The 72,089-nt window shown below is 35.0% G+C and overlaps 4 protein-coding genes across 6 annotated transcripts in view; 2 read left to right on the forward strand and 2 right to left on the reverse strand.

Moving 5' to 3' along the window:
* LOC150093250 (nicotinamide N-methyltransferase-like) overlaps nucleotides 1–6,727 on the forward strand; it is an 11,037-nt gene extending 4,310 nt beyond the window's left edge. Inside the window, exons 2-4 of the mRNA XM_090414189.1 lie at nucleotides 843–1,008; nucleotides 3,689–3,896; nucleotides 6,295–6,727. Coding sequence (XP_090270315.1) covers nucleotides 846–1,008; nucleotides 3,689–3,896; nucleotides 6,295–6,727 — 804 coding nt within the window. The 5' untranslated portion in view covers nucleotides 843–845. The remainder of the gene's footprint in view (nucleotides 1–842; nucleotides 1,009–3,688; nucleotides 3,897–6,294) is intronic.
* A 15,119-nt stretch (nucleotides 6,728–21,846) lies between these two features.
* LOC150093251 (nicotinamide N-methyltransferase-like) lies at nucleotides 21,847–40,588 on the forward strand. Of its 3 annotated transcripts, none has more exons than XM_090413961.1 (4): nucleotides 21,847–22,086; nucleotides 31,136–31,298; nucleotides 37,812–38,019; nucleotides 40,058–40,588. In XM_090413961.1, exons 2-4 carry the CDS (start codon nucleotides 31,139–31,141, stop codon nucleotides 40,488–40,490), a joined length of 801 nt encoding a protein of 266 aa, XP_090270087.1. In that variant the 5' UTR covers nucleotides 21,847–22,086; nucleotides 31,136–31,138; the 3' UTR covers nucleotides 40,491–40,588. The 3 variants fall into 3 exon arrangements, with proteins under 3 accessions (XP_090270087.1, XP_090270086.1, XP_090270088.1); XM_090413960.1 differs by having other exon boundaries at nucleotides 21,847–22,023; XM_090413962.1 differs by lacking the exon at nucleotides 21,847–22,086 and adding an exon at nucleotides 27,568–27,592.
* A 4,637-nt stretch (nucleotides 40,589–45,225) lies between these two features.
* LOC150093252 (nicotinamide N-methyltransferase-like) lies at nucleotides 45,226–51,412 on the reverse strand. The gene is made up of 4 exons (XM_090414070.1): nucleotides 51,355–51,412; nucleotides 49,451–49,610; nucleotides 46,109–46,316; nucleotides 45,226–45,675 (listed from the first exon to the last, which is right to left on the reverse strand). The coding sequence occupies exons 2-4, from the start codon at nucleotides 49,605–49,607 to the stop codon at nucleotides 45,243–45,245; spliced, it is 798 nt and encodes a 265-aa protein (XP_090270196.1). The 5' UTR covers nucleotides 49,608–49,610; nucleotides 51,355–51,412; the 3' UTR covers nucleotides 45,226–45,242.
* An 11,053-nt stretch (nucleotides 51,413–62,465) lies between these two features.
* Nucleotides 62,466–72,089, reverse strand: part of LOC150093253 (indolethylamine N-methyltransferase-like) — a 15,707-nt gene continuing 6,083 nt past the window's right edge. Inside the window, exons 2-4 of the mRNA XM_090413980.1 lie at nucleotides 69,342–69,507; nucleotides 66,743–66,950; nucleotides 62,466–62,999 (exon numbers count right to left, since the gene is read on the reverse strand). Of these exons, the coding sequence (XP_090270106.1) occupies nucleotides 62,567–62,999; nucleotides 66,743–66,950; nucleotides 69,342–69,504 (804 nt within the window). The 5' untranslated portion in view covers nucleotides 69,505–69,507 and the 3' untranslated portion in view covers nucleotides 62,466–62,566. The remainder of the gene's footprint in view (nucleotides 63,000–66,742; nucleotides 66,951–69,341; nucleotides 69,508–72,089) is intronic.

Consider the following 72,089-nt stretch of genomic DNA (forward strand, 5'->3'; position numbering starts at 1 on the left):
CGATCCGCCAGCTATGGTGCTTCCGAACCTGGAAAAATTTGGGGGAATTGAGATGGTGCCGTACATCCTCGTAAACCGGGAATCACGGCTGTTGTCTCATTATCCTATAATTAATTAATTAGTTAATTTGTCAGACACATAACTTTTTCATCAGTTATTCCTGTTCTTTTGATATCTTTATACGGGATAACCACTGGAGGCATGCGATGAAATGTTCGTAAATAATGAGGTTGTTTTGGCTTCCATGAGGTCATCTTTATTCTTAGGCGATGTTGTAATGATGCCATTTGGATGGGAAAGAATCAGGAGCACAAGCGGAAGCAGGTTTGGCGAGAAACAAGAGGGCCTGACTAACAACGAAACCAGTGGCGCGTTTACTTCATTTGAAAGCCGGAAATCGCTCTGCTAATGATGATTTTGGCTGTGAGGGATGCGAGCGTTTTCCTCAAAACCACTTACGACAAAGCGCTTTTATTTTCTTGGAGAATCCAGAGAACTTTCACGCCCCAAGGAGAATACTTTGTCAGTTGCTTGTATTGTTTTGTGTGCTCTGGCTAGATTGTCTTGACAGAAAGATTAAGAAACTTGACTTTCTTACCAACAATGAGTAAGATGATTGATGAAATATATAAATTAAATCAGTGTCGATTACGACTTTTCTATGAGATCCACTGTGCACTATTCGTTCACTGATAAATAATCCGAAAAATCACAAAAAATGATTTCCATGTTCTTTCTCAAAGAAAAGCAATGGGGTTTAATATCTACCATGATTCTTTAATCCTTCATTTTAGCTGAACAGTGTTGTTGAATTTGTTTTACATTCCTCTTTTTTATTCCAGAAAATGTCGACAAGTGAACTGAAGACGGAATTTTCAGGAAACTGGGGACAATACTTCAAGGGGGAATCTTTTGATGCAGCGAAGTATGCGGAATTGGTACTCAAAAAAGCACCTGAATCATTTGGAGACTACTTTCTTAGAACGTTACATAAGACAATTAGCGACAGTGAGTATTATTATTATTATTATTATCATTATATATTTTTAATAATAATTTTTTTATTATTATTAGTACATATGATACATATATTACTTAGATTAGATTACATATGATGCATACATACATAGCATGCATTTGATTGCGTATGATACATACATTACAATAATATTTTTTAAAACACTTTATGATATCTTCCATACATATAGTATAATATGCAAGATTATAAAATTATAGAAATTACAAAATTAAAAAATTCTAAAAATTACATACATATAATAATAATAGTATATTTTTTAATTTACAAAACGTGTTGTTTTATTTTATTTATTTATTATTTTGTGACTTCCACAAGAATATCTTGCCATCTCTGATCCACAAAAATTGGTAATTTGTTTCTGTTTTTGCTTTTCTTGCTTAGTACAACAGATTCTGGTTGAATGGTGTTAAATATTCGGATAGGAAGATTGATGTGTTGTCTTGCAATGCGTCCAAGTCCTTGGCAGTTGGTTTTTTCTGTCTGCTAGCTTTTATGAGATTGTCTCTTGTGAACTTGCTTGTAAGTCGAACTATGACTAGTGCAGGTCGGGGCAAGCCTTGTTTTTTTCTCTTCCTAGGAATCCGATTTACGGTCTGAATGTCGTTAAGCTGTACTGGGATATCAATTGCATGGCCCAATTTTAAAACTACGTCTCTGAAGTTTTCTGTGGATGCAGTATCAGGACGATCGTTTATGACAATATCTTCTTTATGTTGTTGCTGATTTAAACGTTCGTATTGTAGTTTTAGAGAATCAAGTTCTTGACGGAGTTCGGATGTCTCTTTCATCAAATTGTGTTGCCTGTTATTTAGTGCGTTAATGCTGATTTTAATGTCTTTTACCGTTTGCAACACTTCTATCACTGCTAAATTATTATGTTTGACCAAATCTTCATATTCGCTAGATTTTTTTGTTATTTGTTCGTTCTGTTTGTCAAAGAGTTCTTGCTCAAGATCTACTAAGCTGGCTTTTATAGTCTCTAGACAGTTTTCTATTAGTATATTCAAGGAGTTGAAATTATAGGACTCACCTGTATTTTTCTGTCTGTTCAGTTCATCGTCTGATTTTGCATCTCCAGCATCAACAAAAATGAAGCAATGCCTACTGATTGCACCAAATCAGTTATAACTGCTATATACAAAAAAGGAGATAAAAACCAGAACAATACTTGTAGAGGCATTAGCTTCCTCAGTATTCCAAGTAACGTCATTACGAAAGGTACTCCAAAAACAAATTCAGCCATATATAGAACTAACATTAGGAGAAGAAGAAGGCTTCACACCAGGATGAAACAAAACCGATCCATATTTCACCTTAAGACAGCTAATTGAAAAGAGATTTTTTTTTATAAGGAATTTGATTCAATCCGCAAAAACGAACTATGAGAAACTATGAAATAATTTGGAACTCCAAATCTGGTCCACACAGAGCGTGGAGTAAGACAGTGATGTAATCTGTCACCAGACGTGTCCAATCTTATTGAATGCGTCTGGTGTTCAAAAATAACTGAAAGAAGCAACCAATAAGGCCTTAAAGAATGAAGACTCTGGAATCAAAATATATGGGGAAAATGTAACAAATTTAAAATTTGCAGATGGCATTGCATTACTTGCAAGCACGGAAGAAGATCTACAACGAGTTTCTGATAACATAAAGGAAGAATATATAAATTTGGATTAAACATAAATATAGACAAAACAAAAATTATGCAAATAGGAAAAAGAAACACCAATCTGAAAACTGAAATTGATATTAAGAATTTAGAGAAGGTAGAAAACTTCACGTACCTAAGAGGAATAAGTGAGTACAAGAAAAATATTAACAGACGAATTAGCCAAGCATCTCAATCGTTTGGACTAGAAAATAAAATACGGATGTCAAGAGACATCAAACAAGTAACAAAAGTAAGAATCTATGACACAAGGGTCCTCCCAATACTTCTCTATGGAAATGAATGCTGTAATCTCAAAAAAGCTGAAGAGAAAAAATTATAAACTACTAAAATAGGTTGGCTAAGAAGATTATTTGGAGTATCTCTACTGGATAGACTAAGAAACGAAGACATAATGAAACAATAAAAACAAAAAAATAACAATAATAGACAAAATCCAAGAAAGACGACTGCGATGGTTTGGTCATGTGACCAGAATAGGAACAGAAAGATTATCAACTGAAGCTCTGTATGCAATGATGGAAGGGAAAACGTCCAAAAGGCAGACCAGAATTAAATTGATAGACAAAATAAACATAAAATAAATAAAAAATAAATAAAAGAGAACCCGAAAACCAAATCACAACAAACGACACCAAACTTGGTAGAATTTTTCGAACACTCGAGGGATAGACAGAAGTGAAAAATGTTAATTCAGCATCATTCACATTGATGATGGAAGAGAGGAGAAGAACTAATTCTTATCAATGTGAAATTGGCTTGATTTCTATGTTGCCGAATACAGTAAATTATATAAAGTACGAAGAGAATTATATTAATTACTATTATCATTAATATTAATATTAATATTAATTTAATACATTATTAAATTAATATTAATTAGTATGATGTTATATTAGTATTATCTTTTATGTTATATGTTGTTTTTTAATATCTTTAATGTGTTCTTACGTTTTTTAATTTCTCTTACCAATTAGAAAGATTCCCTGGTTATAAGCTACTCGAAATAGGATGTGGCCCTATGATATCTGGTTTAATATCACCCAGTGCTCTATACAGTTATATGGTTACTGGCGACTATTCAGAATCAAACCAGAAGATGGTGAAGAAGTTTTTGAACAATGAATCAGGAGCGGTGGATTATTCTTATTTTCTAGAGTCTGCTGCAAAGTTGGAAGGTTACAGGTACAGTATTTGAAAGCTAATTGCTATAAAGCAGTCAATTATAGTACTTTAGGGAAAAGAAAAACTTGTGGACTTTCGATTTAGAAGCCTGCATGTTGTATTCCTTGGGAAATTGGGGAATACATCATGGGGGAAGACTGTTCCACAGTACAGCAGTAACAGGGATGAAGTAGGAGTAAAAGAAACTTATTACTGCAGAGACTCAACGTCTTTATGAAAGTGGGGGGAGTGATTTGGTAAGAGATGGGTCAGTTATCAATAGAATTTCTCTCCTCTGTATTGAGCCAAACATTTTGAGGGAACTTTTAGAAGCCCCGCTCCAAATGTGGGAACAGTATTCAATAGCTGGGCGGATTTGTGATTGGTTAACAGCTGTTTTGGGGTGAAGTAACGTCTTAAGCGAGAGAGAGAGAGAGAGCCTAGTTTTTTGGAAAATATATAAATTATGAAACAAATACATAGTATAAAATTAAAAATTTACGAATTGTATTTGAGCTTCATTGCACGTAATGCATAAATATTTTAGGCAAAATAAAATACTGCATATTTTAGTCTTTCATAGCACGAGGATTTGAGGATTGGTTAATAAACACTGGTTTTGTCATGTAATCACCTGATGCATTACTACAAAACAGTAGAGTAATTCTCTCTTTGGAAACTTTATCCAGGAGCTGATCTTTCATTTTTCGAAATATAGGTGCGTTTTGGCATTTTTTTCCAATATAACCCGAATTCATCCGCATTGAACACCTGGTTTGCATCATAAAAGTTTATAAACTGTGAGAGCTTTTTGTTTAATAAGATATCCATCCATTGGAATTTTCTTTCGAGGTGCAATCTTCTATCGAAATCATTAGAGATTTCTCCATATTTCAATTAGAATATCGCGTACACGAGCAACTCGCTTTGCACTTATTGTTGACCCAGCAATAAACACTTTCTCAGATTTTATGTTTATTTTGTTTGATGGTTCTAATTGTTGATTCTTTTACATTCAAAGTCCTTGCAACAGATCCTGGTTTTTCTCCATTTTTCAACCGATCCAAGATTTTAATGTTTTCTTTTACAGAAATAAATTTTCTTTTCAATGTTGGTTTTTCCCTTTCGTTGCAGTTTGTGGCCATTACTATAAAAATATTTTTTACACAAAAAAAAAGCAAGCATTACATATTGTATGTAACTCACCAGAAAATAAAGCGCTCAGCTTGAGATTTAAAAGAGGGAAAGATTTATTTATTTAGATTTCCATAATATTTTTATTGTTATACAGTGAAAGTAATATTTTATTGATTGGTGAGTTTCCTAATTTCTGCTTCGTCTTAAAATGTTCTTTCTTACTTTCATACTACAGATTCTGTTGATGGAATATTAATATTTACAAAATTATAACCACAACCGTTATACGAGGATAAAGGGGTTGAACCTATGCCTCCCAGTGCATCCTATGTCTGTAGAAGCGTTATCTTCTCAGGGCCGATTTGCTGTTTGCTTGGAAGGAAACATCCCACATAAACTGGGGAGAAAAATCCTGCAGTCCTCACCCAAGATCGGCTAACTTGGCTATGTCTGAGAAAGATCCAACACTCCTTACGTCAGCGGCGGGAATGAAACCCAGGACACGCCTTTCCCAGGCATACGGTTGTGAAGCAACCAGCCACTTAACTAACCTCGCGGACTAATACATAGATACATAATAAAATTATATTTGTGAAATGTATCTTGCACTGCATTTAATCAGACATAACTTCGAATGTCTGCCTGCTTACAGGATTGTCGCAGGAGCTTTAAAAATTCACTATGTATACAATGAAGTTTCATAACATCCTGTTCCGACATAGATGAACATTGCTCGGCAAATCTTGCCAGAATGTAAGCCCATTGCGTATTTTTCTTATCTCACAGGCTCAAATTTCGGGTTTAAATTTAGACCTTCGAAAGTGCCGTTGTTTTGATATTGCTGGTTAATTGGGTGCCGGTTACGAGAGAGTTTACAGTAATTCTTTTTCGCTGTAGTTGAATCATTTTACTTTGCATAATTAGAAAAACGATTGTCGTAAAAATGCAATTTGTGAAAGCCATTGTGTTTATTATCGCCTTCAGTGTTTTCTAATCGAACAGTATCTATTTTGTCCAGGCATTAACAATAATGTCGTATTTCATCTTGACATATAAATATCAGATTCCTCCTGTCTTAATCCTTACCCATATATGCTATCAGTTTGGTAATAGGCTTTAGAAAAACTTCCCTAATTTGGGGCTGATTAAAATACGATGGTAGTTTGAAATTTCGACGAATTGTCATATTTCCTAATAATTCATTATTTTCTTATACTGAGATTGTTTTTTTTCAGCCGACTAATTATCCAGACTAACATTCAATGGATGTTTATATTTTCAGTGACGTCAAGAAAGGAGCCAAAGAGATTGAAGATCGCATACGTCGCCATTCAAAGGCTGTCGTATTCTGCGACGCCATAGCTGATAAGATCCTACCAGAAGAATACATTCAAGAATACGACATGCTGATCTCTATAGGGTGTTTAGAATCAGCGTGTCCCAACAATGAAGCTCACGAAAAAGCCCTAAGAAGTTTTGCTTCATTACTGCGTAAAGGAGGTGGTCTCTTTCTGGTTGGTGCTTTTGAGTGCACCGAATGGGAGGTAGCGGGCAAAAAGTATCCCTCTTTATATTTATCAAAGGACATTGTGGAAAATTCAGTGACCAAGGCTGGGTTTAAAATTTTAGAATTTTCAACAGAAGAACGAAAAGATACTAAGTATGAATTCGGTAACTGGAGTGATTCTTATATTGTTATCGCAGAAAAAATGTGATCATCCTCATAACTGTTCGGTGTTAAACTTCTTGTAATGTATAGAAAGACTGTTGTATAAAAAAATCAATAAAAGTGTTCATATGGCTGCAAATGTATTTTATCTTCACACTGTTGGTATACGAATTGAGTCAATATTAGCATCAAATTTAAAATCTCTCTCATTGCCGAAGGATTGGGTCTATTCTCCAATGATGACAAACATGTGCTTCGTCTCTCAATCCGCTCAAGGAAAGGTATCGTAGATAATGTGCGCATGGTTTGGGTATCCCACGATGAGTCTTCCTACTTCTAGGAGGTGCGTTGAATTAATGGTTTTCAATGTGATGTGGAAACATTCGAGAGGATCAAGAGACGAGTGACAGACAATATCAGGACTTTGAAATGGCTATGGAGAGAGTTGGAAAAGGTGTAGATTACAAAGTTTTGTGGAGTGGGAAAAAAAGACATGATAAGGTATAGACGATTAAGTTGGTGAGAAGATTTTATCGGATCAATCCAGATGGAATTATAAAAAGAGTAGAATGTGAGAGGGGAAGAACCAGAGGATATTTCCGGAAGTTATGTAAGAGTGTGGTGAAGAGGAGTGTGAGGAATTGCTTATTTACATGGGGAATGGTCAGTGAATGGAACGCATTGCCAGAATGTGTTGTTAATGCACCCGAGTGTTAAGGATTTTAAATTTCGGTATGATGAATATGCTGTCATTTGAAGGAACATCCCACGATGAGTCTGCCGACTCAACGGAGGGTGCAATAATAATAATAATAATAATAATCATTTTTTGAACATTTAACATTTAACATTTAATTATTTCTCAGATAAATTACATATATACATACAATAATAATTTTTTACATATATATATATAATATTTACAATACATTACATGAACCTGTACATAACAGATACTTGCAAGTACATAATATATGTCTTTAAATAATAATAATAATAATAATAATAATAATAATAATAATAATAATAATAATAATAATTTTTTTTTTAATTGGTGTGGGTGATATGGACCGCCCTTTACTAGCCTAATAATAATAATAATAATAATAATTGTTTATACTACGTATATTATTATAATATTAATAATGATTATTATTACAGGTTTTGTTTGCATTTTTATACTCTATATATACGATAACAATAGATATTTTATTTCTCTATATAAAATTTTTTTAATAATAATAATTTTTTCTATTATCATCGTACAGAGTATTTACATGTGAACAATTTTACATTTTATGCTCTATAAAATTCTGTACGTAGTTTAAAGTACCTTATTTCAATTTAATATTTTCTTCTTTAAATATAAATACACTTTTTTTTCATATCACTATCATATTTTATTGTTATACACCGTATTAACACGTACATTAAAATAATTCGCAATCTATGATTATGAGAATTATGAGGATTATGAATGAATCGGGCTAATCCCTCCGACTTTGAAGTTAGGATTAGCTCTTATGAAGAGAGTGGGATTAGCCTACATTGTCTATATTGTTTGGTATTCTTTATGGATGGAATGCCGGTGATTTGTGATGTATATATAAGTGTTAAGGATATATTAACGGCGTTAGTATAAATTCCAGAGTTTGTGTTTTAATGTTCTGTACTTGTCTATGTGTTTCAAATTTCTTGGTAGGTAGTTGAGTAACGCGGGTGTCAGATGCGATCTTACAAAACAACCGTATGAGTTGTTGAACGGTGTGGGGATGTAGAGAGTTGTTGTGGGTCGTGTTATGCGATATGTGTCTCTGTTTCTACGATAGGTGATGTTGAAGTAATTCTAGTAACATCATGTAGTGTTTCATATTTTTAATGCTCAGGATTCTGTGTATCTCCATAAGCGATTCGGATATTGGCTGTTGTGTCTCCAAATCAATGTTGACACGATTTTGTTGTGAAATATTTCTAATTTTGTTAGGTGGTTGTTTGATGTGTTTGCGTAGACCGTTATACCATACCTGAGTAGAGATTTACAGGTACCCTGATAAAAAATACCCTGCTATTAGATGGAATCATGTCTTTTACTTGGAAGAGATTTGCTGCGATGATGAGGAGTTTGGTATGTAGGTAACTATAATAATTTCGTGTCATCTCATCTCATCTCATCTTCCTTTTACCCTCTTTTTCTTTGCGGTGTCGAAGGTTTATTGATCATCGGAACTCAAACCGTTCACAGGATAAGGTGGTCAGCTCTACGCCCTGGTGTATCCTATGTCCTGTAGTGTTGGGTTCTCAAGACCAGTTTGCCTGCTTTGCAGGAAAAACCTTAGGATAAACTGGAAAAAAACCTACTGTCCAAGCCGAAGAAGGGCTAACTTGTCTATGGCGTAGGAAGATCCTTCAGCTCCTCACTGACGGGAATCGAACCTACGACACTCCTTCCCAAGGCAAATGGTTGCGAAGCGCAAAGTCACTAAGCTAACCCCGCGGACAATCTATAAAAGAAAAAAAAATAATAATAATAAAATCTCTATCATTCAATTTCATCGTTCATACCATTTATACTCGGTACATATTTAACGCAAGAATATATTCCCTCAAGATACATGAATCTACATTATAATCATTGTTTATATGAACAATGAAACTTAAAGTAAAATTATAGGTTACTATTTGCTACTTCTGTACTAAACATGTTTTTGTATTGCTTGCATAATATGTATTTACAGCACATTTTCAATGCTTACAATAATACACCTACAATACTGATACATTAAACGAAGACTTTTAATTTTCAATACATGAACTTCGTATATAAGAGAACAGAAATCGGACAGTAGGATGCTTACCTTCTATGGGTTGGTTCTATGCGTTTGAAAAAGGGTTCAGAAAAGGTTAACTTGACCAAATTTTATAGGCATCAGTCAGACTTGCTGAACTGAAGATAAGAATGAAACGATTGAAAACGAAAACAAAGTGATATATAGAATGATTGCGAATGCGATATTTAAGGTGATTCCCGGTGTTCTCCCAGGATATGTCCTTGAACTTTTGTTGTTCAGTGTATATACTTTAATCATATTAGGAAGAACCTGCAGGTGTTATCATTTGCCCACAATGTCAAGTAACTCTGCAATTTGCTGCATATTAGCAACCTCGATTTCGCTGCCTAACTTTGCACTGCCAGTAATGATGAGCAGCAGTTTAGTGTGATGAGATTTCCAATGAATATTACATTGGTTGGATTATTCTTAGAAGAAACTGATGAGGCTAGTAATCTTGGAGTTATGGTGGATAAGAACCTTAAATTTAAAGTCACAGAAATACAGCAAACATAAATCTCCAATGAAAATTTCCATTTGAAAAGATGAATAACGTGCAAGGACAAGAAGGTCAGACTTGCATTTTAACAAGGCGTTGATATGACTACAACCAGATTATTCTCAGTAGCTTTCGTTTCCTGTATTCTAAGGGAGAAAAGCTGTGGAGAGCGTACAAAGAAGAGTATAAAGATTAAAGTGAATGATATAAAGATATGAATGCCTTCGAACATGGTTATGTATGTGACGTAGGAGTGGAAAAATATGCTTTGGGATCGGACCTTTGAAATATGTCTGGGGAGGGAAAAGAGAAAATTCTAGAACAAGACCAAATATGTTGCATATCTAATTATAAGAATAGGCTAAGTCGTAATTTATTATGTCTATACACAAATGACAGGAGCATTAGAATCAAAGGAGTTGAGTTCGTTGCTTTATTGAATACGATGTGGCCTAAGATTGTTTGCATTAGTGAAACCGGGCTATCAGTATCTGATATAGTAAGTGGGATCGAGTGTAACGGATATACTATTTTTAGGAATGATAGAAGAGTGCTACTAATGATATCAGATGACTTAAGTCCAGTTAGGGTAGAAATACAAGAAAACAATGATGGTAAAAATGTCCCATGTAGCGATGACTTTGAGCCTATTTGGTGTGAAGTGGAGATTAACAGAATGAAATATATGGTGGAGTTTTGCTACAGACCTGGCAGCTCAGCTGTATGGAACGAAGAAATGCATCGCCAATTTAGCCTTATGGGTACCAAGCGAATGATTATTATGGGTGACTTTAATTTTCCAAACATTGTTTGGATAGAAGAGAAATCTCGTGATCAGAAAGAACAGGAATTTATTGAATTGTTGTGGGATAACTTTCTCAAGCAGCATGTGAAAGAAGGAACTCGTGGTCAAAGATTGTTGGATTTGCTCATAGCGTTAGAAGGGATCTCTGTCAAGAATATAGCTATTTTTCCACTAATTGGTGACAGTGATCATGCTATCCTTTCTTGGGAAGTATCTACTTGTATTGCAGCTCCAATTAAAACAGGCTACATGCTGAACTACAAAGCTGGACATTATGATCGACGTAGAAGAATACTACTTTTGGTCCCATCTATCAGTTAATGAATGGAAGAAATGTGAGGAATGCATGGAAACTTTGAAAAAATGCTTGAATGAGGCGGTATCTGAATGTATTCCTAGTGTTCGTAGAATAAATAGGTTGAGAGTGAAATGGATGTGCAGCCTTATTAAGCTAGAAATCCACAAGTAGATGATGTGGAAAGAATATCGTGAGAATAAGAGTGAGAAGAGTTATGAAATATATAAAGCTCGGGCCAGAAAAGTAACGAATATTGTGAGGAAAGCTAAATCAGAGTTTGAAAAGAAATTAGCCATGCAAGCTAAAAGCAATGGAAAAGAATTTTATCCTTATGCCACAAGCAACAGAAAGAATGAATGAATGTGAAAGAATAACTTTATTGAATGCAGATGGTAATCGAGTGTCGGAAGCTAAGGAGATTATTCAGTTAATGAGTGCTCACTTTGCTAAGAAATATCAACCAAGTGTATGTTACATGGTGCACACTACTGCTACGATGGGTGCAGAGTTAGAGGTTCATGAAAATGAGGTTGAAGAGCTTTTGCATAACCTGGATAAAAATTTGTGAATAGGGACAGATGGAATATCTGCCCGTTTGTTAAAGGAAGGTTCAGCTGAATTGGCTAGGCCTTTCACACATTTGTATAACTTGAGTCTCAGCTCAGGAATGATACCACAGGAATGGAAGGAATGTATGATAGTTCCATTGCACAAGGATGATGCAAAAACTGATGTGTCTAACTACCAATCTATCAGTATCTGTGGTGTGGTAGTGAAGATTTTAGAGAAGTTTGTAAACACTTGCATACAGAAATGGGTACACAATCATTGTATACTCTGCATGGAACAGCATGGGTTTACTAAAAGAAAGTCATGTCTTAGCAATTTGCTCATATTTTATAACAATGTTAGGGCCGAGTTGGATAAAGGAAATGGATGCACTATGATAATGTTGTATTTTTCTAAGGCATTTGCTAGGATACCACACGATAGGCTGTTGCGTAAACTGGAGAATATGGGATTGGAACATAATCTATTGACTTGGATCAGGGGATGGTTAACAGACAGATATCAAAAAGTGGTATACAGTGGGTGTGAATCTGCCAGATTTAAGGTAACCAGTGGTGTATCTCAGGGTTCATTCCTTGGGCCATTATTGTTCAATCTATACATTAATGACATCAAGCAGGGTCTATCATCAGATTTGCAATTGTTTGCTGATGATGCGAAGATAAGTAGGGAAAATCAGGGATTCTACTGATATTCAGCAATTACAAAATGATTTGAATAGACTGGAAATCTGGGCAAACAAAAATGGCTGTCAGTTTAATGTTAGTAAGTGTAGAGTTATGCACTTTGGCGTGATTAGAGTTTCAGCGGTATATTATATTAGCGGGGTTATGCTACAAGAAACTGAAGAGGCAAGGGATATTGGTGTGTTGGTGGATAAGAATTTAAAGTTCAAAGGTCACATAGCAAAAGTTGCAAATACAACTCAGAGGATAATTTATATGCTGAAGCGAACTTTGACATGTAAGGATAAGGAAGCAATTTTGCCTCTTTATACTTTGATAAGACCACACTTGGATTACTGAGCGCAGATTTGGTCTCCCGGGCTCCAAGGGGATAAAAAGGTATGGAAAGGGTGCAAAGAAGAGATACAAAGATTATATCCGGATTATGGTATTTAGATTATGAGGATGCATTGCGAGTATGTGGATTACACACTCTGGTTAACAGGAGAAAGAGGGATGATATGATAGAGGTCTATAAACTTTTGAATGGGTGTTATTTCATTTCAAATGATGAAATTTTTCGTTATATGGAAGGCGGGGAGAAAACACAGGGACATCCATGGAAGTTAAGGTTGTTCTCAGTCAAGAAAGGGGTAAGAGCTAGGTTTTCTCTCAGAGAGCAGTGAGTGAGTGGAATAATTTGCCCTTAGGGGTAGCGAGTGCATCTAGTGTGAATGAATTCAAGGGTAGGTATGGTAGCTGGGTTGGGTAATTTTACAGCCTCCTTCGATGAGTCCTTGACTCCCTGGAGATCTCAGATAATAATAATAATATTATTATCTGAGATCTCCAGGGAGGATTAATTATAATAATAATAATAATAATAATAATAATAATAATAATAATAATAATAATAATAATAATAGAGGTCTATAAATGTATGAAAGTGTTACAGGATACCAGTTAACGGAACTTTTCGTTACATGGAAGGTGTAGAAGAATAAACGGGCATCCGTGCAAGTTAGTTTTCGTAAAGAAAATATCAAAAGTGTAATCATGTGATTCGTTGACACTTCCTTCAATACAGTAATAATATGATATGTTATGCTGTTGTAGTCTTTAACTGAACACGATAAACGTACAAAAATAAATTGAAACTAAGTTCTGTAGCGGATTATTAACATTGCCGATTCTTTCCGAGGTGATGTTCCTTAAATGTTTACGCTAAAAAGTTATTTCATTAATTGCTCTTTAAAGTAAGCTGTTTTTCATTTATAATTGCGAAGAAATTTGTTAGCATCAGAACTGACTTGGATTTTCAAATTGTGAGGGTGTGGAAAGTTCCCGTTGTAAACGGGGTACAAATAATTCGAAGAAACCACTTCAACAACCTTGCTGTGTAGTATGGGTGCATGTAAATGTGTGTGTGTTTTCCTCTTGCACGTAATTTTTTCCCGCTTCTGTTTTCTTCCGATTAAGACATGAGATGGCAGGTAAGGAAGAGCAGTTTCGACATACTTGGAAATCGAAATTCCTGTAAAAGGAAGTACCTATGATATTTCAATTTCGGACACATAATTTCACAAATTAGCACATGAATAGAGATAGGCAGGTTTAGAGAGATCATCGGCAGTTGATAGGTTTACCCTGTGTTCGCTTTTTTTCATTTGGGTCCCTCGATATGATAGGTGACTTTTCATTTTAGTATGTAGTTTAGTATGTAGGTATTCTATATGGTTTATCCATTTACAAAATGATACCGGAAACATTGACCAATGTTTCCGGTTTCATTTTTCAAGACGGTTGTTTTTAAAACGAATTCTGCATTTTTTTCCCCTTCGTACCTTACATACAGTAACAACACAAGCGAATTGTTAACTAATATCTGGAGTGTATTATCTAGTATTAAAGATTTCAATTGGTACTTAACCAGAAAAAAGACCTGTTATTTTTTATCACTTTTTTGCGTTTTTTATAACCGTTTTCACACAAAATTAATGTATCATTGGTAGGACAAGATTTTCTTTCCGCAGGTTGTATATCCGTTCTCATGTGCATGCTCTATAGAACAGTGGTTCTCAACCTTTTTGAGATCTCAAAAAAATTTTGAGAAAGACGAGGGCCCCGTCCCAACAAATTTACTCGTAAATACCTTTTTCATATTTTTAAAGTTCATACATTAAATTAACATAAGTATTAATAATTAATTATGATATAATCATAAAGAGTATTAGTACACTTATCTATACGGTGTGGCATGTTGAACAATTATAAAGATTCATTTAAATTAGCTACCGATCACTGAACTAATGAAATCTTAAGCATATTTTAGTTCCTGAGGACAACATCTTTAAATTAACTTATGCTCATTTTCATTGAAATATCCCATTCTGATCAACAAAAATTTATAATGTTATTCAGTGTAAAATTGATTATGGTATTATTAAACTGATTTTAATTGATCACATACACACACACACACACACACACCAAATATTTAATAAATAAAAATGTTTGAATCTCTCAATTCTATACACTAGTTCCAACACTAATTAATATTTTGAATTTAAAAAAAATTAAATCTGTAGGCCTATTACTTTTAAAATTTCACGGCACTCGGGTTTCGAAACAAGCACTTACACACTGCATTGCGAACTTGTGACGAAACAGTCTTACTAGATTTGAGAACCCGATACAGATGGCCTTGATCTTCCAGTGGAAAAATTTTCTTTACACTTCATTGATGATTTGTCGCTGATTGCAACACAGATAATAACATCGTTCAGTTTTTAGAACATATGATACACCGCCCATTGTTGGAATCGGCCTGCAGGTAATTTTTATGACCGGTCATAAACAGCGGCAGAGTCGTTGCCAGATTAGATAGCGCCCTGAGGCAAACAATTAAATATCGCCCTTGATGGATTATAAGACAAAAATACATTATAAGAAAATCTCCAAGTGTTATTTTGTTTTTAATACAACAGAAACATTAATGGAAAACATAATATAATAATATTTAACTAAATATTTGGATAGACTATCAAAGTTTATAAAATTCACATCGTAGGATATTGAAACTGGTAGGTACTGAACAGCGATATTTCCTTTGCAATAGTTTTCGCGGTCCGATATAATTGATGCCAGGGACCGGTACCGGCAGAGCGGGCCCGGCGTTTGAGAAACACTGCTGTATACCCTAGCGGCTGTTTTTCGAAATGAGAATTTGATCTCTATTAGAAGTATGAAGAAAAACTATCCTACATCAGCTGGAAGTGTTGAGCCTGATTTTAAATATGACACACACACACACACACACACACACACACACACACACACACACACACACACACACACACACACACACACACACACACACACACACACACACACACACACACACACACAATCTTTTTTTTTTAAAGACTAGACATGGAACTTTTTCAAGTTCTAATCAAGAGGGTGATCTTGCAGCGAACAATGAATTTCATTTACCAACTAATGACATTCAGAACATCCGTGGCTTTCCACAGTGGGATTCAAACCCACTGCCTCTTGTAACGTTACAGAGCTAGAACAAGCACTCTCCACTCAGCCAATCACTCTAGTGGAGGATCACTGCAGATATTCATGAACATGAAATAAATAGATGTGCCAACATGATGAAGATTCTCACTTAAAAGCAAAATCGAAATATTCGTATCCAACGATGAATTTATTAAGATCTGATGCAATAGTACTGGAGCCTTTATAAAGAACATAAACCATAATAAATGTAAAACAGACTTACCCTACCGCTCTACTGGGATGGATTTCTAAAGCAACTTTAGATAAATAAAAAGTTGAAACAATCACTTGAAATTCTGTAAAGATCCCGATGGCGATAATCCACTAAGATGCAGTCTGTCTGCAATATTTTAAAGGTATTTTTGTGTAAGTGTGAGTTCTTCCGGAGGAGTTGCCAATATATATCATATCTCTCACTGTTCATTGCAGGAAGTGTCAGTCGGCGAATCATAATATATTTTTGAGATTTCGCTTTCGTTCCTTCTCCATCTAAAACTTCATGCATTGTATGCTTCCATCTATGTTTATCTCGTTGAAACGAAGAGAATCAGCAAGTTTTTCCAAGTGCTTATTGATGGTCGAGGTTTGTAATAGCACGATAAGATGCAAGACCACTAGAGCGACTGTTTATAGGATAGTTTGCATGAAAAAATTATGTGCATTTAAATTTTTATACAGGTTGTTAAGTTGCATTGGTATGAGGTGGTTTTTCTCACAAATGCAACACGTAAGTTGTTTTAGAGTGTGGTTGTGCACGGAGTTGTTGTTGGTCGTATTATGAAGTTCATCCCTCTTGTTACAACAAATGTTACTGAAGTATTTTTAGTAATAATACGAGGGACGTCCAGAATGTAAGTTCCGATGGGCTGTCAGAGAAACAAAAATATACTTACAAAAAATGCAAACCCCGTATTGACACACTTTGACCTCATCGTCGTCTTGAAACCGTCGGCCACCAAGGAAAGATTTCAGATGTTTGAACAGGTGAAATTCGCCTGGCGCGAGGTCAGCACTATATGTGCACACCTGTTCTTCCTTCATTAAAAAATATTACCCATCTTCGTACCATTGAATCACTCATTGCATGTCCACCGTAAACCTCAATAATTTGCCAATGAATTTCAGCTGCTTTAACGTTCCTCACATTCAAGAAACGGAAAACTGATCTAATTTTAAATGCGGCGGGAGATTCGATTTTCTTAGACATTATAAACACACACATCGAGAAGCGTACGCACTGCGGGAATGTCTGAAAATGGCACCAATGCCTTGCTAACTCAGCACGCAAGCGTACCATTGCGATTGCAATGCTGCAGTGAAAATATTTAAAAAAACGGAACTTACTTTCTGGATATCCCTCGTACATAACATTCCGGATTTTTAAAGGGGGGGGTTGTGTATCATCTTAAGGGATTCGATAGTTTGATGATATATATTAGGCGTCCAAAGCTTTATTGAAACAATTCTACTTTAATTTTTCTAATTTGAATAGAATTTACGGTTGTTGCACAGGCAACAACAACAACAACAACAACAATAATAATAATAATTTTTTTTTATGTCTCAGATAAATTGCATACATCGATGCTGTAATAATTATATATATATATAATATTTATAACACATTACAATTGTGAATAACAGATACTTGCAAGTTAATAATTTTCTTCCTTGAAGCTTAGCAGAGCTTATCTGAGGAAGATGATAGATGACAGAGGGTGGTGGTTTCATGGTTATGTTTCTATACTGGTCACAAGCCAGGTGTTGATTTTACTGTTTGTTGGTACGGTACGTGCTTGGAAGACTTCAACTGCTATTACAGTTGTAATTTTTTTTTTTTTTTTTGCAAATAGGGTTGGATTTAGACATGGTGGGTTTGTTTCTTTGTGTTCTTGTAGTGATGGTTTTTGAAAGGGGGTTTGTTATAGGTTTGTGTGTGTGTGCATGGGGGGGGGGAGAGAAACAGGAATTGCTCTAATTTTCAATCTCGCTATAATATTTATATAGTGCCTGTTCTAATAATAATAATAATAATAATAATAATAATAATAATATTTTTTATTACTAAAAATATTTTGTTGATTGCTAAAATATTTATACATACAATAAACATCTTGTGTGACATTGCAGCTTATAATTTTACAGAGTTCAGCATTGAGTGCTACAATTCCTACATTGGATTTCAATTAAAATTTTTAATAATACTTTTTTGCCTTTATATTATGTATTTACAACACATGTTCTAATATTAACAATGAAGATTATACAGAATTTTTTGTATAATTTTTTATTTTTTATTTATTTTTTTTAAAGTTTGAGAAAGAGTGATTATACATACAAATTTCTGCATTTGCTTATAAAGATTACTTGTAGATGAGTGAGGCAAGTTAATCCCACCTACTTCGAAGCTTGGGTTAGCTTTTATGAAGAGAGTGGGATTTAGCCTTCACTATTTGTGTTGTTGCTACTGTTTATGTATGGGATGTAAGCATTGGATGTTAGTGATTTGTGATGTGTATATTAGTGTTAATGGTTTCTTGACTTTGTTGGTATATTTTCCAGAGTTCGTTTTTTAATGTTCTGTAGTTATCTACGTGTTTTAACTTTCTTGGTAGGTTGTTGAGTTGCATGGGTATCTGATGTGATCTCACAAAAGAACCGTATGATTTGTTGATATATAATAATAATAATAATAATAATAATAATAATAATAATAATAATAATAATAATAATAATAATAGCCTGCTATTGCAGTTTAATTTTTTTAAGGGAACGTTAATTTATCTTAAACTAGAATAGAATAATATCATATTCATGAGAGAAATACAGGTAGTCCTCGACTTACGACGAGATTACGTTCCAACCTCTCTGTCATAAATCCATTCTGACGTAAGTCGAGGACTTTTGTTAATTCTTGATTTGTTTGATTTCGGTTATAATATTCTCATAAATTAGGTTTCTATATAACTTAAAACGGTGCAAAATGTATAAACCCATAAATATTTATAAATTATTTATTAGCACATACAAATACATAAATACAAAATAAAGAAGAAAAATTTAAGAAAAAAATACATAAACATATCAAAAAGCGTGTACTTACTTTAATTTGAAATTCCTTTAAGTATTAGCTAACATAAACAAAAAAAGCTTATTAACAGTGTCTTTAATTAAACAGGTGAGCAACTGTCACTTATTTGGACGATATGGTTATTTCTCGCGATCCGGAGTAGCTTTTTTAATGAGAAAATTGGTTGATGTTGTTTGTTGGGTTTTTTTCTTTTTTTCTTCATATATTTTGCAATAACATCTGACTTCTTCTCCAATTTGCTTTTCGACTTTGGCGAAGCGATCAGTGTCTTGATCCATATTTTCGAGTAGCTGAAGTCCTTGATTTAGTTTAGAAAATATTTCATCTAATCCTTTTACAGTATATTTTTTTAACGATTTCATCTTCCTCATTATTCCTTTCTTCTTCTACTATTCTACTACTCTTTCGTTTTGGACAATCAAGTCTTGATCAGTCAGTTCACCTTCTTCGTGATCTGCTTATTTCTTCTATATCGGTAATATTGATTTCTAAATCCAGTTTTCTTGCAATATCAACGATTTCTGCGCTAATTTGTTCTCACATACTCCACTCATTGTACTCTTCGAGTGTCTCCTGCGGTAGTAACTTCTTCCAAATTCCTCGCATCCATTGTTCCGATACTTCCTTCCATGAAGTTCCAATGTTCTGGATGCATTGGTTAATATCGTAATTTTTCCAAAACTCGCGTAATATTGTATCATCGTTGCCCATTGTTGTTATTGCTTGAGAAAATGTAGTTTTCAGGAAAAATGCCTTGAATGTAGCAATCGAACCTTGATCCATAGCTTGAATGAGAGCTGTTGTATTGGGCGATAGTTACATCACATTTATATTTTCATTCAAATCACCGATGTGAAGAGGATGTCCTGGAGCATTGTCAAGCAGCAATAGAATTTTAAAAGGAATGTTTTTTCAAGACAGTAAGCACGTACTTCTGGAATAAAACAATTTAAGAACCAGTCTTCGAATAAAACAATTGTCATCCAAGCCTTAGGATTATTCCTGTAGTACACCGGCAATTTATTCTTGTCAATATTTTCAAAGCTCTGGGGTTTCGTGAATGGTAAACAAGAAATGGTTTTAATTTAAAACCAGCAGCACTTCCTCTTAGAAGAATCCTATCTTTAAATGCCTTAAAACCAGGCGCCGATGTAGCTTCTCTGTGAATGCAAGTTCGTTCTGGCATTCTTTTACAGAATAGTCCAGTTTCATCTACGTTACAAATCTGCTCTAGCAAACATTCTTCATCTTTTATCATCTCTTTCAGATTTTTCTTGAAAATTTCGGCACTTTCACAATCGGAACTAGCAGCGTCTCCCGTTCTTCGTATGTTATGTAAGTTAAATCGGCTTTTGAATCGATAAAACCAACCTTTACTTGCGTTAAATGTATGCTCGCAGTATTTATCTTCTTGTTGTTTCCTTAAATTGTCAAATAGGCTGCGAGCTTTTGTTTGAATCGAAAACAAACTGAGAGGAATATTCTTGTTGATTTGTTCATCTATTCATATCATTAAAAGCTTCTCCATTGCATGAATTGGCCCTCCTCTTTTTTTCCGTTAAATTTGTACATTTCATATTAACTGCCCCTTTAGCTTCCTCCATTATTCCGGATTTATCTTTTATGATTGTTGAAACAGTTGAATGCGATAGGTTTTCTTCTCGAGCTATTTCACCATCTTTCTTTCCTTTGTTACATGCTTTAATGACCTTCATTTTAACATCTAAACTTAAATCTTTCTTCGCCTTCTTTTTTATGTAGGAATTTTCATCAGTAGTTTTACTTCTCTTACTGGACATGATAGAGTTACGAGATACAAAACTTGCAACGAGAGAAAAACGAACACTTCGACTGCTGATTATCAACTAACGTGCCAAAGGCTGTGATAAGTTAGAAGTGGATGAATCATAGCAGCGACTATTGCGTGTTGGTGATAGACTTTGCTTGTCGAATAATGGCAACGCTGCAATACGTATACAAAAGCAATGTGATATATGTATATGCTGGCGGCAAAGTTAAATTAGAGAATTTTTAATAATAATATTTTTGGTTTGTCGTAAGTGCGAATCGTCGTAAGTCGAAACATCGTAAGTCAAGGAGTACCTGTACTGATCCATCCAAACTCTGATTGGAAAAAAGAAGAAAGAAAACCCGATATTCTTCGTCCGCACGCAAATCTCTGTTTAGTTCATTCTAGGCGATGAAATACTCGAACATTGCTAGTCAAATCATTGATAAGGCCAATTTCAATTTTTCAGGCGGGTTAATTGAAACTCTTGCGAATAATTTTGTCATCTTATCCTAGTATTTGTCTTTCTATAACGGGAGACATCTTGCATAACAAAAACCCGCGGATTTTTCTTCAAAGATTGATTCTGTTCTCCTTTGACTCACATGTGAACATACACTGTACCGAGGAAAACCAGATTCACAGGAATTAGCTGGTTAATCCTTATTCCATGTGCCTGTATATTGCGTGTTTTTTATTGCAGTTTGTATATATTTTAATTAATAGTAAAATATTAAATTAACAATAGTTTAATCATTAAATTAATAACTAAGATGAAAGCATTCCTATGTTATGATTCAATGGAACAAAATAATGGTCTAACGGGATAACAATTTCTACGAAATGTTAACAATGACTTATGCTTTTTTTTCTTACTTTTTTCGTGTAAACTTCGCTATAAACAGTCGATCTAGTGGTCTTGTTTCTCATCGTGACGTAACAACCTCGTCCACCAATAAGCATTGGATAAACCTACTGCTTACTTCATTTCAATGACATCATCAGAGTGTCGTTTCAATGTCACTCTTTTGCTCTGTCAGTGTGGTTCTCTCTACGAAGCAAAAATCTCCGAGTGTAATCATCTGATTCGCCGACACTTCCTGTGTACAGGAAGTGATATGATATGGACTGGCAACGCCTGCTGAAATTCACGCAAGAAATAGCTACAGAGTAGAACGCCAGACTGCCTCTAGTGGATTATCTCCATTGGGATTTTTACAACCTTTCCAGGTGATTGTCTTAACTTTTTTTATGTAAAGTAACTTTAGGACCCCATCCCGGTAGAGCGGTAGGGTAAGTCTGTTTTACGTAGCTTACAAATAAATTTCTGTTACCAGTGATGCATTCATTTTGTGTTCACTGTTCATATATATATATATATATATATATATATATATATATATTTTTTTTTTTTTTTTTTTTTTTTTTTTTTGAAGAATTAAATGACTAGAACCGAGATTTAAGTAAAAAAGTTTTAATTTTAATATAAACACACTACTAGTTTCGGCCTGTAACAGCCTTCTTCAGGTGACATTATAAAAGAAAAAACACTAAACATTGAGGGTTAAAAGACTATGAACAACACAGACAGTGTTTATACATAATTAGCATGAAAACGTTGTAGTTGTATTTGAAGCTGTTTCTTTCGTCTGTTGCATTGTTGGGAGAGTGCGTGCTTGCATCACGTGAACGCCAGTACATGATTACAGCTGAATGACTATCTGGGAGGTTGTAGCTCAAGTTGTTATTTAGATGAACAGGATTGAAGATGATTTCTCTAGATTCCACAATTTTTCTCTCTACTTCGTCACTGCAACGGAAGATGTTAGTAGATTTTTCCCAGATTTATATATATATATATATATAAGTTCGGATTAACGAATTTTCCCCCCAAGAGGCAACAATAACGAGCGTTTAAGACAAAAATAATCAGATTCTAATGGTACATCAATTTAATTCTGTAAATAAATGAAGTAACTGATAGAAAAAATGCTACTGTACTGTAATGTAAAACTTAAAAAAATAATACAAGTTTATTTTAGTAAAATATTTAGTTTGTATTTACCTGTATTGTTGAGGATACTGATTTAATAAAATTGCATAGTTCAGTACATAACTTAATTTGCGTAAAAAATATCCCTTTCTTGTACACAACACACAAAAAAGTTTCACAAAATAACACAAAAAAGTTTTTTTTTTTTAATTTCTTTTGCTTCTTGGAAGCTAAACTTTATTCGAATGCTTTTTCTCGGAGTTGCATTAGCAATAAAAGTTTGTGGAATCGCGTATCATTCTGCTTAGCCCATTCTATACGCACATTAAAACTGTCAACTTCCTCTTCATGTTTTACTTTTTTTTCTTCGAATTCTTTATGTTCATCATCGTCTGCTAATTCATTCTGTAGCTTCATATTTATAATTTAAGTATCTGATTCGATTTCGAATTCACTTTCGGTTCTGCCTGTAATCCATTCCGTACAATCTGTTTGTGAAATTTCAACATCTGGATTTATATTTTTAACCAAATTATGCCCGTTTTGAATATCCGCTTTTTGTGTATCACCGTAGTTACCTTCGTAAATTCTAGAAGGCCACAGTTTTTTCCATGACGGTCGACAGCGGTGATTCATACCGACAATACCATACGTACTGTACAGTATAAAAAAGCAAACGTGAACACACAATAAATCAAAATAGGCCTACAGTGTAACTATACAATCGACTGTATGAAAAAAAAAATACTGTACGGTAATAATAATAAAATAAATAATAATAGTTAAAATAATAATTATTAAATAAAAATAATAGTGCACAAAATAATAATACGTAATAAATAAAACTTTTTTTTTCTTTCAAACCGCAGTTCGGATTATTGGAGGGTTCGGACTAAAGAGGTTCGGATTAGCGAGATACTACTGTATATAAATTCGAGGGTGCTTCTTTATATACATTGCGTAGTACATGATCAGCACAGTTTATCTTTTACTTTCTGCATAAATTTGTCTGTAGCAAGCAACTGCAGCTTGCATTTTGAGTACTTTGCTAAATCTCTTAATTTCGGATTGAAATCCTCAAACTAAAATTCACGTTATTCGCAGGGGTAGTTTGCGAAATGTGCGAGCACTATCAGATTCGTTTTGTTAGTATGGACGCAAAACTTAAAATAATAATGCGTGAATACATAAATACATTTTGACAAATATTATTCCTGATAATGGTACTCCGGTTCCTAAATAAGCTTACAATCAGTACAAGCTATAAATGTAACAAATTTTTAATTACAGAACTCGCATTCTTGTTTCAGTGTGAAGGTTGTGCTTGTTTAGCTAAACACAGCTTCTTAATGTCTGGTTTCAAGCGACTTAATTCGAGTCTTAAATCGGGTTCAACATTCAACTTATTCCTGTACTTGTTCTTGATATAAATGAGAGAAGAAATCCCACATTCACAAAGGTAACTAGTTGCAAACACCAACAGAAATTTTACAGCTTTTTATGAGGTCATTGGATATTCATTTCTTCTTGCCAACCAGAAGTCTGTTAAATCCATCCTCTTGATCGTTGGCCTGAGACTTCCGTCGGAGGAGGGTCGATCAATTCATCTTTTTCCGAAGGAGTTAACGTTTCTGGTAAAGTGTCATCAATGGAAAACGGCTCTCTAATCCAAAATTCTGAAGCCAGGTTTTCAGGGAAGTATTCCTTGAAATCTGTGATTAGACTCCCAAGATGCTTCTTTATATTCACTGCCAGTTCGCTATGAAGAAGAATTTCATTCTCAGTTCAGAAAGCATCCAACAATGGAAAGGAACATGTTCTTCCAGTATCGATTTCTTTAACGATGAAGCCAAGTTTTTTCCCTAAGAGCCGCAGATTTATCCTGTACCAAGAATAAGGAAGTACGCGCAACCTGCAAGCTCGTGTTCAGCTAGTGGAGTTGACAAAAGAAATCTGCCAGGTAAGCCAACCGGGCAAGCCACAGTTCATCAGTGAAATAATTAAAGTCTGAGTGAGGATTTGTCAGAGAGAAAAATCTGCACTTCTGAACGAAGTTCAAATAGGCGGCTCGATACGTTTCCCCTCGACAGCCACCTAACTTCGGTGTGAAATAAAAGAGAATCATGTTCAGCACCCATTTCATTGCACAAAATGGAAAATAGTCGTGAATTCATAGCTCTGGACTTAATGAAGTTAACAATTTTCACACTTTCATTTAAAACTGTCTTCAGAGCAACAGGCGTATTTCTTGCGGCTAAAGCCTCGCGATGAATGCTACAATGTACAAATTTTGCTCGTGGAGCTACTTCTTTCATTTTTGCAACAACGCCACTGTGTGTTTCCAACCATTGCACGTGCACCATCAGAACAAACACCAACACATTTATTCCATTCTGTATCATTCATTTTCATAAATTGGTCTAAATTTGAAAATATTTAATTTGAGGTTGTTCGAGCAGGCAGTGGTTCACGAAACAAGAACTCTTCCTTCACTGTTTTCCCATCTATAAATCTTATATATAAGAAGATGAGCCATACTGGTAATGTCAGTAGTTTCATCCAATTGTATGAAAAATATTTACTAGCCTGAACTTTTTCTATTTAACTGCTCCTTAACATTTGAAGACAAATCTGAAATTCTTCGTGATACGGTGTCATTATATAATAGAATCATTTCAAGTTCACTGCTGGTAATGATGACTCTCCGATCGTTTGAGGTTTTCTTGCCTTCGCTCTTCTTAAACTGACTTCATAAGATTCCTCCAGAGCCTTCATGTTATATCCTGAAAATGGGAATATTTGTTTTTTCCTCGGTGACAAATGAGACAGTTTTCTCTGGAACTATTCCAATGGTTTGTGTTTTAAATCGCCATGCTTGGTCTCAAAATGACGATTAAGAAGGGAAGGCTTCATCGAACGTTTCATAACAAATCACACGCACTGGGAAAGGACACAGGTGTGGTTTCTTCTCCAATATATGTGAAACCATATGATAAATAAACAAGATTATATTTACGTTGTGCTGTACGGGGCTTTTTGTGGCATTCTTTTACAATGATGTCCTCCTTCGGTTGGTTAGGATTCGAAGTAGTGGCTTCTGGCAGAGAAGAATTGTTTCCTCCGCTTACACTCATTTCTCCCAAGGTGTAAATCCTTGAAATCATGATTAGCAGTGAGCACGGCCATTGGCGATGACCAGATTCGCAGGATTAGGTTGTTAATCCTTCTTCCATGTGCCTGTATAGATACAGGTAGCCCTTGCTTAACGCTGTTTTGCTTAACGCAGGATTTGATTAACGCAGCGAAATTAATTGGAGCAATCCCTTGATATACGCGGCAAGAGTTTTGATTAACGCGCCTTTAACCCTGCGGAGCTCGCAGGCTGATCTGACAGATACATGCAAAATGTTTAATATAAATATTCTTTCACAATTCAGTGTATAGCTTGGAGGTCATGAGTAGCTGCGCGTGCATATGTTACCGAGTGATATTCCGCATTTTTTGTGCTGTCAGTTTGGTTTAGCGCATGTTATGTAAAGGTTTTTGTGATATTTGACAATAAATTGTATCTGAGAAATACCGCGATCTCCGATATCAATATAGGATGGTTTAGTTTTTTTTTTTTTAATTCTTTGTTCAATAATTTCTAGATATTGTAGCTGAAAATAAATAAACCATCATGTATTACTGAAATAGAGAGCCAAAAGCTTATTTATCATAGGATTATTTCTCATCTCTAGGAGATATGCTTTATATTATGGAAAAGACTAAGGAAAGTGATCTGGAGTTTACTCCACCTTTACTAGGAGTTGCCCATAAGGTTGCTTATGTTTGCATTCGCCGAAACCTTTAGTTTCTATATATTTGGCACGAAACTCTTGTAGTTTCTGCATTCGGCTATGAAATAATGTTGGATTCAATCTCCACTTAATTCAATGTCCACGATCATGGACGACTATTTGCAGTTTTTTTTTTTGTTTGTTTGTTTGCCGAGGTCTGGGGAGTCATTTTGCTTGTTATCGTAGAATTTATGCCGATAAGAAAAAAACGAAAACTGTTCAAAAGACTATTGATAACTTCTTTTAATAAAAAAAATGCAGTAAATAATGTAGGTATACAAGTATTTATTAAACATTTACTTTGCATTCATTTTTTTATCTTTCCTAAAATAGTACCATATAAAAGAATTATAAATATAGTAATCGATCATGGACGAATTGTACTTTTTACCATTGATTATTAGATTTGATTAACACGATTTTGATATACGCGGTAACATTGCGTGATTAATTAACCGCGTTAATCGAGGGATGCCTGTAATAGTTAAATATTAAATTAATAATAATTTAATCATTATTTTAATAATTACGATTGAAGCATTCCTATTTTGTGATTCAATGGAACAAAATAATGGTTCAATGCGGTAATAATTTTTACGAAATCTTACACATGACTCATGATTTTTTTTTCTTACTTTTTGGTGTAAATTGCAATATAAGCAGTCGTGCTAGCAGTCTTGCTTCTTATCGTAACAAACCTCGCCCGCTACAACCCATACACTTGCTTCTTATCTTCATTTCAATAAGATCATCAGAGATAAAAGCATAAAGTGGGTGTTGTAATCTCTACGAAAGAGAAATCTCCAAGTGGAATCATCGGATTCGTTACAATTCCAGCAATGTACAGTTAGTGATATGTACTGGCAACTCTTACTTAAGTTCACGTACGTAGAAAAATAGCTACAAAGTAGAACTCCAGACTGCCTCTAGTGGATTATCTCCACTGTGATCTTTACAGCCTTTCCAGGTGATTGTTTTAACTTTTTTTTATATAAAATATGTTCGGAATCCATCCCCGTATAGAGCGGTAGCGTAAGTCTGTTTTTACATCATAAATGTAAAAATTTATGATTTTTGGTTTATGGCCTTTATAAAGCCTCGATTACTATTATAACAGATCTTAACAAATTCATCTCTGCATACGAATATTTCGATTTTTTGTTTCTAAAAGAGAATCTCATCATTTGATGCATCTATTTAATTCATGTCCATGAAATTTAGGGCAGTTATCCTTTACTAGAATGAGTGGCCGAGTGGACAATTTTCTCGCAATGTAACCAACAGGCAGTGGGTTTCAGTCCCAATCGGATAGGGACTAGTGTTTTAAATGTTATTAATTGGTAGACTAAATTCAAAACATCCGTGCCTATCTTGCAAATTTTCCTATCTTGCAAATTTTCTGATAACAAAAATGTATTTCTAACCTTGTATATTATTTTCATCTACGCATTCTATATGGAATAAAACCAAATATAATTTCAATTGCCATTACGATGTTTTAAAAAAACGTTTTAAATTAAAAACCTTTTAATGCAATCTCTTTAATTTGTCATAAATATTTTAATATGAATCCTATCCAAGAAAGATTTCAAACGTTTTATACATTTAATAGTTGTTGTTGTGTGCGTTTGTGTGTGTGTGTGTGTGTTAAAGATACCAAGCTATTTTAAACCTGGTTTTACTCCATTTCCCAAGTAAGCAAACAGACAAACAAGTCAAGTTTGCGCCTGCAAGTGTTGCAAGTCTAGCTGACCCTGCACGTAGTGCAAGACCAAGGCAACTCATGGTAAAAGTCGAATAAGCTCTGATCACTAATCTTAATATTTACCCTTAATGCAAAGCACATCTCCTGGAGGAGATGTATGATGCTTTGTATTGAAGTCAAGGGGCCAGTACCCAGACCGGTTTCGACCTTTATTGAGGTCTCATCAGTGGGAGCCATGCTAGAAATACCAAGATTTTAGTGATACAGAGTTTATAAGTATTTTACCAGAACAAGTTACCTTAACCTTATTTAACCTTATTAAATGAAAATCTCAGGAGGAGATATAAATGTAGAAAGTATTTTACCTTGGGTATAATAAATGTTAAAGATACCAAGCTATATTAAACCTGGTTTTACTCCAAAATCGTGGTATTTCTAGCCTGGCCCCCACTGATGAGACCTCAATAAAGGTCGAAACCGGTCTGGGTAGTGGCCCCTTGCCTTTAACACAAAGCATCATACATCTCCTCCAGGAGATGTGCTTTGCATTAACGGTAAATATTAAGAATAGTGATCATAGCTTATTCTACTTTTATCATGTGTTACCTTGGTCTTGCACTACGTGTAGGGTCATCTAGACTTGCAACACTTGCAGGCGCAAACTTGACTTGTTTGTCTGTTTGCTTACTTGGGAAATGGAGTAAAACCAGGTTTAAAATAGCTTGGTATCTTTAACATTTAATATACCCAAGGTAAAATAAAATACTTTCTATATATATATTCAGTGTAAAAGTTTTTTAGATTGTCTTCGTCTTGTTTTTCTGTTTTTTTTTCTTTCCTAATTTCTTCTTTTTCAACTTATTGTTCTTCTACATGTATAATGTCTTCATTTGAGAACTCTTCTTTCACAGTTTCTATTAATAGCTCCACTTCGTTGTTAAACTCAAAATCTATCTGTTTAACTAGCAGCATTATCTTTTCACAATTCTTTTGTGAGGCTTTGTCTTTGTTGAATCCTCTGTTGAAGTGAACATGGACTTTCAACGCGATGCATAAACTTTAGTGCCAGGTGATTCCTCAGCTATTGTAATGCACCTCTTTTTGCTACATCTTTATTCTTTGGAGAATGAAAAACATTATATTCCATCCAAAAATCTCTAAGGATCTCCTCGCTCTAGCATCAATAGCCTTAGTAAAAGTATTTCTTAAAGAAAGCCTTGAAGTCAGGAACAACACATTGGTCCATAGGTTGAAGGAGTCAGGTGGTATTCGGTGAGGGTGTTTATTGAATGTCCCTCGAAGTATGAGCGGTCGAAATTCGACCGCTTGTAAGGTCCTATATGTGTGGGCGATACTCTTAAAGTAATCTGATCATATTCTTTTGAAGAGATGATGGGTGAAGTCTTGTTGAAATACTTCATGAGGAAGACTATTTCACAAAACCGTGGTGAAAGAAATAAAAGAAAACGATTGAAATGAGCAAGATCGGTGAGTCATCATTTCAAGTTTAAAAGAATGTTGGACAACCATTGCTCTTATTATGTTTAGTAGAAATGCAGGGACACATGATAGATTCCGCTCCTACGAAACAAATTCCATGGAAATATCTGCAGAAAACAATGCAAAATCTGACAGGCTATGAAACTGTGATTAGATTATCGATGAGAGAGAGGAATTCGCATTTGTGATTTGCTGTTACTTCACCAGGTGTAAGGAGGTGGAATGATGATATTGACAGTTACGTTAGATAACATTGGGGAGAATATTGGCTTGCTTTCTTGTTGTGGAGCGAATGGCTCCGAAGATTGGTATAGTGTGGTGCAGAGAGCAAACGATCAGGTATTAATTCAGCAGCATATCTCGAGCACAGTTGATGGGACATCATATGACTAGAAGTCTTTTTTATCATCAGTTGTTCCAATTTCTTTTGATATTTTTATAGGGGATAACCAATGGAGTCATGCGATGGAATATTCGTAAAGAATGAGGTGGTTTTAGCTTCCATGAGACCATCTTTACTCTTAGGTGACGTTGTAATACTGCCACTTGGATGGGAAAGAATCAGGACTTCAAGTCGAAGCAGATTTTGTCAGAAATAACAGTGCCCGACTACCAATGTAACCAGTGGCGAGTTTTCTTCATTTGAAATTCTGAAATCGTTCTATTAAGGATGCTTTCTCTGTGTTGGTTGTGAATGATACGAGTGTTTTCCGCAAACCACGTACGACAAGTGCCTTTTTTTATTTCGAAAATCCAGAGAACTGACTTTCTAAATAGAATACAATGTCAGTTGCTTGTGCTCTTTTGTGTTCATTGGCTAGATTGTCTGTATATAAAGAATAAAAATAAAAAACTAACTTTCTTCCCAACATTATTACAAAAGACGAAATAAAAGTAAAAAACAAAATATAGTACAAAGAGGAAAAATGGAAAATTCCTTTTAAAAACAACCCGCCTACTACAATTAGTGACTTTATGTAAAATGATACTTTAAACAATGACCAATATCAATTAGCAATGAATTGACTTTAAAAATTGACTAGGTTTCCATACGAGTTTTCAACACAATGCGTCAGATGATTCATGAAATATATGAATCAGTGTCTAGATATGACTTTTGCAGAAGATCCACTGCGCACTATTCGTTCACTGATAAATAATCCGGAAAACCACATAAAAACTGTTTCCATTTTTTCTTTCTAAAAGAAAAGCCATAGGTTTTAATATCTACCCTGATTCTTTAATCTTTCATTTTAACTCAATGGTATGGTTGAATTTGTTTTCCATTCGTCTTTTTCATTCCAGAAAATGTCTACAAATGAAAAGAAGACAGAATTTTCGGGAGACTGGAGACAATACTTCGAAGGGGAATCTTTCGATGGAGGAAAATATGCGGAATTGGTTAATACAACCAATGAAACATTTGGACACTACTTTCTTCCAAAGTTACATAAGATAATTAGCGAAAGTGAGTACTATTATTATTATTAATAAAAATAATAAAATAATAAAAATAATAAAAAAGATAATCGGATCGAATCTATGGAAAACGACCCTGGAATGGAAAAGGTAAAACAAAAATGGAAACGACAAAATATAATACATATAGCAAACTGGAATGTAAGAGGAATAGCATATAAAGAAATAGAATTAGACCAATTATTACATGAAAGAAATTTTAAAATAGCAGTAATCACTGGTGAAAAAAAGAAATTAAAAGGAACCATGAGAACTGAAACTTTTAATGTGATATACAGTGGAGTTGATAGTGACCAAAGAACACAAGCAGGAGTCATGATTTGGATTCATAACTCCCTTTCAAAACAGTTAAAACATTATAAATTATGGAATGAGAGAATAATAGAAGCTAGAATAAAAATAGATAGAGGCTATTTAACAATAATTGGTTTATATGCCCCAGAAGAAGGAAGAGAACAGGATAATATTCATTTTTATAATCAGCTACAAAACATATATAATAAACCAAATAAAAATTATTACGTAATTTTAGCAGGAGACTTAAATACAAGAATCGGAAACACGAAAATTAATAATAATATAGGAATACATGGAGAACATAGAACATACTCCAAACAGGAATGGTAAAAAATTGATTGTAGTTTATAATAACCTAAAAATAATGAATTCCTTCTATAAACATAAAGACATACATAAATATGCTTGGGCAGCAAGAGCATGGCAATCAATATTAGATTACTTTATACTAAATGAAAAGACATCAAAATTTTCACTAGATGTTAGAGTTCACAGAGGATATGAAATAAGCAGTGGCCAATTCCTTGTTAAAATAAAATTAAGATTACAACCTAAATGGCTACAAGTAAAAATAACAGAAAGAAAAATTGAAACATTTGTTTATAAAACTAGACTATTGAATGACACAAATGTACAATGGCTATATGAACAAAGAATTAACCAATATTTATATAAAATAAAACAAAATGAAGAAATGGAAATAGAATGGCTTAATATAAAAACGATACTAAATGCAGCAGCAAATGAAAGCTTAGGAAAGACCAAAAAATTCAATAAAAGAAAAAAAACTGAAGATCTGGAATGATTACAATGAAAGAAATAATCAAAAAGAAAAAAGAAGCCTATCACAAATGATTAAGCAGTAAAAGATTAGAAGATGAAATAGAATATAAAAGAATAAGAGCCATACTTAAAAGAGAAATCAGAAAAAGACAGAGAATCGTGGAACATATTTATTTCTAATTTAGAACATGATTTATATAAAATATGACCCAATGTATATTAAATTTTGAAACACTTAAATGCAGATACCAAAGAAAACATAAAATTCAACACTGAATTGAAATTAGAAGAATTTCTAAATTACTACACAGAATTGTGGACAGACAAATATTTTAAAAAAGACAACTGGCAAACAATTAATGAAAATGAAAAGGAAATAACTAAAGAAGAATTAGAAATCAGCCTGAAAGAAACAAGAAACGGAAAATCACCCTGAGAAGATACACTAGGTTCAGAACTATATAAATATGCAGGAACTAGATTCAAAGAAAGATTCCTATTATTTTTAAATAAAATTAATTTAACTGGTATCCCCCCAATAGAATGGAAAAAAGCAATTGTAATTCCTATCTTTAAAAAAACTATACAGGTAACAGTATACTAAAACTATAGAGGTATCAGTATACTAAATTCCTGTTACAAAATATATAGCAGAATCTTAAATAGCAAACTAATGAAATATTCCAAAAACTTTATTCTAGAAGTACAGAATAGATTTAGAAAACGACGATCATGTATAGACCCAGCCTTTTGCCTAAAATTAATAATAGAGAAAAGAAGAGAATACAATTTAGAAACACATATTGCATTTATTGACTTTGAAAACGCATTTGACAAAGTTAAAAGAAACATATTATTTAACATATTAAGAGAAAGACAAATACCAAATAATATCCTAAAAGCTATCATAAGCATATATGAAAATAATCAACTACAAATAAGATTAAATCACGAGATATCATATACGAGAGAGATAAACCAAGGGGTCCGACAGGGATGTCCCCTCTCAGGAACTCTTTTTAATATTTACTTAAATGAAATAATAATAAAATGAAATAAAAATTTTCATGAAGATATTAAACTTTCTCCTACAGTAAACTTAAAAATTTTAATAAAACTTAAAAATTTTCATGAAGATATTAAACTTTCTCCTACAGTAAACTTAAACACTCTCCTCTTTGCAGACGACCAAATAATAATTACAAATTCTGAAGATAACTTAAAGAAAGCTATTTTAGATCTAAATGAGATATTCAAAGATTATGGTATGATAATATCAACAGAAAAATCAAAAACTATGGCCTTTAAAGGACAAGATCCAGCAAGAACTCAAATAGTAATAGATAACAAGATCTCAGAACAGGTGAATTCATTTAACTACCTAGGATGTATGATCACATATGAAAATGAAAAAGATATAAACTTAAAAATTGCCAAAATGAAAAAGATATAAACATAAAAATTGCAAAATATTTAAAAATAACAGGTGTAATTAACTCTATATTTAAACAAAACCTACTTCAAAAGCAAACGAGGCTAAAAGTATACAGTACGTTAGCCCTACCAGTCTTAATGTATGGAAGGAAAATCTGGATAATAAAACAAAAAGGCAAACAAAGATTAACAACAGCAGAAATGAAGTTTATGAAAAAAAACTGCAAGGTATACTCTATTTGATCACAAAAGAAATGAAGAAATTATGAAAGAATTAAACCAAGAACCAGTAATAGAAAAAAAAATTTTAAAAATATAAACACAAATGGATGGAACACGTTCAAAGAATGAAAACAGAAAGATTACCAAAACAAGCCTTAAAGTACAAGCCATTAGGGAAAAGAAAACCAAGACGTCCTCTTAAACGATTCAACGATGATTTCTAAGGCCGGAACAGGCCATGCTAGGCCTAAATCCTTGATACGCATGATGATGATGATGATGAATAAAAAAGATAACGCTAGCTTCGAAGTAGATGGAATTACTCCGCCTCAGCACAGCTTACTCAACTATTCATCATTATTATTATTAGTAGTAGTAGAGACCTCCAGGAAATTAGGGACTCATCGAGTGAGGCCACATTTCCCTCACACAAGCTGCAATTCCTCTTCTTGTGTTCATCCATACTGCATGCACTCACCACGTCGAAAGTCAAGCCACTCGTCACGCACTGCTCTATTAGAGAAAAATCTAGCCCTGACCCACTTCTTGACAGCATTCATTCGCAATTTCCATGGATGCTCTTTAGTCATCGCTCCACTCTCCTTAAAATCAAAAATTACATCTATTGATATCCTGGTTGATCCGTTCAAAGTTTGTAAGCCTCAATCATATCACCCTTGTTTCTTTTCTGCTCGCTAGTTTCTGTAGTCGCCAAATTCTCAATCTCTCCTCATATTCTGCATTCGACTGTCGACTTTGCACCCAGTCAACTGCATCTGTATCACCACAAGACCAGGAAACCAGACTTAGCGATCATTGTCCAGATGAGGTACTTTGAAAGATGTGGAAAAAGGCAAAATGATTTTCTTGCTCTTACATGCCAGTTTTCGTTTCAACCTTTAACCTTTAACCTCGTATCTACTAATTTCCACGATCCCTAGTCTACTCAGTTTCTTCTGGCATAATCCCACGAATATTGCTTTGGATATTTTATTACACCAAAGTCATCATCATCATGGATATCAAGGATTTAGGCCTAGCATGGCCTGTTCCGGCCTTAGAAGTCATCGTTGAATCGTTTAAGAGGACGTCCTGGTTTTCTTTTTTCTAATGGCTTGTACTTTAAGGCTTGTTTTGGTAATCTTTCTGTTTTCATTCTTTAAACGTGTTCCATCCATTTATGTTTATTTAAGTTAATGGTATAATTAAAAGAAAGTCAAATACCAAATAATATCCTAAAAGCTATCACAAGTATATATGAAAATAATCAAATACAAATAAGATTAAATCACGAGCTATCATATACGAGAGAGATAAACCAAGGGGTCCGACAGGGATGTCCCCTCTCAGCAACTCTTTTTAATATCTACTTAAAGGAAATAATAATATAATGGAATAAACATTTACATCAACGATTTAAACTTTCTCCTACAGTAAACGTAAACAACCGAATTGAAGCCTTTCGCTCTTCATATAATTAATAAACATTTATGTTTATATTTTTTAATTTTTTCTATTACTGGGTCTTGGTTTAATTCTCTTATCGTTTCTTTGTTTCTTCTGTGATCACATAGAGTATACTTTGCAGTTTTTCTCCTAAACTTCATTTCTGCTGTTCTTAATCTTTGTTTGTCTTTTTGTTTTATTGTCCATATTTCGCTTCCATACATTAAGACCGGTAGGGCTAATATTTGTGTACTTTTAGTCTGGTTTGTTTTTGAACTAGGTTTGGTTTAAATATAGAGTTAATTGCATCTGTTATTTTTAAATATTTTGCAATTGTTACGTTTATATCTTTTTTATTTTCATATGTGATCATACATCTTAGGTAGTTAAATGAATTCACCTGTTCTAAGATCTTGTTATCTATTACTATTTTAGTTCTTGCTGGATCTTGTCCTTTAAAGGCCATAGTTTTTGATTTTTCCGTTGATATTATCATAACATAATCTTTGGATATCTCATTTAGATTTAAAATAGCTTTCTGTAAGTTATCTTCAGAATTTGTAATTATTATTTGGTCGTCGGCAAAGAGGAGAGTGTTTAAGTTTACTGTAGGAGAAAGTTTAATATCTTCATGAAAATTTTTATTTCATTTTATTATTATTTCATTTAAGTAAATATTAAAAAGAGTTCCTGAGAGGGGACATCCCTGTCGGACCCCTTGGTTTATCTCTCTCGTATATGATAGCTCGTGATTTAATCTTATTTGTAATTGATTATTTTCATATATGCTTATGATAGCTTTTAGGATATTATTTGGTATTTGTCTTTCTTTTAATTATACTATTATACTAAAGTGCATAGCTTTATGTTTACTAACATTAAACTAACATCCATTTTTCTAATATGCCCTTAAGTCTTCTAGATTGATATCCCCGATACAGCACTTTTTGATATCTGTCATTCTTCTTCTTGTTCTCCCTCTTCTTCTCCTTCTTCTTCTTCCTCTTCTCCTTCTTCTGCTTCCTGTTCTCCTTCTTCTTCTTCTTCTTCTTCTTCCTCTTCTCCTTCTTCTTCTTCCTGTTCTCCTTCTTCTTCTTCTTCTTCTTCTTCCTCTTCTCCTTCTTCTTCTTCCTCTTCTCCTTCTTCTTCTTCCTGTTCTCCTTCTTCTTCTTCTTCTTCTGCTTCCTCTTCTCCTTCTTCTTCTTCCTGTTCTCCTTCTTCTTCTTCTTCTTCTTCTTCCTCTTCTCCTTCTTCTTCTTCCTGTTCTCCTTTATCTTCTTCTCCTTCTCCTTCCTCTTCTTCCTCTTCTTCCTCTTCTTCTTCTTCTCTCTTCCATCATCTATGTGGATGATGGTGAGACTGAATGAACCCTTTTCACTTCTGTCTGTCCCGGGAGAGTCTGAACAATTCGGTCCAATTTGGTGTTGCTTGTTGTGATTTCGTTTTCAGGTCTTTTATTTTGTCTATCCATCTAATTCTGGGCCGTACTTTGGATCTTTTACCTTCCATCGTTGTATTTGTCATTCAGGTATCCTATTCAGACATCTGTCATTCAGGTATCCTATTATTCGGGCGAACACTTTATAATTCAATCTCACTATATCCAACTTATTCAACAGACTCCCATTTTGAGTGCTGTTAAAAATAATAGCAAAGTAAACGTATCCTGTTGTATCCTTTTCCCGTATCTAACTCAACGGTAATATTATTATGAAATGTGAGCGAGGTATTCAAAATTGAATTTCATTAATTAAATCCATGCTGTTCATTATGAAGTAGAGGTTCTCTCTGAATTCATTTCTGAATGCTTGTTCTTACCAACCTTTCCAAACCTTTCTGCATCCCACGTTGTATACATTTGTGTAATGGGACATTTTTACATTCGTGCGGAATCTTCATTGTATTGAGACTCAAAATAATCAGCCGAGCCTGAGCAACAGCTGGTTAAACTACACATTCTTTCAAAATGAACCCCGAAATAGTATAAAATTGAAAATAATGTAGAAAGAGAACCAAAAAAGTACATTGAATCGTGCAATAGCAAATATATAATAAAAGCAAACAAAGATTTGAAATGAATGTCACTACAAAAATATAAATAACTAACCTCAGTTTCTGTTCGTTTGTTGGAACTTCTTGGATAACTATAAGATGAAATAGTGAGTTTAATTAATTCTTATCTGCGACCATGGGTTGATTTCTATGTTGCTGAATACAAAAAATTATATTTAGGTAGGAATAGTGTTGTCTTTTATCTTATACGTTGTTTAATAACTTTAATTTGTTGTTGTTTTTTTAATATATTTCTTTATCTAATCAGAAAGATTCCCAGGTTCTAAGCTACTCGAAATAGGATGTGGCCCTATGATATATGGCTTAATATCACCCAGTGCTCTATACAGTTATATGGTTACCAGCGACTATTCGGAATCAAACCAGAAGATGATAAAGAAGTGGCTGAACAACGAACCAGGAGCGGTGGACCATTCTGGTTTCCTAGAGTATGTTGCGAAGTTGGAAGGCTACAGGTACAGTATTTGAAAGCTAACTGCAATTAAGCAATAAACAACACCCCCCACCCCCACACCCGCACCCCCACCCCCCACACTCAATGTGGGAGTTCACATTAGGTTACATGCCTTTCATCAATAAGAGAAATATTGCCGCTATCTCTACGCAAAGTATAAAAGAACAACTTAACTCTGCTGTTTTGCGTTCGTTTTAAGACGTAAGTTTTTCCATGGCTGGCTACATGAATCTCATTCCATGTAGTTATTTAGAATCCCTACAAAATCTCTCAAAAAACGTCGCTCCATTGAAATGAAGAGAATTTCTCTATTCATTTCAATCCACAGGATTGAAATGAATAGAGAAATCCAAAATACACACACGAATAAATTTGTATTTAGTTTTAATTTGTACTGGATCGTTATTATTTCTAAAATTATTAAAAGTCACGCTAATAATCCTCGTGTACTGCATGTAGCTGAATGTCAAGTTCGTATTTACAATTTCTTAAATTTATTTTATATTTTCAATGTTCCATTTTGTGTAACAAAAGTGGGAAATATTGGCGTGGTGCTATTCAACGGTTCGTGTGATTAAAATATGGTACTTCAGAAGGCAGTTTAAGATTTATAAATAATTTTCAGTTTATCATTATAATTACGATTATATTGACAAAAGGACTTGAAATTATGAAATGAAAATAATTCTGTCTCGTCGTAGTTGCAAGTTATTCCATGACTGACATTTTACTTTTTTATAATTAGAAAACGTCTAAAAATGAAATTTCTGAAAGGCATTGTGTTTATTATAGCCTGCAGTTCTTTCTTAATCTAACAGTGTCTCTTTTGGCAAGATAATACGAGTCTTGTATTTTATCTTATCATATAACTATCAGATTCCTCTTATCTCAATCCCTACCCACATATGCTATCAGTTTGGTAATAGGCTCTTGAAAAACTTCCCCAATTTTGGACTGATTAAAATATGATGTATTTATTTAATTAAAGAAATCACAGTAGATACAAGTCATTATAAAGAGAGTGTTTTTGTCTACAATTGAAGAATATAATCCCATTCCATCTTCTCTTTCAGCTCAATCAGTTTCCAATGGCCCATGCAGATCGAAATTTTTCACCAATTGATATTTGCTAATAATTGATTATTTTCTAATACTAAGATAGTTTTATTTCAGCAAATTAATTATGAATACTAACATTCATTAGATGTTTATACATCAGACGTGTAGAAAGGCTTATGTGTTCGTTTTACATGTTTAATTTTGACTGTATATATCATACACACGAGCAGGGTACTTCGTAGACTTCTGGATGTGAAAAAGGAGGGATGCTGTCCTTGGGTGAACGGATGAGAGTTGCTAATTTGACACACGGTCTGAATACAGTGCGTAGCAACTACAGGACAGCATCCCTCCTTCACATCCAGGAGTCTACGAAGTACCCTGCTCGTGTGATCAAGCTTACTGCGGTGAAATAGAAAGAACTGTGGGCATCCGCATCAGTGAACATAAAAGATACATTCGGCATTATCACTATGGCAAGTCGGGCCTAGCAGACCATGCTTTGGAAAACCCTGCTCACAGGATCAACTGGAAGAAAACAAAAGTACTGAAGAGAAGATTTTACAAGTCAGAGAGATTGTTCTTAGAAGCAACAGAAGCCAGGAAACATACTCCTAATCTCAACAAATATGGCTGTATAAAATTATCTAAGATTTGGGAGACATTCATCTGAAGACATAACTAGTACCTGCTTTCTCTCTCTGTTTTTTTAAGAATAGAGGGTGCCTAATTAGGACTTTAGTCTTTGTGTTGTTGCTACAGTTTTGTTAAACTAGTCTCGTTGTTACACCATGTTGTTGTTGTTGTTGTTGTAGTCTCGCATACTGTGACAAACTGTGTTTTTGTGCTCTGAAGATGCTGGTTATAATACCAGCGAAATACCAGCAATAAGTCGATAAATTATTATTTACTTATAATTTTGTGTTCTGATATTTAACATCAAAATTAAATAACAAAAAAAAGATGTTTATATTTTTCAGTGACGTCAAGAAAGGAGCCAAAGAGATTGAAGATCGCATACGTCGCCATTTAAAAGCAGTTGTATTCTGCGACGCCATAGCTGACAAGATCGTACCGGATGAATACATTCAAGAATACGACATGCTGGTCTCTTTAGGGTGCTTAGAAGCAGCGTGTCCCAACAATGAAGCTCACGAAAAAGCCCTAAGAAGTTTTGCTTCATTACTGCGTAAAGGAGGTGGTCTCTATCTGATTGGCTCTTTTGAGTGCACCGAATGGGAGGTAGCTGGTAAAAAGTATCCCGCTTTAAGCTTATCAAAGGAAATTGTGGAAAATTCAGTGACCAAAGCCGGATTTAAAATTTTAGAATTTTCAACCCAGAAACGAAAAGATACTAATTATGAATTCGGTAACTGGGGTGATTCTTATATTGTTATCGCTGAAAAAATGTGAGCATCCTCATAATTGTGTTCGGTGTTCCACTTCTTGTAATATATAGCGAAAGACTGTTGTATAAAAAGTATCAATAAAAGTGTTGATATGGTGTCAGATGTATTTTATCATTAATTGTGGGTATATATAATGACACGAACAATATCAATGAGCTACCTATGATGCATGACTTTACGGTTTCATGAAAATTCATCGAAAACCAGTTTATCGAATGCAGTTCATCGAACGACCATTCATTGAAAAAGTAGTTCCCAGAATAAACAATTTAACAAGCGTCAATAACGAATGGCAGTTCTTCGAAAATGCAAATCAAATGAACAATTCATCGAAAAAAATATTCTCCGAAAATTTTTCGATGAATTCTTTCATAATTCATCGAAAAGTCATTTTTCTTGCAAACTATTGTTTACAAGTGTTCGGTAACACTTGTAAACAATAGTTTGAAGCAGTATGCACACTCACATATTATGTAAGTGTATGTACTGCTTCATTTTGCAGATAGGAATTTATCTGTAGAGAAAAAAAATGAATTCTATCAAATTTTGTTACAATAACACTAGTCGGTCTCAAATGAAAAATGAAAATCCACGTATCTCGCAACACGATTTTTTAGCTTTAATTTTGGGAAAAAAGTTAGAGTTATATTCGAGTAAATACAGTATTTTTTTTAGCTTCCAAATTCTTACGTATGGATCATTGGTTAAAGATTGGATTTATAAAACCCCCCACAAAAGAGAGCAATCTAGCAAATACAAGTAGCTGTAAGCAACAAGAAAACGTTGATATTTCATCTGGATCAAATGAAATTGATAACTGTGTCGTCTGACATATCTAGAGAACCAACTAGGAAGAGGATAAAAACTCTTCGTAAGTATGGTTATGAATTATTTGAAATGTGGATTTTTATGGATGGGAAATGAAGAGGAACCGATTCCAAATTTGGTCCTATTAAAAATAAATCATATTTTTGTTTACATCAACATATAAATTCAAATAAAATATTTAAATTTTAAATATCTATTTTATTTGAATTTTAAATATCTTTATGCAGAGTAAGGTGGCCTCTTTGGACGCTTTGGAGGTGACACAATAATAATAACATCTTAACTGTAAAATTTTATTGTAAAGTTTCATTCGGTAAGATATTAGCAATTCGTTTCCAATATTGTCTGGAGAGTTTACGAAAATTATGTCATAAAATTGATCCATTTGGAACTAAAACTGCACTGTGACAATCTCTGCGAATTCCGATAATTCAGAGAGTTATTGTAATACGTAATTTCGATGTTTCTCTCGAAATCTGATTTCCATTTAGTTACTCTTCTTGCTTGTGCTTCATTCTGCTCATGGGCATGCTGATCGCCTTGTTGTTTATATTCCTTCTACAATGTTTTCGTTTTATTGTAGCTCTTGGTATATATTGCCAGTGATTCACTCTTTTATGTGCCTCCGCTCAATATGGGATGTGAACGCATAATACATTGTTACTGTGTATGGAAAAAGGGTTAAATAATCTGGCCATCCTTCTCTAGAAAGATGTACGAGAAACGTGGTGCTCTTTCAAGGTACTTCAGACCTCTCATAAGCAAGGTGATGGTCTCGAACTCACTAATGAAAAGTCATTCGTTATGTGAGGGACTCTATATTCTATTGCCACGTATCATCGAATTTTGGACAAATAACAAAATGTACGAAAACAGTTCATGACATGATTGGTATCCTAAATAAAATAATTAATTCCCAATCATTCTGCAACCAAGTGAGGAACACATTTTGAATCTATCGCAGCCAATGGTCTCTCTCTCTAAACTTGCCTATCACTATGCATGAATGTGCTAAATTGAAATACCATCGGTATTTCCTTTTCAAGAATTTTGAATTTCACGTATGTCAAATATACTATTAATTAGTGAAATTAATAGCATATTAATAGCATACTTATGAAAATGAAAAACAGCTTACTTTATAGTTCAATTAGTGAAATAACTTTTTGACGTAAACATTTAAGGAAAATCTCCTAGAAAAACTGAAGCGATCTTAATAGCGATAATCCACTAGAAAACTAAGTTTCAAGTTATTTCTCTATGTGTATGGTGTTCAGTAAGAGATTACAACAGCATATCATACCTCACTATTACTGTTCGTTGCAGGAAGTGTCAATGAATCACATGTTTCTACTTTGACATGTCTTTTTTGTTCACCTATCTCTCAATCTAAATGGACTTTATGCTTCTATCTCGTGATTATCTCGTTGAAATGAAGATAATCGGTCGCTTTGATCCAAGATTTTATTAAAAGGGGAGTTTTCGTAAGGTGTTATCTAAAGGTTTACCTACTAATCGCTCGATACGAAACACGGTGAACAACTGTTCATAGCCCAGTTGACAGAAATAGAAATTACAAGCCAAGCATGATATTCCTTTAAAATATTTAAAGTTAGGTGTACTAATTTTAAATATTTTAAAGTACAAGATTACAATATTTTGGCAATATTATGATACATTAGAGGATAACAGTAAGAATGATAATTTTATTTTATTAATTTAATAATTACTAATATTCTCAATTCGATATTAACTGGACACACTCGGCACAGATGTGCCGTATGTTTCTAAACCTCTTGTGAGTGGGACTGGCATATATAAAATATTAATTAACAATATCCTTATTACTAAATACTCACTGCATCAGTAAAATTATTATTTATTATTCAGTATGCCTTTCTGAAAAACTGTATGTAAAATTAGAAGTGGTTTGAAGATGCCCTATAACTGGGTTCGGATTCCCTCTAGGATGCGAACAACATTTCTCATGACTTTTTAAGGTGTGTTGGTGGTCTCTTAAGATAGTATCAGTGTTTCCACAGCCAGAAGAACCGTGTTTTTCATCACACAAAACCAAAACAAGCAAGCCGGCCAGAATACACACCTGCAGTGTGTTACAGACACACACAGTTCTACAAGAGTAATGATTAATCACCTTACTCCTTTAGATCTGGTTTCAGGTGTTGAGTCAGGATCAACGAATAAGCATAAAACAGGACAGAACCAATATTTAAAAAAAAAACCTATATCCTCGAATTTTTGTTGTGTAAAGCACACACACACACACACACACACACACACACACACACACACACACACACACACACACACACACACACACACACACACACACACACACACACACACACACACACACACACACACACACACACACACACACACACAATTACAGCAGACTAAAATACGAATCTAAAACACAAATGAATAAAATTTTCTTAAAATTAAAAACACAAAATCTAGCTCATCCCTTTCTTAACTGTATCAAACCAAACTTTCACGGATGCCCGTCTATTTCTCTACACCTTCCATATATCTAAAAGTTCAACTAACTGTTATCGTATAACACACTTTCAGACGTTTATCGCCCTCTCTTATATAATTCACTTTCACCTGATTAATATGCAGAACGCGTACTTTTCCTTATAATCTACATTTTACAAATCCAGTATCATCTTTGTAACTCTTCTCTGTACCCCCCTCCATGGCTTCTTACCCCTAGGAATAGAGGAATCTAAATCTGATGAAGACAATCTAGTTGTAGTCGTATCAACGTCTTATAAAAATGGAATTCTGACCTCCTTATCCTTGCACGTTAATCTTCGTTTCAACATTGCAATTTTCATTTGAGATTTATGTTTGCTGTCTTTGTAATTTGACCTTTAATCTTCAGGTTCTTATTCAACATAACTCTAAGATTTCTGGCCTCTTTAGATTTTTCTAAGAATAATCCAACCAAAATAATATGATGTTGGAAATCTCACCACACTCAACTGCTAATCATCATTGCTGACGATGCAAAGTTAGGCAGGGCAATCAGTGATGCTAATTTCTAGCACTTACAGAATCGTTCGATATTGGGGAAAATGATAATGACTGGCAGGTCCTTCTTAATTTAATTTAGATACAGACCGAACAACAAAAGTCCAAGGACTAATTTCTAGGGAACACCAGGGGTCACCTTAAATATTGCATACATAATCCATTGATACTACTTTGTTGACATTTTCAATCGGTTTCTTCTTGTTATCATTCCTATCTCAATTAACCAAGTCTGACTAATGCCTATACAATTTGTCCAAGTTAAGCTAATCAATGACAAAACCTCCTCCTTTCGCATATTATGAAGTAGGACCATAATATCCATATTTGTTTTCCATTGGTTAAAAAGCAAAAAATAATCAATTAAAAGTTGGGGTTAATGCTTTTATATTAAATTAATTAGAATTTTTATGAGCTCTTCTTCAAACCCCACAGAACCAACCCATAGAAACTAAACATCTCACTATCCAATATCTGTCCTCCTTATACACAGAGTATCGATCCGATTAAGAGCACAAGCATCACAGTTGAAAACAATGAATATTTCGATGAATATTTTGATCCGACCTGATAATCTGGACGTATCAAGGCGTTATGGGTGATATAATTAAGTGCTATCCCTGGTGTCATTATTTATTGAAATTCCACATCTATAAAAAGAAAGGCAATGATATCATTTTGGTAATATATTCAAAGCATATAATATTAAATATAAATTTTCTACTTATGCTAATATTACTCTAATTTTATATCACCACTGTTAAGATGAAGCGTACATCTTAAACTATATCAACACTTTTATTGATTTTATACATGTCATGTAGCATACATTGCAGGAAGTGTGACATCAATACAGTTATGAGGAAACTCACATTTTTTCAGCGATAACAACATAAGTATCACCATAATTTACAATTTCATAACGAGTATCTTTTCGTGCTTGTGTTGAAAATTCTAAAATTTTAAATCCTGCTTTGGTTAATGAGTTTTCCACAATTTCCTTTGTCAGACTTAAAGAAGGGTACTTTTGGCCTGATATTTCCCATTCAGTGTAGTTAAAAACACCAGCCAGAAAGAGACCACCTCCTTTGCGTAGTAATGATGCAAAACGTCTTAGGGCTTTTTCGTGAGCTTCATTGTTGGGACAAGCTGCTTCTAAACACGCTAAAGAGACCAGCATGTCGTATTCTTGAATGTATTCTTCCGGGATGATCTTATCAGCTGTGACGTCGCAAAAAACAACTCCTTTTAAATTGCACCTTGTGCGATCTTCAATCTCTTTTGCACCTTTCTTGACGTCACTGAAAATATAAACATCCAACATGAGTCAACGGTTTTTCAATTATAAAGAATTGGAATACAGACAAATCTCAATGTACTAGAATCATCGATAGCTGACTATCACAATAGAGAATTGACATTAATAGCCAAAAATGTTCGGATATTTGTATATAATGTATATGTATTTTTGTTTTAATTATTGAATAATATTATTAAATACTATTCTGTCAGTGCTCTCCTCAGTGTCAGTCATATTGGACTCAGTTCCATTGGATCCAGTCTGACTGGAAAATACTTCATCCTTATGATTATATTATTATTATTATTATATTAATACCGGCAATGCAAATATGGTTTTGTTTTATTTTTTATATGAAATTGCGAAAGATTATGCAACAATTCCAAAAGTTATTAGCATTCAAAAATTGTTATCAGTTTCAAAATACTGTATACCTGTAACTTTCCAACTCTGCAACAACCTCCAGCAAAGGGGAGTAATCCAGTGCTCCTGGTTCGTTGTTTAGCCACTTCTTCACAACCTTCTGGTTCGATTCCGAAAAGTCGCCAGTAACCATATGCGTGTACTGAGCACTGGGTGAAATTAAACCATGTATCATAGGGCCACATGCTATTTCCAATAGGTTGGTACCTGGGAATCTTCCTAGTTTGTTAAAATAAACGGTAAGAACACACATTAGATATTCAACAACTGAAGAGAAAAGAACTTAAAGAAATGAATAATAAAAATAAAACTGGCATATAAAATAAGTATCAATAAGCATTAGTTTCGGGAAAGTACCTATTTCCTTGCGTTACAAGCCAATCTTCGTTGAATTAACTGGAAGCACGGCCAGTAACAAGCACAGCATCAGCTTCTACATCGATGTACAGCTAGGCGTTGATATATAATGATATGAACCACCTTCAGAATCTTATAGAAAATCTCAAAAAGATGAAACAAAAGACTCTTTCGTACAATTTGGAACTGCTGTTTGCATATGCAATCATTCAAGATTTATTTTGAAACATCCTGAGGGGATGTTTCAAAATAAAAAATTTACTCTACCAACTACATCATTAGAAAGTGTTCTTCCTAATACTATAAGAATATAAGCCAAACGTCAGAGTTGGGATGACGCATTAGGTCATAAAACATCCGTTGTGCACAAACTATCCAATTCAAAGATGTTGTGGCTAATTCTTTGCTGCATATCACGGGCCACTAATGGGATAAAGATCTGTCATAATGTTCTTTACCCTTTCGAGGATTGCGATGACTAATGTCGTATAAATAGCTGCCTTTCCTAGAAAAACGGAAACAGAAGGTGCTCTGGTAGGTGGTAGAGAAATCCTGATACTCGAAGTTGCTGTTCCAAATACCGGAATTTCTGTATCTCCTTACCAGTCATCTTTTGGTGTTTCCTTTTGTTAAGCGTTTTCTGGCTAAGGTGACAGCCTCACATTTCTTACGTTTGATGATGTTCTGCATAGTTGATTTTGGGTCAGGAAAGGAGAGGCCAAGGTTACCCATACGACATCTCAAACATCACGTCTAAGTTCCAATGTCCTTTATAGGGCATCTGCAGTATCCAGATGTGCAGCTCACTCTGTATATCTGTTTGTCTTATATTGAGACTGCGTTTGAAGAGAAGAATATACAAATCCGTTTATATTTCATTCTAAAGGATTGACCCTATTCTTATTTCAACATAGGTTGGATTGAAAATTACAATAATAAAATGGTTCAATGTGCATTACAACAAGTATGGAAAATAATGTTAGACGTATCAAAAGTTGTTTAATAATAGCGTTCCTGTTAAAAAAACGTTTAATTTTCTTGACCAAAAAGCTCTGGAAAGACTTTTAATGGGATTATATTGATCAAGTGCATATAATAAACAACTATGTTATACCAACTAGTTTCACCAACTAAAGCTGTTGGCATCTTCAGGGTACATAATTGATGTAAGGCACTAAAAAGTAAAAAACCGTCACAAACTATAATCAACCGATTCCAATTATATTAAACAAAGAACAGAGCACGTACAAAACATGCATAGAGCGTGCATGATATCACTTGTAAAAACCGATTAGTATTGTCTAATCGTTTCTGTGGGTTTAAAGGCCACTCTAATTTTATGTGGTCTAAGGAGTCTAGCAATCTTATTGGAAACTCCCTAAATATGGAATGACGATGGTAGAAATTTAATTTCTCTCCACACAATCAAATTCACTCTAGAACTTGAAAAAGATTACCAATTATAATTTCTGGACACTTTAATTAAGAAGCTTCAGGATGGTGGTATCAACCGCTCAGTTTATCGCAAACCTACCAATACAGGACGTTATTTATATTTCACTTCCGCCACCACATTTCTCAGAAACTTAGTATTGTACACATGTTGAAGAACTGTGCCTCTCTCCTTACAACAAATCAACAAGACCTCCAGGAAGAACTATCCCTGATATCTACCAACCTTACCATGAATGGATTTCCTTGAAGACTCGTCCACAAGATACTCTTCTCTGAACCCCGACAAAGACAACAAGATGATATACGTTATATTTCTACCATCGTCATTCTATACTTAGGGACAGTTTCCAATAAGACTGCTAGACTCCTTAGACCACATAAAATAAGAGTGGCCTCTAAACCCACAGAAACGATTAGACAATTCTTAAGATCTCCAAAAGATAGCCATCCTTTCTCCAAATATGCTGGAGTTTATAACATACCCTGTTCGTGCGGCTTGAATTACATCAGTCAAACTTCAAGGAGCCTTGAAATTAGGCAGAAAGAACACATAGATGACGTCAATAATAACAGAGAAGAAAAATCGGGGTTAGCTTTTCATTTCTCAAGAACGAACTACCATAGAGTGGGATAGAAGCACAATTCCTTACATGGAGGAAGACTTCCGCTCCCGAATTTTAAAAGAGGCCACAACAGTTGCCCGCTGTATGAATACAAAACCTTAACAGGAACCAAGGACTAATCTTGCCCGTAATCTGGAAGACCCTTATCAGATCCTTCAACTCGCCAGAACTCAATTATAGTGCCAACTATAGAACGTTCCTAAATAACAACAAATGATATCATGCACGCTCTATGCATGTATTGTACACGCTCTGTTCTTTGTTTAATATAATTGGAATCGGTTGATTTTAGTTTGTAACAGTTTTTTACTTTTTAGTGCCGTACATCAGTTATGTACCCTGAAGATGCCAACAGCTTTAGTTGGTGAAACTAGTTGGTATCACATAGTTGTTTATTATATGCACTTGATCAATATAATCCCATTAAAAGTATTTCCAATAGCATTCCTGTACAGTTACATCATTCAGTTGAAGTTTTTCTATACATTAAAACAAAATTTTAATCTTAAAATCATCCAATTGTTATAGTGTGGTGGTTTACTTTTGAGGCTCATTCGCGTTAACCAGATCGTGTTCTATGGATCAGCCTTTTGCTCTAATGCAGTGTTCTTACTAAGAAATTGTTTAGCCACAACCCAACCTTTATAAGAGTAGACATTCCACTGTTATCGGAAGAAATGTTTGAATCGAGTGCAACAATGCCGAATTTTGGAAGAAAGTGAAAATTTACGATACTATGCATGAAAAATATAAGCAAAAATGAACATGGATTAGTAGAATTACAAATAAGAAAGAGAATAAAAGAATATAAATATAAAAGGAATCTACACATTGGTACAAGTTTTACACTCTTCGTTCGATGTGGTAGTGATAACATATATTACTAATACATTTAAGAGAATGAAACCTGATACTTACTGCTACTAACTATCTTATGTAAGTGTGGTAAAATATATCTTCCGTATGATTCAAATACCGTGCTCGTAACCACCTCCCCATATTTTGCTGCATCGAAAGAATCTCCCTCGAAGTAATGTCTCCAGTCTTCTTCTGTCTCCTTTGCACATGTGGTCATCTTCTGCAATAAACAAAAAGGTTTTTAAAACAAACTAATCTGTTGACCTGTAATAAAAGTTTAAAGAATTACAGTCGATTTCAACTAAACGTTTTTGATACAACAAAAACAATGAATTGAAATACATGGAGAGATGTCTTCGGGGATTACGCCAAATTTGTGGCTTTAGCATTATTTATCAGTACAATTAGCAGTAGCAGCAGATGGGCATGATATACCTCTACATTTTTTAATCTCTATGCCTTTTTATTCAATATAAAGGAACAGGCAAGGCCCTTTCAGTCTGTGCATTTTTCCTACACTGAGTGGCAAGTTCGATATCCTCTGGTAGTCCAATCAGAGATGTCTGGCCTCAGAATATCATTAACTTAAATGGCATCCATTGAAGAACCTGAAACTCGTGGTACCTAACCTTAACACGATGTGTTATTATCTGAAATTGGGCGGGTTTTACGATCATTTTTCTTGAATTTATGGGAAGAAAAACTCGAATTTCTTGGAGAACAAAAAACTCGGTAACCGGTCGAAGAAAGACAGAATATTCACTCTAGTCGATGACTAGAATTGAACTTAGGTCCTTCTTCAGGGCATCCTAGCGCTGAGGAAACAAATACCACTTGCGCTGAGCTATACAACCCTCTAAACGGAATATTTCTTGAATTGACCGGAATAAACATGTGATTATTTAGCTGATTATTGATTGTCGCTAATCAATTTCATGTGTCTTTTTTCACAACGCCTTTATTTTATAGATGGCTGTTTGTTTTTAATAGTATCTATCGATATTTTGCCAATGAAGCTGCAGAACTTGTTAATTCATAATATTTCACCACAGTGGAAGTGGCATTTGCATCCTTAGCACCAAGCGAATTTCGAAGAGAAACGTTCCAAATTCGATTCTAGTCGCTGATTTTCTAATCCTTTCTTCGATTGGTTTCCGAGTTGCTCGATCTCTGACATGGGCAGGAAGATTTTATATCCAAGAAACTCGGGTTGTTCGCCCAGTAACACTTCCGGCTTAACAGCATAGCAAATAAATTAAGAAGAAAAACATTACATTTGTTAAGTGTATTCTAGTCTACACTTGTCTCATACAAACAGTAAGTAGTGAAAATATCAGCGAAATATTCATATTCCAGTGCAGACGATGTTCCAAAGGCTGTCATATTGAATATGTATGAAAGGCATGAACATTGAAAGACTTTATTCCAAGTGTTGATACAGTTAAACATCATCAGACTCATTTGTGTTTCGTCTGGTGTCATAAACTGAAAGATCAGCATCTCACAAAAAGAAACCTACACGTTAATTGAATTTAAAAAAAAGGAGAGAAGTAGGAGTATGGATATTTAGTTTACAGGATGAAAAAGGGAAATCATCGTTTACGATATGCAAAAGTAGAACAGGAAGTCGTCTCAAAACTTTTGTATAAAAAGAGGCAATTGAACTACTGAAAATCTGTAGTCTAGACCGTTGACTTGAACCTATTAACTAACCGTTGGCAAAATGGGTGATTTAAGATTCCGAGTAAACAATTGATGATGAAAGATATTTTGCCAAAATACTTTTGACTGTAAGAGTGTATTTCCGATATTCTTACAAAACATTTGTCATTCCATCTGCTGTTTAGAAGCGCCTACAGATAGAAAGATGGAAAGGCGATAGATTAGTTTTCAGGAAATTATTACTATTATTATTAACACACACACACACACACACACACACACTAAAAAGTTAAGAAAATCACCTTGAAAGACTTCAGCAGTCCTAATGGAGATATTCGACTAAAGCCCTCTCCGCGTTTTACTTCGAAGTCATTTCTGTGTATGCTTATGTGTGGGCTTCAATAGGAGATTCCAATAGCATGCCCTATCTATTAATCTATGCTGTAGTCAGTGTCTAAAAATCATATGATTATATTTTATGATGATACTTTAAGATTTCTCTTTCGTTTCACCATATCAAACTACACACGCATTTTATGCTTCTATCTCTGATTATCCCATTGACATGAAGATAAGCAGTCATTTTATCAAAGGCCTTAAAAGGGGAGTTTTCGTAAGGCGTGATGTAACAGTTTACAAACTAATCTCTTGATAAAACACTTGACCTTTCAAAACAACTGCTTATAGCACAAACTGCTAACAGAAAGAAAAATCAAAAACATATATTAATATTTCTTCAAAAGTAATAAGGAATTAATCTGTTCTACTAAATTATTTAAAATTTATTTACTAAGGTCTTTCCATGCACTTTTAAGTCATAATTGGATTGGATGGTTTTTTGCATTTGGGAGAGAAGCAACTGCCGCTATAAATGGTGTGTATTGTCTGTGAATTGCGTGTGTCTATTGACCTATTGTTCTGATTGTAGAATGAAAAAACCAGGGGCTCTGGGAGGAAACAAACTCAGTTAAGGTTTACCTGATAAAGTAAACCTGATAAAGGTTTACGTCTTAAACGGGATTCGAACCCAGGTCTTTCCAACCAAACGGTGAAACTGACTCAGTTACTGAGGCTGTCATATTGGAGGTGATGGGTTAGACATAGTAACGTTTACATGTGAAATTCCTGACAACAGCTGTAGTCCGAATAGAGAACTATTTCTAGGCCTTTTCTTAGCCAGATCCGAAGTAAATCGATCTCTGGTGCAACCAATTGGTGAAGAATCAAGATGGATCTGGCTACTTACCGATTTCCGATAGTTATTAATGGTAAAAAATTCTGCCTATCCGCTTTGGGGAAGAAAAGACGTAAGAGGATTACATTTTTAATTTAGATCCTGCAGCTAGACAGGAATTCGTTAGGAACGATTTTGATGCCTGAATCATTAGTACTATAAGGGTTCCCAAGTGAAGAAGTCGACATTATCCAAAGTGTGGATAAGATTTGACATTAATGAGTAGGTCGTCAATGCATAAGAAGAATGCTTGTGAAAGAACAGAGATCTGGGATACCAGGAATTTATAGAAATCTGCTGACAGAAATCTGATGCAAGGCGACCATTCACCATGACCCTCAGTGATCAATAAGGGAGACTTTTGTGCCATGAGGGTAGAAATGGCCATACGTTAGTTGCTTGGTAAGGAAACGTCTATGTCAGAATCTGTGTCATACGGACGAGGCAACGTTGAGTTATGGGGATGGCCGGACACTTTTGGCAACATAGTGTATATCCAATATGTTTATGTTTATGTGTATATCCAATATGTTTATGTTTATGTGTATATCCAATATAATTTATTTTAAGACCTTAAATAACTTAAATAACTTAAATATTAAATAAATATGATTGAGTTTACCGTTATCTCCTCGTAAATGAGGTTATCTGTAGGTTTACAAATTTACAAACTGTAGGTTTACTCCATATGAAACAGGGTCACAACGATAAAATATTAACAGCCAAGTTAACCCAGGGGGGGGGGGGAGAAGAAAGAAAAACCATCAGGATCCAACCCTAACCTTCAAAATTGTTTCGAACATTATGCGACATTATGCGATTATTATATTGCATTAAAAAACAAAACTAAGAATTTTTAAATATTAATTTAATAATTAAAAATATTCTTCAGTAATAATAACTATTCACATACGTCACTGAACTGCTATACGTTTCGTAGTGTTTTGTGAATGGGACTGATACACCAGTAAAAACACAAATTACCACTTTACTATGGATTGTGATAAATTTAAATACATTCTATAGTCACGTCTGTATTTTAAATTTGTAATTGTAACTAAATTACTAAAATAAAGGGCCAAGAGGCTCCACTTCGGCGATGTAAAGTTATTTCAATTAAGGGAATATTAGAACTTTTCACCTTTCCTACGAGTTGCCCTAGTATTGAACCATATGTTTAGCTCACGCTAGGATTCGCCGAAACTTTTATAGTTTGCTTTGCCATATATTCGGCATGAAACTTTTAGATTTCTGTCTTTGAGTTTCTTATTCGGCTTTGAAATAATGTGGGATTTAATATCCCCTTAATTTAAATAATTTTACATCGACGAAGTGAAGCCTTTTGGCTCTTTATTTTAGTAACGTATTGGTGCACCTTTTTGGCAACTCGTATAGCAAAGTATATAAGTTCTAATCACTAGAACCTTAGTGTTAGGGGGCGAGATTGAGTCATTTTTAGGACTACCAGGGTAACGAATGACAATGATGTAGCCAATGAAGTTTTAACTGAGGCTCGGCTATTGCCGTTACCCAGCCATGACTAGAGCTTTTAGCTCAATAACATCCCATCCACACAGATTTTCTTCATTCGGATGACGGGATAAAAGAGTCAAGGACTCAGTCCATCGCCCAGTTCTTTTAAGAACCTTAGTATTAGGGATAGATGGCGGTAACAATCGACAGTGAGATGCGGTGATTGCAGCATTGCCATCACTTACCCTTAGAGGGTAATGGATGGCAATGTTGTAGCCAATGAAGTTCTAACTGAGGCTCGGCTATTGCTGTTGCCATCCTGCCATGATCAGAGCTTTAATAGCTCAATTTTACCTTATCCCTACACGGTCCTCTACAGATAAGGGGAAAGATGAAAAGCATTCTTGCTTCACCCCTTTAAGCCAGTCCTTATATAAGGACCTTAGTATTATGAGACAGAATTTTGGAAGGAAAAATGGCGCCTATCATGAAGAGAGTTTATCTGTACTTGTTACTAAAGTTACTAATTTTGCGTTTCGATTAATGTGATATTTTGTGGGGATTTCCGAATGATTTTTAGAGGTAAGCTTCTTCGTTTGTGACTATTTTTGCACTTATATTGTTTAGCTGGTCGACTATTGCATTAGTCAACGCTTGGCATTGTTGGCAGTTCATTACAGGTGCGGGATCTTTTACAAAAAGTTTGCTGGCAGGTCTCCAGACCTGCGGGATTTATATTTGTGCTCATACGCAATTAAATCGATATGAGCGTGCCTGACTTGGACGTAGTCACTGACTTCCTTGAAGGAGAGCCGGCTATCATACTCATTAATAAACTTCAAAAGAAGTTCAAACTGAAATGGCCTGCTAACTTGTTTGATCCCAACATCATCGTCTACTCTCTTGACAAAGGGCTGGCACTCACTTTCATTAAAAAGCTTCTTAAAAATGTGAAAAAGAATGGCCAGGATACTTGAACTTATATTCTTTACCCGAAGTTGATGATGAAGAAAATGAAAACTCTGCTCAAATGGAGGAAAAGCTCAATTTACTGGTGTCTGCCTCTAATCCCACTGATCAGGAAGAAACTCAGGCTCGTAAGAAGCGAAATATTCTCGCTTCTGAAGCAACAAATGAAGTTGGTATAGAGGAAGACCCTCCCAATTCAGGACCCTCCGCCTCTTCCAATGAGAAGGTTCCACCGATTATCCTAAGGGAGAAGCAGAGATGGACAACCCTGAGAACCACCATGGCTAACCTACTAACAAAGTAGGTTAGCCATGGTAGTTTGTAAGATTTCTTACAAAGGAACTGGACACAAGAGGAATACAATACCACACATTTTCACCTACTTCCGAAAAACGTCTGAAAGTGGTCCTCCGAGGATATTGACACGGATGAAACAGTCACTGACCTCAATGTACAGGATCTACCTCCCATAAAGGTCAGTAGAATGTTCAGATCAAATGAGACACTTATGCCTCAAGTTGTAGCAGAGATTCATAACATTTACAAGGATATTTGCAATCTAAAGTCTGTCTGTGGACTTAAAACCACCCCAGAACCATTGAGGAAAAGAGCATCTTCTGGGTAGTGCCACAGATGCTTAAAATGTGGCGAGAATTACCGCACAAACACTTGCATCAAGCCAAAATCCGCTTGGCTAAGTGCGCAAATTATGGTGGTACTCACCCTGCTAATTATAGAGGGTGAATTTATCACCCCAAAAACAGATGGAACGATCCAAGTATTCAACCTACCTCGTCATCTAGTGCGAGAGTTCCTGAAATTCAAGTTCCTCAGTCCTCCAAAAGTGAGAACATGACAATAGATGCTCGCTCATCATTAACTGAGCCGCTTAAGAAAATGAATCTTCAACATCAAACGAGAACATATGTCGATGTGGCCCGCTCCAATCAGATAGTACAAAACCAGAACCTGGCTAATCCACATTCAAATCTATCAGCTATAATCACCTCTTCTCTTGCAAATATGCTGCAGGATTTCAGCAGGGCACAAACCGTCAATAAGTGTTACAAAAATATTTTTACAGCAAACTCAATCCATATTATCTGCGCTATCTGATGCATAGGAAAAAAATCACTTCAGATTCATTTAGGAATATCGCTTGGAACGCCAACGGTATCAAAAACAAAGTGTTGGAAATCCAGGAATTCAATAATAGATATAATCTAGATATACTTCTAATCAATGAAACCTAAAAATTAGAGGGTATGAGGTTTACAGAAACGACAGACTTGGGTATAAAGGTGGAGGTACAGACACCCTTATCAAAAACTATATAAGCCATCATTCAATAACCAACCCCACAACCACCAAACTTGAAATCACAAACGCAGTGCGGCACCTAAAAAGTTTTGCTGCTTACAACCCTCCAATCAAATCATTGCTGATTTGGTTGGAGGGTTGTAAGCATGCTGTTTAACTACTCAAGTTCCAATTGCATAGCTTTGCCTTGTCCTTCAATACCAACTCAACTCAGTCCAATTGGCTCCTCTGACGTACTAGATATAGTTGTCCTCCAAAATGTCAAATTGCAGTACAACTTGGATTCACTTGATGAATTAACCTCTGACCACAACCCTATTCTGCTCCAATTAGGCAATCAGAAGGGATGTTCCCCCCGCTTCACACCTTCATACCTTGGGAAAAGTTATCCAATGTATTCCCAAACTACTTTGGTCCTGTTCCTCATATTAACTCTAAAGAAGAAATCGATTCTGAAATCAATAAACGTACTCAACCAATCAATGTAGCCTTATTATCTATCAACTCAAATAGTCTACTTCTAAGCCTAAAAGACTTCCAGAAGATATTATGAGCTTGATCAGGGAGAAAAATAAGGCAAGAAAAAGATACTTTAATACCAGAGCTCCCCAAGATAAAAGGTCACTCAACCGGCTAAATAGTGCAGTGAGAGATGCACTGAAGGCCCCCAGAAACAGACTATGGGAAGATAAATCAGCTTCCATTTCACCCGGTGATCAAACCGTTTCGAAACTGTTAAGAAATATCAAAAAATAAAAATAAAACTCTTCCTCCTCTCAAATCGGATTTAGGCATAGTTCACTCAGATGCTGAAAAAGCCGAACTATAGTTTAAAACTTAGAAAAGCAGTGCAGCCCTTCATATGAAAACTTGAACTTCAATCATATTTATAAAATCCACCGCCACGTCCAATACGTACTGAAACAGTGTGATTCTTGTACCAGCCAACTCACGCCTACTTCTACAGCCGAAATCTATGACATCATACAAAATTTAAAAAATAAAAAACCTCCTAGACCTGACGGCATCCCAAATAAAGTTATTAAATTGCTGCCCCGAAAGGCCATCTTACAACAATAATAAATGCCATGCTTTGATTCAAATACTTTCCCGATGCTTGGAAGTTGGCAGATGTGGTCCCTAATTATAAGGCTGGTAAGGACCCACAGCTGCCACAAAGTTATCGCCCCATCAGTCTGATTTCCGATTTGGTCAAAATCGCTGAAAAAGTCATCCTCTACAAAATTCAAGTTTCTGTAAACAAGCTAAATATCCTACCTATAGAGCCGTTTGGGTTTCGCAAATTGCACAGCACTACTCAACAGATCCATAGACTAGTCGAATACATTACCACCAGCCTCAACTGGCATCAATACACCGAAGCAGTCTTTCTTGACTTAGAAAAGGCCTTCGACAAATTATGGCAGTTTGTACTCCTATACAAGCTGATGTTAGCCCGCATTCCATCGGACTGATCCACCTCATTAAGTCCTTTCTTTCTGGAAGATTCATGCAAGTTAAACTAAATGGGGGCGGTATGTAGCCAGCGGCGGATCTTGGCTGGAGTGCCTCAAGAATCCTTACTGGCTCCGACACTTTTCTCGATTTACATGGCGGACATCCAACATAACTTGGTGTCATCTATCTTTGCTCTATATTCCGACGATACAGCAATACTGGTCACATCTCTAAATATCGCATCTTGTTACAAAGAAACTACAAGATAACCTTCTGAAACTGGAACACTGGTTCCCCATTTGGAGACTGCAAGTAAACCCTCAAAAAAGCAGTGCTCTTCTGTTCACAAAAAATTCAACATCTCCCAAAGAAGATATCTTTCTATTTAACATCAGGATTCCCTGGAAAACAGAAGCCAAATACCTCGGTATACTCCCAGATAGAAAACTAACCTTCATCCCGCATACAAAATCCTTATGTGCAAAGGCATCAAAAGTTATTGCTCAGCTCTATCCTCTTATCAATAGCAACAGCAAACTAGATATTAAAATCAAATTGCTCCTCTATCAGTTGATGATTCGTCCCATTATCACTTATGCGGCCCCCGCCTGGAATCATACTTCAAGCTCAAATATGCTTAAACTGCAAAGATTGCAAAATAAATGCTTACGCATGATTTTAAATGCACGATGGTACATCAGAAATGTTCTAGACAAAAATGTCCCTTATATCTACTCTTGGATGTGAGGACGTTTTGAGAAGTACTTTACTGCAATCTCTCGCGGTAAAGTACTTCTGAAAATCGTCCTCACATCCAAATGAATTAGTCCAACAAGCAGCAGATCATGATGAATCAGAATTATGTAAATATAGACGACCTAAGGCCATTCTAGTTCCCTTTCAAGATCAGTAACTTGCCCAACTCGGGCTGAGCATGTAGCTCATAAAATTTTCCTTACGCAGTAACCTTATCAGGCAGGGATTAAAAGCATTATGCTTCACTCTTATAGACAGTAACGTTCTGCGTTCTTCTGCCTCAGTATTATCTAGGTCTACCTACTCACTGATGAGGGATTACAATCTTGATTCATGAGATGCTCTACTTGGGATAGGTTTTGCCTGTATCTGAGTGGGACCACCGCTTAGATTATGGCTCTGTCTGGTGGTGGGGTGAGCCTACCACTGGGTAGAGCCAACGCTGAGAAGTTCTTCTCAGTGACAGGGTGAGCCTGTCATTGAGTGGAACAACGCTGATTTGGGCGATCTTTCGGGATCGTCCAATTTTTAGACATAGCTTTACTTAAATAGTGAAACCGGTCCCAGTATTGACCCTTGTGTTTAGCTGACGCTAGGATTAGCCGAAACTTTTAGTTTACTATATTTGGCATGAAACTCTCTGATTCCGATATTTGAGTTTCTTTTTCGGGTGTGAAATAATGTGGGATTAATATCCCCTTAATTTAAATAATTTGTAATGTAAAAGCATCGAATGGGTGTGGGGGGGTAAATAATGCCTGCAACTCTTTTGCGTTAAAAAAACCCCTTAAGATTAATCAATTGAAATTTGAAATAAACTTATCAGAATTTCTTTACTAAGTTTCTTATTATATACTTTTAGAGATATTTTACGTTATCATGAAATCTCTTTGTATGATGTAGCCTGATGTTGGCCGAATTGCAGCACATATATGGTCTGGCATAGATTCCACAAGGTGTTGGATTGCATCTACGTCTACAACTTACCAGGCGTTTACCAGACAGTACTTTAACTGGCTCAGAATTTACGGAACAGGACTTTTCCCCCGGATCACGTTTTCTATCATGTCTCATACATTCTTAATGAGGTTCAGATCTGGGCTTTGTAGTAGCCAGAGAAGAAAGTGGAAGTGGTTGTTATATCCTCTGAACCAATACTGAAACAATCTTGCGCGACATATAGTTGCATTGTCTCCTATGAAGCAACCAACAACTGGTGGATAAATTGTCAACATTCTAGGATGGACAACATGATATTTTCCAGTCTTCCAATACTCAGTCACTATATTATTAACACCACTGTAGATGAATGTACCGATCTTTACAGAAATCAGTGGTTTCCATATAGTTAAGCAAATGCCAATAACTATCCTCTTCAATTATTATGTAGTTGCCTAGAACACGTGGTGACGCACGCGACCAAGTATTTTGCATATATGCTGCGCAAGCGACGCTTACGTATATCTGCATAAACTTTTCTAATTAGGTGACCAGGATGTGTAGTTTATTTCGCTGTACGCGTGTTTACTTGGATGTATTCTGTTTGTTCAGATGTGTACAAACAGTACACGTCTACCAACAACAGATGTATTGTGATTTATTGAAGGCATTGAATAAGTCGTCTTCAGTAGAAAATCACAATCGAAAAGAGTTGTTTCATTTTTCCTGATGAAGCCATACTGGTCATTGTAATGGGTTGTAATGATGCAGTTTATATTTCAAGCAAAATTTGCCAGCAGAAAAGATATCCTGCTATTGCTGTATACTATGTTTTAAGGAATCACAGTTTCTTTCCATGTGTGTTTGTTTGTTTGTTTTTACGACCATTTCCACTTTCTTAATACAGATACCTACCTACATGAATTACTGAAATAATGTGGGAGGAAGTAGAATTTCACGGTGGAAAAGAGGGGTCGTCTCTTGTTACAATCAAAAACTCACTACCATTATCTTGTTTTTCAGATAAATGTACCAACACAATTCAGAAAAAAAAATTGACGTATCACAAGCTAAAGTTTCCTCAATTAACGTACGCTACAGAAAAAGAGCTGCAAAATAAAATAAAAAAAGATAATTGAATTCAGTTTGTAAAGATCGAGTGTAGAAAAGAGTTTTCCACCAAATGACAGTGGATTCCAGAGCTTTTAGATCCTTGCGAAAGTGCAACTTCTATCCTTCCGTACTTTTACCTTTCCCATGAAGATATCCTGTTATTACTGTATACTGAAATTAAAGGATTTGAGATCAAGACATCCACCACTACAATTAGTCGAACTACTATTACTACAATCTAACTTTGACCTGAAGCCGTGGCAAGAACAGTGGGAGAGCCAGACAGATGACATCACAAAATTTTCTCTCAAAGAATTACAAGAAAGTTTTGATGCTTGCTCACTCCTCCCACGAAAATCCTGGACTCAGCTTAATACAATACGAACTGGTCATGGTGTATGTGCGGACATGCTTTTTAAATGGGGTAAGCGACCATCCTCGCATTGTGATTGTGGAGCTCAAAGACAAACTGTGGACCATATTGTAGCTCAGTGTTATCTCAGAGCATATTCAGGAGACAAATTGGACTTTTTAAGTGCTACAGCCAAAGCTATGAACTATCTGACCAATATGGATGCAACCATTTAATTTTATTGGTTTTTAAAATGACTTTTGACTTTTAATTTTATAGGTTTTTAAAGTGACAGTGTATTGCACTGCATGTTTTGCTATTCATGCCATTCGAATGAATAAATAAGTAAACCTTTCCCATTCAGGTATCTAAGGCCTATGTAGTTCAATGGTAATGCCGCTTGCATCCTCTGTGCTAGGCTGCCCGAAGATAGGCTAAATTCAAGTCTACTCACCAAAGTTAACACAGACCTCTTCCTTTGACACATATGAGAAGACGACTTCCTCTTGCCCAGCACACTAGAAAGAGATCTTTGCTCTTACTGGTGTGCTGCGCAAGGGGTCTTTTCCAGAAAGATGTCTGAAATGATCTGAACAGATTGAATACTAACAAGTCTTCTGATCCTCATGGTATCTCACCATCAGGATAACCAAACATCGTTTATGGCATTTACAATCTATTCATACACTCGGTATCTGCATTACATTGAGTAATGCCTCCGAATCTTAATATGTACTGAAAATGCAACTTGGATTAAAAGACATGGGTACGAATCCCACATTTCTAAGGACTTTTCAGCTGATGGTGAGTTAGCAGTCCCATACGGAGATGGAGTGTTTCTTTTCGGTAACTCGAGTTGTTAGTAATACTAACGCAAGCTGGAACGGTAACATATGCAATTTACAGACAGACAGACTGGCCATATAGTCAATTCTGTCTGTAAACTGTAATCATGGTTGTAAATCGACCAAAACAATCCTGAGAACCCTATATTTCAGTCTCTTCTAAAAAAGGAACATAATATTCAGCCATCTGAATTCTATCGAAAATGTGGAAATTAAACAGTGGATTTCCTGCACGTTGTGGCCCACCAGTTCATTAGTGATTCATCACATGCATTTTCTCAATCCACCTACACTGCACCTCGAGCATTACCCACCATTGGTGATGTTGTTAATATCTGAATAAAAGAGACTGTTTCATTAAAGCAAATGTTGAAGGTTTCAATTCCCCCGTATGGATATTTCTAAAATTAGCTTGCTACGATTTCGTATAACTTTCTGAGCTCACTTCTTGCACTTTTTCTTTAAAAAAGGAAGGGATCGTTTCGAAAAACTCATAGACCCTATTTAATAATTAGTTTCTATATGGCATGAGTAAGTAGTTTTTTCCCCTCGGAAACTCGGGGTTTTAATCACGTGACTAAAGTAAATCAACACACGAAGAAATGACGACATAAGGAAAGACTTCAACAGAACTAATAACAGAGAATAAAAAGAGTTATCAATACAATTGAATGGAACATGTTAAAAGAGACCTCATAGATCTTAAATTGCTTCGGACGTGTATCCAAATAAACCAAACTTGCCAATCAGTCTATTACTTATGGGCACTCAAATATTGTCATGGAAGCGATGCTCGAAAATAATACTGACCATTGACTTAAATCACTACTTTTACTGGGAGAAAGAGAGAGAGAGAGAGAGAGAGAGATAAAAGTTTGTGTATTTGTAACCATCCTTAGAATGCTCCTTTTATCTCTAAAAATATACATATAATGAAAAAAGAAATTACAGTCATCTATGTATTTACCTCCTTTATTTAGGATTTTCATACAAAATTCAGTTAACATAAATGGCATTTAGATCACAAATTATTAAAGCACTATATTTTGTTCTAATTACTCCTTCTCGGCGGTAAAAATATACAATGCTCCCGAATTTTCAAATCCCAAATCAGTATCCACTCGCTTATAAGTTGCAGAGTCTAGAATTTTAAATCCAGCTTTCTTCAATGAATTTTCCACAATTTCCTTTGTTAAACGTAAACAAGGGTACTTTTTCCCTGATGATTCCCATTCGGTACCGTTAAACGAACCAGCCAATAGCAGACCACCTCCTTTGCGCAATAGTGATGCAAAATTTCTCAAGGCCTTGTCATAAGCTTCGTAATTACGACATGCTGCTTCTAAACACCCTAAAGAGACGAGCATATCATACTCTTGAATGTATTCTTCGGGTATAATATTATCAGCAATGGCGTCGCAAAATACGACAGCTTTTACATGACGCCTTATGCGATCTTCAATGGCTTTCACCCCTTTTTTGACATCACTGAAAATACAAACAAACATTGAAAGTTGTTAGAAAACTGGTAGGATCAAGCATCAATATAACAACTGTAGAAGAAAAAATATAAGTAAACAGTCAGTTCTCGGCATAGGATAGGTTCGGTTCCGATCATGCCGTCGTAAATCTAACAGATAAGCTTACGGGTTGACGGTTATTCATGACTTATTTTGAACGGTATTAACAAACACCAAATAATTTTATCAAAAGATGTTTTATTAACTGCTTATATTTCACTGAATTTCAAATCAGTATCGTCAGAGTACAACATAGCTAGTATATGCGACAGTGAGTAAGCGAAATAATACAATTGTAATGGACAAAAGATCTGATGTCGTATTTTGGCGCCCTCTAATGGTGTAAAAAACATTACAGCTATGTGGGAGTTGTTCTTAAGATAACAGTCTTTCAAATATTTGGCAAATTAATGCAACCATGTTTGTTCAGGCTGGGGGAATTCTTCAAAGCCATGGCTGACTCAAACAATAATCTGTACGACTTCTAAATAGCACATTCGTTTTCTTCCATCTAATCTTACGTGAAGGAGTGGCGCCCTCTAATGTTGTAAATAAAAACATTACAGCTATGTGGGAGTTGTTCTTAAGAGTGTCCAAAGCGTCGTCTGCCAATCCTCACTTGCCATAGTAAGAGTGCTTAATGTATTTTCATGTTCTTCCAGGCGGATGTTAACTGATCTTCCTGTTTGCCCGTAGTAGGCCAGATCACAGTCACAGGGAACTTCATACACTGCAGAGTGTGCTACAGGGTGTAGTTTATTCTTAGGCGAGCGGATCAGAGTTGCTAGTATAACATGAGGTTTGAAAGTCGTTCAAAGGCCCTGTTTCATCAGTACTTAGGTATATTTTCTGGTGTACCTCTGACACAGGGAATAGAAATGGAATAGAAATGCATAGGAACACAACATTACTATTTATATTCTCTATGTCAGAGGGCATGCTGTGCAAGACCAGACTGTTCAGGTTCAAGGTATTGAACACAAGTCATATATTCAACACCTTAAACCTGAAAAGTCTGGACTTGCGGAGCATGCCATCAGCACTAGATAGAGAGTTCATTGAAATAAGAATAAAGTTCTTCACAAAAGTTGGTTCCTCGTGGAAACATGTGAAAGTTTACTTCACTCTCCTAACTTAAACAGATCCAATGATTAGATATATTTAGTTATATTTTTAATTAATTTTATCCTTCTTTATAGCGAAATAATGGAATATAACCCACTCTGTTTGTCGGATTCTGTAAATGCATGAACGTATATTTTCGGCAGTTTTTTCCCATCCTCATTCATACCCTCTGAGATCACTCGACTCCTTACTGCATATGCAAGAAATGTGTTTCTTCCAAAAGTCTTTGATGGTGAGAAAACCCTTAATAGACTGTGCTATCCTCAGTAGCAGCAATAGCCTTAGCAAAGGTATATCTTTAATATGCATTAACGACAGCCAGAACATCCTGGTCCATGGTTTACAAGAAAGGGAGGGTATTCGCAGAACGGATAAATGGGATGGCAGTCGTAAGTACGATTGATCGTAATTGCATACCTCGTAAGTTGAGGAATGACTGCACTAATATCAAAAATATTGTCTGTTATAGGAATCAATCTTTTTGAAAACAGTTCTATAAACTATAAGATCGGAAACCACAGGAAGTTTTGCTTATACATATATTATATTAACTCCTCTACAATAATGTAAATCGTCAGAAACTTAGAATACTTTCTCTACTTTCCTAACTATAATGATAACTTCCAAAACTAAATGTTTGCACGTTTCAGATGTATGATAATACGAAATTACACTAAACCCTTCCTTTATAGGATGATTGTAATTTAATCGTGATAATGGTTGGGTAGCCGATTTCACGGAGATATCCCCATGTATCAGCATCTGGTTTTTTATTCTTTCAAACTTTTATTTTGATTGTGGATTATTCATTTATGGTAACCTAATTCATTTTCATTACTATTTCTCAACATGATCTCATCTCTCTCTCTCTCTCTCTCTCTCTCTCTTTCCCTTTTCCTTCAAATGCATTTTCATTTCCACGTAAGCAGTCACCCAAAGCCGTCGTAGTAAAATTCTCCATGGTAATTTCGAAATCATTTTTCCACCTCTATGGAAAAAATCCATTCTCTCCCCAAAACGGACACTCTTGTGGTGCTTCTTAAGTTTAAGAAACAACCAAAAGATCGTATAAAATTCAGTTTATAATATAAGGATTTGAATAATTTAGGTCCATTAGCGTGAAATGTTTCAGATTCATATCCATGTTCCGTTATTTGAAGATAAATAAGCAAGGAAGTAAGCAAGTGCAAATTTTATGGTTACTGAATTTGTTTCATGTTTACACCACGATCTTCTCGAAACACAGTGAATGGAATTAGTATGTGTTCATTGCAAAGTCCTTATCATATTTCTGAAATCGCTTCTAAAAGAACACATGTCTCGGGACATGGACGTCATCTTGTTGCAAGTGCCCATCAAGTTGTTAGGTAAATAATGAACAATGTTCAGAGTTGCCCATCATTCTTCACTTACTATTCTGATTGTCAAAAAAAGTTAAAAGAGGGATAGAAAAACTTGCTCAGGATTATTTGTGCATTTCCTTTAGGTTTGCATTGTTGAGATAAAGCGTTTCAATCCATCACTTTATGTTGTAGCTATCCGCTTATCCTTTCTTCCGCATAATATAGCAGAAACAGCTAGAAGATTGGACAATAAATTGTGAGAATCAGAATGACGGAGTAGTCCGATACCTTGCTGAATTAAGTATTAATATAACAAGGTATCGGACTGCTCCGTCACTTAACCACTTCTGTTAAACTTTATGATTTCGGGGTGACTTATGAATCTCGTGGTGACTTAGTCTCAATATCAGCATAATGTTGTCCTTCTGAATCATCTTCTTCCTCAAGAATCTGCATGTGAAATACATCTATTCTTCTACTTTGGAATGTATTCTTAAAAAAGCTATCAGAAGTCTTCTCTCATTCACAGTCCTCAGAATAAACAACTCACCAATGCCTTCTCCAACCGCAAAGCTTTTATCCAGCTGTTATCCATTACACAGTAAAAGAATCACACCTATACTAGATGTGCTATACAGGTTTTATTCACAAATAGAAACACAACCCACAATTGAACAACATCTCTTCCCTATATGGAACTGAGTAGGATCAGACCCGTTGAGGATATTCTAATAAACTAAGCTCTTAAGTTTCTACCAATACACTAATACCAAAGCGAAATCACCGCACTACAAAGTGAAATTAGCAGTCACAAAAAACCTTTCCAGACTTTATAAAGCAGTGCATCTAAATCCCTACAATTTCACAGGTATTGCTTTGCAATCAATCACGTAACATATTTTCACCTTTAATATCTACTAACTACAGGAAAATGTATCGCTCGCTGATGTCACTGAATTTAACCAACCTACCTGCATCCGCCTCTTCACAACCACGTGTATCGTCCAACTTTTTCACGAAACCTCCTTTATGAGACTAAAAGAACCAAAGCAGACTGATATCTGCACGTACTGCAACAAATCTAAAACCTAGAACCTTTGATCGTATATACTTAAAAAAATCATTAATGGTCTAATTTGTGTGTGTGTGCGCGCGCGCGTGTGTGTGTGTGTGTGTACGTGCGTGCGTGCGTGCGTGCGTTCGTGTGTGTGTGTGTGTGTTAATTATATTCAGTACATTTTACCTGTAGCCTTCTAATTTAGCAGCAGTCTCCAGATATAGCGAGTAATCCAGACTTCCTGGTTCTTTATTTAGCCACTTCTTCACCATCTTCTGGTTGCAATCCGAGTAATCACCAGTGATCATGTAAGAGAATCGAGCACTAGCTGATATCAATCCATATATCATTGGACCGCATCCTATTTCAAGCAGCTTAGATCCCGTAAATCGCTCTAGTTTGTAAAAGAGAAAAACAAAAAAACAACAAGATATTTAATTAATAATATATTTAATAAGATTAAATAGATAATAAATTAATAAGATATTTAATTAATTAATTAAATATCTTATTAATATTTAATTAATGAAGTTTGAAAATAACTCTTTGAATTAATACATGATATACAATTGGTGTGGCTGCAGATAGGTTTAGATAATTCTGGGAAAACTCTGCTTTGAATACGAAATGTGATAATTTTCCAAACATTAGGTCTATCAGTGTTATGCCGGACTATTATTATCATCTCTATTGTGAACAGAATGAGGACTTTGCACAATTTACATTGACTACTGGAGTATGAGAATATTCGGGTGTTGGTCAATCCCGGCAACGAGAATTTACAAGACCCGTATCATGACAATGCCGTGCATGAGCAAGAAGTTAAGGAGAAAAAAAGTGTCCTGAAAAGCTGAAGGCGACATTCATCGGGAAAAAATGGTACGGGGAAGGTTGATTCAAAGAACAAGTAGAGAGAATGAAGGAAGTAGTGCAAGTTAAAAGCTAAACATATATGGAGAACGATCAGCAGTTGCTCGATTACCGAGGAGTTATGATGACCCGTTCGCTGAAGGGCGAAAATTAGACGCTGTTGGCGATCAACAGTTAAAGTGGTAAGTTTTGATAATTGAGAGTTCGAGTATTAAATTAATAAACATAAACGATTGATAAAACAGATTAATGCTTAAAATAATTAATCATATATTTTAATATATGATATTAAAATATACGATTAATCATATAGTTTAATATCCTGAATATCGGAAAGAGATCACCACATAACGTGTAAGGAATGCGATAAATACGATCTGAATTTTGGCCAAATATGCAGTACTCTCCTCTGAGGTGGTGTACCATTTAATTGGTACATACCTGGATATGGAAAGAATATGTTTTCACATTATGTCCACTGTTGTTATTCATGTCGAACTTTCTGGAAGATAAAACTACGTAGGCATGGAATACAAATAAATAATTTACTAGCTCACATTAATTATATAGAAGCCCACGTTTCTCTACCATTATCGAGGACAATTTAACACTAGTTGAGAACAACTAGTGTTAAATTATGATTCTTTCGTGTCACTGACGCCCTCCATGCACATGGCTGTCTTTGTTATTCAGATCATTTTGTTTCGTTTTCTTCGATGAGTGTGTAGTGTTAAATAAATAAATAAATAAATTTAGTCTAAGCGCACATTTCAAAGAATGTGTTATGTTGGTAAGATGGGATTCTCTTGAATCGCTCTTCGAAATTCTTAAAATTAGTTGCTGTCATACATATAATACGAACATGAGTAATACGAAAACTAAACTATTAAAATGGGCAGAAATATGAAAAACATCAATTGTGTTCGCAATAGAGAACCTACGGTATAATGTCTAAACTAGAGAATAAACTAGAAGTATACAAGACAGTGTTCAAAGCAATTTCAACTTATGGGTCTGAGAACTGGGTTAGAAATAAAACGCATGACCAAAGACTAGACACCGTATATATGAGAGTCCTGAGAAAGATTAATGGAGTGAAGATATGATATCAATGGCAGTTTAATATTAAAAATGAGGATTATTAGAAAGGTACTTGATATAATTGGCATTTAGGATTCAAGAATGTGATAGTAGAGCTAATCTAGTTTTTCGGCTTTTATTTATGAGGAGATAAACAGGTGACATTGCTTTTTTATTTGGCAAATTGTAATGTTACAACTTAATGGAATATATAAATGAAACATGAATGCTTAATGCTGTTCCATATATTTTCGGTCAGATGGCAACACAGCACTAATCGATATAGCATTCTAAAAATAACATTGCTCCTGTCTTTATCCACATTAGAAGTAGAAACAATGCAGTGCGATATTCAGAATCTCAAAATGTTATCGCAAGTAGCATTTATTACCAACTGTACCCTACATAAGAGAGGAGGAAATTATTATAGCCCAGATAATAAGCCTGGTATGAGCAGTTAATACATAAGAAAACTAACTTTAACGATCAGAAAATCTGGGCTAACAATTTCATACACCCCAATATTCTTTTCATGGATTCTGAGTATGATTTTATGGATGTTGCTAATGATTTCCATGGTTCATATGGGATCATCCACGAAGCTTCTATCATGGCACTGTCAGAAGAGGCGCCATTTCGAATGCTGCAACAGTGAGTATGGTGTAGCCAACTGCTTCTAGTACTGGCGACATTTAATTTTACTCATGACTAGTAACATCATAATATACCTTAAATACACCTGAAAAACACTGATCCATAAAATATCTTAATTAGTAAATGAAATTTAATTACTAAGATAATAATGCTCAAATCAAAATGGATATACAATACTCACTGCTGTTGATTAATTTATGGATATATGGGATAAAGAAAGTTTCATATGCTACAGCATATGATTTTTCAATCAACTCTGCATATCCTACTGCATCGAATGAATCTCCCTGAAAGTATTGACCCCAGTCTTCCGCGAGTTCTGTCTTTTTCACAGTTTTCGACATATCCTGAAATAAAAATAAAATAGGATGCTACAACAAGCTCAATAAAATTATATTATTTAAATGAGGATTTAAGGAATATACGTTGGTCTGGGTGTCCAACTAGGACTGAAATGAGGCTAAACAGCTCAAAGTATATAAAATTATTGAAGGCCTTACTGACAAATAAAGTAATATAAAGAATTAACAGGTAACTTATTACCAAGTTTTCAGTTGGTTGGTGCAAAAAAATGGGATAAAAATACAAATCTATATTTATTGCATTTTTTGGTGCTTCAATGTCTTATTGTTATTATTATTACACAGCAACTCATTATTAAAGGCTATGAATTGTCTCACACAGAAGTAGTAGGGTTTGTTCATCGTGAAAAACAGACAAACCGCCCATAAGAACAGACGTAATTAATAGACCTACTACACAGGCCTCATAGACTAATATACTTTGGCCGTAAATCCAAAATAATCTAACCTAATAAGAGCAACTCAATAGACTCCCAGGACTTGTCGCAGAAAATCACAAATGTATTTTTTCCTGTTAATTTACTTGTTGTAAGCATGTGGGAGTATCTAGGATACAAGTATTGGAAGATCCGAGATAGCTACTTCCTAGCCGATGAGGGACAGTACAGGCTACCATCACTCCAGAGTGTTCTTGGTCTGTAGATATGCGTGATTTTCGGCCAGTTTACCTATTTTTGAGGGAATGAAAAACCCTCTATCACCGTATATGACACCACGTAACTCACTTTATTTGAAAAGACCTTATAAGGCCCGTTGCATTATAGAAAAGAATCGAATCCATGTATTTCCCACCAAAGAGTACTGACTGACCTATGGAGGTTCATTGTTAATTGAGTGTGAAGCATACCTGAGATCTACCTATTACTCTGGGAGAGGTTATTCCACCCAGAATTCAGATTTCCATCTCACAAATCAGATAAGATGGCCAGAAGAATAGACGCATAGCAATTAACAAGCATAGCACAAAGCATCGTAGTCTCTACCTCCTAAGTTTGAATAAATTCTTTGATTTAACTCAATCACGTTTGCATCAACATGAATCCAATTCCGGATATATGGGATGATTGTAATGATTTCGGCATTTGGCAACAAGCAATTGCAGCATCGCTTGGTTGTTGTGCACGTATCGTGGTCTAGTTAAGCAGTCTAGTTCTCGTGCGTTCTAGAAGCTTGCAAACTGTCTCACTATGTATTATTAATTCTCATTTCACGAGTGCTTTTATTATAAGATGTCCGATAAATTTTCAAAGAAGCAGTTTGGAAAGTTATAGGTATGGTTGATAATACGTTGAGGGGAAAATGCACTGGAACACAACCATTATGGAAATACATAACACCCAGCAACTCATTACGCAAAAAATAAGGTCTTTCTCCCATGAGACGATCGTTGATTATATGTGGATTGATTAACGGATTCGCAACAATATAAATGTAGCGTCTAAATCAGCTGCTCACAAAAAACCTTCCAACTTCTTTTTCACAATCCTATAAATGCTCGTTTATAAGAAATCTTCACTACATTTCGAGAAATCGCTTCATGGCAATTAAAGTGTATCTTCATTAATAAGGATTCACAAGTACCCAAAAGACAAAATTCATTCACAGCTCATAATTTGTCTTTTCAAGGTTGCTCTACCACTCATACCGCCACTGACTTAGAAACTTTTCTGCAGGTGTACGCATAAACGTCACTTACGTAGCGTATAGGCAAAATAATTAGTCACATGCGTCATTACGTGTTCTAGGTGACTATTGAACAATGCTACTGTTCAGTAATACTCCATAACGTCGATCAGAATGGGAAAAACAAAGTATCTTTCGGAGTTCGATAAAAAGCTTATTGTGAGTGTCCGTCTGGAGCGACGATTTTGAAAAGCAGTAGAAAAATAACCCAGATTGCTTGTCATGTTATAAATCTTTATAGTTGACTAATAAAATGACAAATATCCACACCGTAGCAATCTTTCCTCTGGATCCTTGGCCGTGATGGATCTTTACAAGTCGATCCATTTGTAGTTACTGAATCAATCGTATAGTATAGTATGTCTGATTCAGTTGTCTGATGCATATGTCTCGAGACTATTTCTTATGTTCATAAACTGTTATAAAAGTTATTTTATAAAGGATTATGAAGGGTTACGTACGTTGTAAAGGGTTTGTCATCTTATAACCCTTTATTCATGTTATAAAGATTTATAAATCGATACTTGTGTTATAAATGGTTAGGTACAAAGGATGCTTATGCCAGAGTTATTCATCTGCAAATGGGAAAGAAAAATATTTTAAGGCAATGAAAATATATTGTCACAAGAAATGGTCTCAAGATATACTGAACAAATACAAATGTATATGTCTGTATAGGAAAATAAACGGATATACGACACGATAGTTTGTGCTACAATGCGCATGTATATTTTCAACATTTAAACGTTTTGCACTGTAAAGCGAAATTGATGTTTTCTAAACAAAAAACACACACATCCATTTTGAAAAGCAGAACTGTAGAAAATGAACTAAATTTCAGTGGACGAAATGTCTGGACATTATTTCTTCAAACATGAACTTTT

The sequence above is a fragment of the Typopeltis vanoorti genome, chromosome 24, assembly GCF_054136105.1.
Source record: "Typopeltis vanoorti isolate ZY-2024b chromosome 24, IOZ_Tvanoo_1.0, whole genome shotgun sequence".
Taxonomy (NCBI): Eukaryota; Metazoa; Arthropoda; class Arachnida; order Uropygi; family Thelyphonidae; genus Typopeltis; species Typopeltis vanoorti.

What these genes read in the sequence shown, in the direction of transcription:
- LOC150093251 (XM_090413961.1), top strand. Translation starts at nt 31,139, where the DNA reads ATGTCTACAAATGAAAAGAAGACAGAATTTTCGGGAGACTGGAGACAA. An exon ending in ACATAAGATAATTAGCGAAA is followed by an intron (nt 31,299 to 37,811) that starts GTGAGTACTATT and finishes TTATCTAATCAG; the next exon opens with AAAGATTCCCAGGTTCTAAG. An exon ending in GCGAAGTTGGAAGGCTACAG is followed by an intron (nt 38,020 to 40,057) that starts GTACAGTATTTG and finishes TATATTTTTCAG; the next exon opens with TGACGTCAAGAAAGGAGCCA.
- LOC150093252 (XM_090414070.1), bottom strand. Translation starts at nt 49,607, where the DNA reads ATGACCACATGTGCAAAGGAGACAGAAGAAGACTGGAGACATTACTTC. An exon ending in ACATAAGATAGTTAGTAGCA is followed by an intron (nt 46,317 to 49,450) that starts GTAAGTATCAGG and finishes TTAACAAACTAG; the next exon opens with GAAGATTCCCAGGTACCAAC. An exon ending in GCAGAGTTGGAAAGTTACAG is followed by an intron (nt 45,676 to 46,108) that starts GTATACAGTATT and finishes TTATATTTTCAG; the next exon opens with TGACGTCAAGAAAGGTGCAA.